This window comes from Triturus cristatus, chromosome 7 (assembly GCF_964204655.1).
Source record: "Triturus cristatus chromosome 7, aTriCri1.1, whole genome shotgun sequence".
In the NCBI taxonomy this organism is placed as follows: domain Eukaryota; kingdom Metazoa; phylum Chordata; class Amphibia; order Caudata; family Salamandridae; genus Triturus; species Triturus cristatus.
In genome coordinates, this window is record NC_140590.1 from 1,673,551,409 (window position 1) to 1,673,623,497 (window position 72,089).

Here is a 72,089-nt window from a genome sequence, read left to right on the forward strand (position 1 = left end):
CGGCCTTAGAGGCTTTAATTCGCTGACGCCTGCTGCTTAAATCTTCCTAGACTTCCCCTCTAACACTGCAGCTTAAAGTTAGGGCGTTTCCCAGTAAGGGAACCGAGCCTTTATGATTTGCCTACAATAATAGTTAAATGAATTCACTTTATATTTGCTGATCTGGCCTGCTTCTATTATATTAATTTATACTGTAATCAAATTAATATTGATTCTAGACTCATTTGACTGATTTGAGTATGTCATTTGGAAATAAACGTTTGTGGTTTGCAAATCCAACTACTCTCATTCTTATGGGGCACAATGTCCCTCGCTGTTATTAATATGTCATTGGATTTTTGATGTTAGGTCTTAATTCTAGTCAAAGATCCATCCACCTGGCTACAGCTGAGACTTGAGAGTTGCACCAGCCTTTCCACGTGCAAACACTGTCCTCATCTGTCAAATCTGATTGGTCGCAGCTGAAAGAGCCTAAACCTGTGCTTTCTTTACTAATGGAAATCCTGCCTTTGCTTCAGAAATAAAGAACTGCATTTAAAAGGTGACACACACATTTCTGTGCCACAGAGTGAAAACATGAGCTCTTGAAATTCACAGACTTCAGCCAGACACTTTAATTTAGTAATTTATGTAACCCATGTGCAAGTAATTCATAGTTTGATTTAAATGTGTTTAGTTAAACGTTGTTCTCACTATGAAAATGTGACTCTAACTTGTGAAAACTGTTAAATGTGCATTAGTAGAAAATAACTTGCATTGGAATTAGCACAACATTTTATAATGTTGAAAACAGAACCAGCTCATGATTTAGCTTGGTCTGTTAGTTTCTGTCACCCTTAAAGATAAGCAAAGGAATGTTTTCTCTCCGTGCGAAGAGAACAGTAGCATGATTTGCAGCTGTAACCTCGGTCTGAGCTTTATCTCTGTAGTTGCTGGAAATGTTGAACAAAGCCTCATTTAATTCTTTGCTTTAGTGAGAACAAAAAATCACGTATTTCAAAAGTGCATTACCAAGTTTAATGTTTCTTGCTTAGTTTAAAAAGGTTATTTTGCAGTTCATGTTATGTGTGTAGTTAGAAATAAAATGTCTCTTCTAAAAGGTTGGTTAGGAGATGAAATTGTATTAAATAAGATGCAGAATGTACCGTGGGAAGGATCTTTGCCTGTCTGAGAGATGACGTATGAAATCTGCAGATGAGTGGAGGCATCCTTTTGGAGAATGCTGGATTACAGTTGGAGGAAGAGAAAGTCACGTCACATGCTTTGTAACATTATTATTTGATAAACGCGTTCCTAGTTAGGAGTTTCAGAGGGAGTTGAAGAGAGCAGAGGGGGAGAGCAGAGGAGAGAGAAGAGAGGAGGAGAGAGGACGCTTTTAAGAATGCAGGCAGGAAGACTTTCAGAGCCCTTTGAGAGAGACAGACAGAAAGAGATTTAGAGACGCAAAGCTGCAGATGAGTTTCAGACTCCGACGCAGAAATGAAGGAGAGGGCAGGAGTGATTTATAGATGCAGTGAAGGAGAGGACAGACCTTTGATAGAGAGCAGAACGTAGGCAGACGTAGGCAGATTAGATGTAGGTTTAGTTCCATTCTGATTTTTGCTTTGACCCATTGACTTTGCCAAGGCTTATTTGCTCTATTCTTTGTTTCCCTTCATGGGAGATTCTGCAATTATTAATTATTGATTGGCTTATGCTAATTCACTCTTGCTTCTGGAACTTTTCAGGAGTTCTGACTGACATCTGCTGAACCCCATTGTCTTAGAATAGGGATTATTTCCTGTATGGAACGCGCTGTTTGCAAATTATGATGCTTTGTGCTAACCTAATTTTTCTGTTATCAATTCTGTAACCTGATTGATACCTGACTACAGAATGAAGAGTCAGAGATTCTTAAATTTTGATTGGAAAATAAATCCCTTTAAACGTGCTCATAACTCTCATTATTGGCTAAAATGTTCATTTGCATTTTATGAATTGCTCATGTTTATGTAGAAGCTCCCTGGTCATAAACGGTGGCAAAGATCCATTGACCTTTAGCGGAAATCCGGGTAACGGTAATCAGAGGTAATGGTGTCACATTCCCTAGATTTTCCAAAGCGAGATTACCATGGGATTACCGCTGGAACAGGATAGTAGCAGAGTTAAGGTTAAACACCTTGACCAGAAGGAGCAGAGTTTAGGTTAATGCCCTGGAAGGAGCTACAAAAAAATTGACCAAGTTAGAATAAGGCCCAAGCCCCAAAAAGTCCTGATTCCTGATTCCAATGCCCAGAACGTGAAGAATGGCAAAGTGGTATTAGAAGGCAATCCAAGAAGGCGGTTACTGAAGAAGGTGTGAGTATTAATAGGGAGCAGCGCATGTGCGGTAATTTCTGATTGCTGTAAATTTTGAGTGTGGTAATTGTATATTGCGGTAATTGCGTTTGATTAGATCATGGTATGCGGTAATGGCATATGTGGTAATTGCATTGGATTAGATTGTGGTATGTGGTAATTTCAGTTGTGGTAATTCCAGTTGCGGTAATGGCGGTTGTGGTAATTGCATGGAGTGTGTTAGAGTGCGGTGTTGATTTGAATGTGTGATGTCTTGCGGAGTTGGAGTGAGTGTTGAGTGATTGTGAGATCAGGCTGTGAGCGCGCGCAGCCCGGGAAAGTCTTAGGCTCGACGAGTAGTTTAAGCGATTGTGGTGTAGAAAACACCCGAGGTAGATTTTGTTGACCACCGAAAGGAGATCGTGAGACGTCATCGATCACCTGGACCGAGATAGGGGGAGCGAATGTGTGAGTGCGTGAGGAACTGACGCTGGTCGTAGGTTGTTGTATGTGGAATTTGAGTATTTGTAATCTATCAGAGGGGATTGTCTGGTCGGACGTGGGCAGACAGTTGCCAACCGAGTAAACGCAAATGATATCCACGTATCAGCTGATGGGAGATCAATGTTGCCAGACAGTTTGTCGTTGCCAATGACACGATACATGCATGGACATACACACTTAGAGAGGAATTCAATGAAACGTCTCTTTAGAAAATATAGATACCAGCAAATGTTTAGGAAGCTCGCAGAAGAAGAGTGTCATCGAGATGTGACATGTCAACCAATGAATGCAGGGAAAAGAACACACGCTACATTGAGTCACATAGGGAGATCAGAAGGTCCCTTCAAAAGAATGCAAAAGGACACTGTCATCAAAATGCCTGATTCCTACACAACCAGAAGAGATGACAACCACATGGTAGCAAATGTGTTATTGCAAAAATCGATCCCCAGGTATAGATTGCAAGTTTCTCTGAAATCAGATCAAAAGACCCAATCTATCAATGAGGTCCAGAAAATGATATGTGCAGAACTACAGACTGAACAAGTATTGCACCGTAGCTATCGACCTGAAGTTTCAAGCAAAATCGAGCAACAGAAAGATATCATAGAGTCTCGCTTTGCAAAAGACTGTGTCTCAACATCACTGGAGTGGCTTAATGATGTACCAGTAGAAGCACTTGTGACAAATGCAGATGAGAAGATGAGTCATTGCTGTGAACGATTTGCTGATGTGGCGCATACAGTTTCTCACCAAGTTGCAGTGGCTACACGAGATCTGCATAGTGAACGGTGCGACAACCTCGATCTGAGAGATGATGACATTCGTCAGACTTGGTTGAAACCAAAATGGAAAAGACTGTTCCAAATGATCCTGGTCGCAATGATTGCTGTGAAGAGTGATAGCCTTCTGAACTGGGTGCATGTCTTCCATGCTCGTAGGGTCCTGTGTCCCCTTGATGAAACAGCTCCTCTTCCAGAAGAGATGCCAGCGGTGGTTGAAAGGCCACGGAAGAGGGTCAGTCAAGCTGTAGGGGAACACACTGAGTTCGAAGCAGCACTAAAGCAACCCGAGGTGGGACTCGAAAAGCAAGAACTGGAAAATGGCTCTGATGAAATGGGTGTCGAAGTGGTGAAAGAGCCAGGTCCAGCCTCTGATGAAAGAACTAGTGCTGTGGGCCCACGAGTGGGAGTGGAAGAAAGCTGGCTAAGGGGGTACACGAAAAGTCTGCAGTTGTCCCCTAGAAAAACATTTGCACTCATAGCTGAAACGTCTGAATCAGAACAAAGTAAAGGCGATGGTGGAAGGCTTGGATTGAGAAAGTCTAAAAGATCAATGGTACTCTGTCGGAGATATCCAGCACCTGCATGGTCATGTTGCATGGACAAAGCACTGAACGTCACAATGGATGAACTATGTGATGCAGGATTTGAACTGTATAAGCCACCCTGATTTCAAGTTTGAGACAAAAAGAGAACTGAGCAAAGCTGAAACAATACAATGACTGAGAACTGTCAAAAGCTGAAAAGAAAACAAGTATTGGTCAATGAAAAAGAAAAAAAAAAGAAAAAAGAAAAAAAAAAAGAACTGTTCTGTGAAAACTAACCATTCTAAGAAGCTACTTACAGAACTCTGCTCTGAACCTTTGAACCTGGCTATATATGATCTGATTGATCTCACGTGTGGAATGAACTTGGTGTGATGATTACAAATCCTCAGAGGTGTGATGATTTAAATCATCAGAGGGAGGATTGAAAGAGCCTAAACCTGTGCTTTCTTTACTAATGGAAATCCTGCCTTTGCTTCAGAAATAAAGAACTGCATTTAAAAGGTGATACACACATTTCTGTGCCACAGAGTGAAAACATGAGCTCTTGAAATTCACAGACTTCAGCCAGACACTTTAATTTAGCAATTTATGTAACCCATGTACAAGTAATTCATAGTTTGATTTAAATGTGTTTAGTTAAAGGTTGTTCTCACTATGAAAATGTGACTCTAACTTGTGAAAACTGTTAAATGTGCATTAGTAGAAAATAACTTGCATTGGAATTAGCACAACATTTTATAATGTTGAAAACAGAACCAGCTCATGATTTAGCTTGGTCTGTTAGTTTCTGTCGCCCTTAAAGATAAGCAAAGGAATGTTTTCTCTCCCTGCGAAGAGAACAGTAGCATGATTTGCAGCTGTGACCTCGGTCTGAGCTTTATCTCTGTAGTTGCGGGAAATGTTGAACAAAGCCTCATTTAATTCTTTGCTTTAGTGAGAACAAAAAAGTCACGTATTTCAAAAGTGCATTACCAAGTTTAATGTTTCTTGCTTAGTTTAAAAAGGTTATTTTGCAGTTCATGTTATGTGTGTAGTTAGAAATAAAATGTCTCTTCTAAAAGGTTGGTTAGGAGATGAAATTGTATTAAATAAGATGCAGAATGTACCGTGGGAAGGATCTTTGCCTGTCTGAGAGATGACGTATGAAATCTGCAGATGAGTGGAAACATCCTTTTGGAGAATGCTGGATTACAGTTGGAGGAAGAGAAAGTCACGTCACATGCTTTGTAACATTATTATTTGATAAACGCGTTCCTAGTTAGGAGTTTCAGAGGGAGTTCAAGAGAGCAGAGGGGGAGAGCAGAGGAGAGAGAAGAGAGGAGGAGAGAGGACGCTTTTAAGAATGCAGGCAGGAAGACTTTCAGAGCCCTTTGAGAGAGACAGACAGACAGAGATTTAGAGACGCAAAGCTGCAGATGAGTTTCAGACTCCGACGCAGAAATGAACTAGAGGGCAGGAGTGATTTATAGATGCAGTGAAGGAGAGGACAGACCTTTAATAGAGAGCAGAACGTAGGCAGACGTAGGCAGATTAGATGTAGGTTTAGTTCCATTCTGATTTTTGCTTTGACTCATTTACTTTGCCAAGGCTTATTTGCTCTATTCTTTGTTTCCCTTCATGGGAGATTCTGACATTATTAATTATTGATTGGCTTATGCTAATTCACTCTTGCTTCTGGAACTTTTCAGGAGTTCTGACTGACATCTGCTGAACCCCATTGTTTTAGAATAGGGATTATTTCCTTTATGGAACGCGCTGTTTGTAAATTATGATGCTTTGCGCTAACCTAATTTTTCTGTTATCAATTCTGTAACCTGATTGATACCTGACTACTGAATGAAGAGTCAGAGATTCTTAAATTTTGATTGGAAAATAAATCCCTTTAATCCTGCTCATAACTCTCATTATTGGCTAAAATGTTTATTTGCATTTTATGAATTGCTCATGTTTATGTAGAAGCTCCCTGGTCATAAACGGTGGCAAAGATCCATTGACCTTTAGCGGAAATCCGGGTAACGGTAATCAGAGGTAATGGTGTCACATTCCCTAGATTTTCCAAAGCGAGATTACCGTGGGATTACCGCTGGAACACAGCCATGTTCCTTCTAATTGTTTTCCTCTATGTCTAGTAATAAAGGTGCTTCATGCACTGCATGTAAGGCTGCGTGCACTGAAGACAAGCAACACCTTAAAATGCAAGCAGGTGTGGTGTGCAATCAGTGGCTTAGTAAAGGTGCCATGGGCCCTAATTCAAACCAGAAAAAATGCCCTCCTCACTACTGGGTTGGTATTAAAAGACACCCGTTGCAGGGGTGCAGTGGGCTCCTCACATCCCTGTTCAAGGGTGCCACTGCTCTTATCCCCTCCCCACAACTTTTCTTATCCCTATCCACTACCACTCAATCTCTCCCACATGTCCTTATCTCCTTCCTCCCTCTTTTAGTTTTTTCTTCTCTCCTTGCTTCTCCTTGCCCCTCCTAACCCTCCCCTCTTTTCTTTCTCCATTTCTGCTCTGCTCCACTTCTCACTCATCCTGTCTCCTCTCCTCAATCTATGTCCTCCTCTTCTCTCTCCCACAGACTCCCTCTAATCTCTTTGTTCTCTCGCATTCCAACCTTACTCTATGAAATCTATATCCTGACTATGTTTATCTCTCATCCACCTCATTCAGCTTCTTGTTTCCGATCCACTTGTTTGTCAACTCTTGGTCTACCTATCCCCTTTTGTTTGTTTTGTCGTCCTTTCTTTTCTTACTTCTTTCCCTCCCTTTTTCCTTTCTACATTTATCTCCATTTTCTTTCTTTTACTCTACATTTCTTGCTTATTCACTTGATTCTTTTTCTATCTCACTTCCATAGAGCCTTCTATCCAAATATGCCTCCTTTTCTCTCTACACTCAAATCTCCCCTTTCCCTGGCCCTGGCACTTCCAAATCTTATTTCCTATCCCTCTTTCTATTATTTTTCTCCTTTCCTATCCAATACCTTTTCTTTCTTTCCAATCCCCATACTTATCTTTTCTCCTTTTCTCTAATCTCCCCTCTCTCTTTCCATTCTGTCTTTGCTGTCTCCTTGTTCATTTTCTAATGCTCTCTCTCCTCATTTACTCTCTCTACTTCATATCCCAATCTTACCTCTCCATTTTTCCCTCCTTATTATCTTGCCTCCACAGTTGACCTCACCACCTCAATTTAATGTTACCCTTCTGTTTTTTAAAATTTCTACTGCCTTTTCGCCCCTGCTTCCACCGTGTCTCCTTGTCCTCTTTTCTATCTTATGACAAGCTCCTGCACAATCCATTAAAAGATTTTTTGGCCTCTGCTCTGCTGTATTCCTGCTCTGAGTTTTACCTGTGCGTGCCTGGGACTGGTTTAACTCTCTGTTTGAATGACTCTGCCCCAACCTTCTGAGAGGAAGAGACCACACAGAGCTAAACCCTGGGAGACACTACAAAACATTCTTAGCAAAATCAAGGTGAAACCAGTCTTTAGTTGCTTGTGTTAAGGTTCAGGGAGAACCTTGTCTGGCAGCTTGGCCCGACTGCTCCTATTGGAGCAGAGTCCAGACTGATATGCACATGACTGGCTACAAACTGAGTTGACATGGCGGGAAAAAGAATGATGGTTTGAAATGCTACCCTGCATGATTGTCAGTGGTTAGACCTATTGTAAGCATTTCTCCCATCACATTTTGTGCATTTGATGCAACACACTAAGAGGCCAAGGGTATGCCAAGAAGTGGGTTTCTTGCTCACTGTGCCACTGGAACCAAGCTAAACCTGACTGGAGAACCCCAATCGGAGAGAAACTGGTCCTGGATTGTGTGTATTGTATTCGGAGAGTACCTGTCCTGGTAGCACAGACTGGACTATTCCTACTGGACCAGGGTCATGACCGATGTGCATATAGCTGGGTCCAAATTGAGGTGGCATGGTAGGCAAAAAGACAATTGGTTGGAATTCAACCTGGAGTAATTTCCAGTGGTTAGGCATATTGAAAGCATTCCTCCCATCATCTTTTTGTTTCTTATAAAAAATAAATAAACTGCAGAGGGTGTGGAGAAGACTGAGCCTCTCTCACATCTAGACCATTGTGCCTTTGCACAGGCTGCAGCAAAAATAGCCACACCCTGACTAAAATCGCATGTTAGCATCAAAGTACCAGGTGGCTCTCACAATAGCCTCTGCCCCACTTGTCTGTCCTCCTCTAGAATCACCACAAGGTAATGGGGCAGGCAGCCTTGGCTGGAACATGTGTCCCCAACCTTGCCACCACTTAGAAGTCTGCATCTACACCTCACCATTTGTGATGGCTATAGAGTAGAAATTGTGATGTGGCTATTTGGTCCTCTTGTATTTATATAGTGTTTAATACTCTGGACACTGCTGTGATGCATTCTGATTTGCATTGTGATTCTGGGCACCCATTTGGACTGCATGGTTGATAAGGATGTTGTATGTAGGGTGGCCTAAACGGGAGGTGTTTGGTGTGGCATATGAATTTCAATTGTAAAAAGGACAATTGAGGGATGTAATGATAAACAATGTCAAACACTCACCACCAGTCAGAGATCTGGACCTGAATCCATCATTCTTTGGACCCAGCCATATGCAAATGATTCTTGACCCTGCTCCCCATGGGAACAGTCCAGCCCAAGCTGTTAGGACAGATCCTCCCTAAACCGGAAAGAATCATCCTAGGACTGGCTTCGAGGTATCACAACTCAACAGCCAGGATAACTTGAATCCAGTAGCATGATGAGCACAGGACCCATGTCTGGGCATCTCCGTCCCACTTGGGATGACAAATGCATAATGAACAATTGATGTACAGAATGCTGAACAATGTCAAACACTCCCTCTCAGTCAGCGATCCGGGCCTAAATTCATTATTTTTTGGTCACCAAGCTTCCCCAGTTTGGACCCAGCCATATGGAAATTAGTCTTGACCAAGCTCTCCATGGGTGCAGTCCAGTCCGAACTGCCATGCCATGTCCTTCCTGGACCAGAAACAAGCATTCTAGGACCGGTTTTGGGGTATCACCCCTCATTAGCCAGAATAGCTTGGCAAGCAAGGGACCCACTTCGGAGAATCTCCGTCCCACTTGAGGTAACAAATGCAAAAAGAACAATTGATGGACGGAATGCTGAACAATGTCAAACACTCACCTCCAGTCTGTGGTCTGGGCCTGAATCCATTGTTTGTTTGCTCACCAAGCCAAACCAGCTAGGACCCACCCTTATGCAAATCAGTCTTGACCCTGCTCCCCATCGGAACAATCCAGCCCGAACTGCCAGGCAAGGTCCTTCCTGGAATGAAAATAATCACCATAGGACCGGTTTCAGGCCATCACCCCTCATCATCCAGGATAGCTTGAATGAAGTGGTATGGTGAGAATGGGACCTGTGTCTCGGCATCCCCGTCCCACTTAGTGACAAATGCAAAAAGAACAATTGATGGGCGAAATGGTGAACAATGTCAAACACTCACCCCGTCAGAGATCTGGACCTAAATCCATTGTTTTATGCTAAACCAAGCAACCACAATTTGCCATAAACAAATCAGTCTTGTACCTGCTCCCCATGGGAACAGTCCAGACCAAACTGCCAGGCCAGATTCTCCCTGGACTGGAAACAGGCATCCTAGGGCCAGTTTCGGGGTATCACCCTCTATCAGCCAGGATAGCTTGAATCCAGTAGCAGGGTAAGCACGGGGCCCACATCTGCGCATACCCATCCCACTAGGGGTTACAAATGCAATGGATTTAGCCCAGATCGTTTGACATTGTTCATCATTCCGTCCATCAATTGTACTTTTTGCACATGAATTTCAAAGATTTGATTCAAACATGGACTAATAAGGTGAGGAAGAAGAAAAATGACAGTGAAGCTGGAGGGCCAGAGAGTGAACTAATAAAAGGGGTTCAGAGGTTGGGACTTACCCACTGAGAGAAGTCATGGGGTTGGATACCTGCATTCACCTTGGAGTCGTGGTCATCATTTCACATTTACAAACCAATTTCCAATAACGGAGAGAAAGCACTGACGGTTTGTGTATACTAATGACAGATTTGTAAAGATTTCAGAGATACTTTGGGAGAGTTTGAGCGCTTTCTTTAACTGTAGAGTGACAGAACCATCAAGGGATGGTCAAATGTATGCCCCCTCTACTGTATTCATGGAAAAGTATAATCAGTTGATTAACTTTTTGAGGACTAAGGTTCCACAGAAAGAGGTTGACTGGTTGAAAATATCCAGGAATACCCCAGAGTCTAAAAAGTCAGTGCATACCTATTATGAGCGGCTCATGGAGGTTTTTCACTAGCATGGTGGAGTTGAAAACTCAGAACAAGAGAATCTTAGTAATTTTGTGTCCCAGTTTGTTCTTCGGTTGCACCTTGAGATTAGCTTGCATATTCAGCAGAACATGATTTGTTGACAGACAAGGTCTTTATTTTATTTTTTGTGTGGAGTTTTATATAGCACAAACTAGACCCGAAGGTATCAGAGCGCTTTACATGAGCACGAGTTACATTACAGATAAAGACATTCATTTTTGTTAGGCACAGGGAGATTAAGTGATATGCCCAGAATCACAGAATGTTGAGCGTCTCTGCCGAGACTCGAACCCGATTCCCCAGCTCCGAGGTAGACCGCCCTAGCCGTTTGGCCACATTCTCTTCCAACTCTTTTTCTTTTTCTTTCTTTAGATGAAATTTGGCGATACTTTAAGTATTGCTGTGATGATTTAGAAGCAATGCAGAAGAAAATCAAAGAGAAATTCATGTTGATTTAAAAAACGTTAGACCAGAAAGAATTTCAAAATGGCTTGTATATGGCAAATCCAGGTTCTAGTTCTGGTTGGTACGGTAATACAAAGAGTTTGATATCAACATGGTGGTCAGATGATTCAGAATGGGAATGGAGTTCCACAGGGTAGGGGACGGGGAATGCCCATTGATCAGAAGTCGGGACTGGATATAACATGTGAGGAAAACAGCGCTGAATCATTTTTGTAACAAGTTGGGCCATTGAAAGTGAGTGTGTAGCTCGACTCTGAATTGAATGCATATTAACAATCAAATGTCTAATGCAAGTGTTATCCGATCTCAGAACATGCTAATGCCAGGACCCTATAACCCTAATATCCCCCAAGCACTATTAATGCATTATGATCTAAATACCCAGATTGAATGTGAACCCGAACCCTAGAGTTCAACGTACCCCTTCACAGATTCTGACAGTTTTCAACAGTTCCCAGTCTTTGACAGTTTCAGAGATTCAGGTTCTGATCAATCACAATGACGGTGCCTGAGAGGGAAGGTAGAATGCGTGGTTGGAGTGGTCTTTGTGGAAGACCTTATTATAGCCTTATAGCCCGCCGTAGCGGGCTATACCGGCTATTAAAGGCCCGCTGCAGCGTTAAAGGCCCGAGCCGAAGGCGAGGGACTTTAACTAACGCAGCGGGACTTTAATAGCGGTATAGCCCTGCTACGAAGGGCTAAAAGGCTATTAGAACATTCTGCCACTAGAGGGCAGAATGTTCTTACAAAACGAAGCCTTCAGGGAGCGCGAGGGGATTCAAATCCCCTCAGGCTCCCTGAAGTCTTTGTTCACAGCCAGAGCTGTGAACAAAGACACATTGGAATGTTGGTGCTCCGGGCTTATACCAGCCATTATAAGCCCGGAGCACTCCATTGTTTTCAATGGAGCTCCCAACAGTCCAATGTTCTAATAGCCCATATATGGATGGAGAGGGGAATAGCCACCATGTGTTATTTCTTAATGACAAAAGTGATACCGATTCTATTGTAAAAACTGTCGAAGTTCCAAACATACCTCTCTCAGAAAACAAGTCAGAGTTGCGGGAAAATCCAATAAACAAATAGTGAATCTTTTTTTAGTTAAGGTACCTGTAAAAATAGGTCCTCTTGATGAGGACCATCAGTTTGTGATATGTGATTCAAAACCTGTCAGCCTACTTTGTGTAAGTTGAATTGTATAATATGATGTACACCAGATGGTGTTGACCCATTACCTCGTGGCAGGTTGATGTCACTTTTACTTTGATCTTCTCCTGCTGACTTTCTACTGGCTCTCTGTTGGTTTCTAGTTCTTGCAGGACTTAACACATGTTGTTGAGGATGACTGAGTATTCACTCTGCTTCTGTGCATCTTGGAGGAGGGTGGTGTTATATCGTTGGCGTCTGTTTGTTGGTTCCATTTATGCTTTCTTTAGATGGACATGCCAAGGTGATGGTTTGACACCACATCAGCTCCTCTCATCATTCCCAAATCCTTCAGGGACCGCCAGAGTTTCATGGTCAATCTGATTCTCTGTTGAATGGTCTGGTGACATCCATGTTCCCTTATGTATTATTTGTGTTGAAATACTTTGCTGCCTATCATCAGACTGTTCAGGGTACGGAGTTCTGCGATCCTTTCACCATTCTTGTTCATGTCGCCAAGGCTATGATTGCCCATGACTTCCTTGCACCAGTGTAGTTACCCTCATTCTTGGCATTGAGGTCCCCCATTAGTATGTTGATGTCTCTATCAAAGTATTTCTACGGAATACACTGGAGTCTGTTGTAAAACTGTTCTTTTTCCTCTTCTTTGCTGTAATTTGTTGGTGCATAGCACTGGATAATATTCATATATCCTCTTTTCTTTGTGCGAAAGGTCGCTGTGATAATTCTGGGACCGTGGGCTTCCCATCCACAGTGGCATCAGTGTTACTCCCTGAATGTGTGGGGTGTTATCTTCCTCATGCCCAGAATACATCAGCATTCCTCCTGGAGCCACTCTGTCCCATTAGCTGTGTCCATCTTTTCTCGCTGATGCCAAGCAGGGCAAGGTTGTAATTTTTCATCTCCGCTGCCACTTGGGCTGACTTGCGTATGTCCTCACATTGCATGTCTCAATGGTTATCATCGTGGTCAAAGGCAGGTGGATCCACTTTAAGGCTTCCCGGAATAGTTGGCTTCCACCACAACGCATTATAGATCTCTGCGAAGGAGATTCCTCTCTCCCCAAGACCGGAATGTCTTTTGGATGACATGTCAGTAGCTAGAATCTTTTTACAGGGTTGGGCAGCTAGCCCCATGCTTATCCCTCCTCCTTTCGCAGCCAGACGTGGGACCGGTTATCGCTGATCATAAAGAATGGATCTCCACCAAGTCTCTTCAGAAAAGAGAGAATGGAAAAGAAACCTACAATTAACACCAGCCAAACTAGAGCAGAAAAAGAGAAAGCTCAGGATGATTATACCAAAAGGAACATGGAAGCAAAGAGAAGCTTAACAATAGAGAGGGTAAGATTATTCAATTGCCTTGCCACAAAAGCTCAGGAAACGTGAAAGAACTCTATGAAATGATGAAGAAATTCTCTGGTAGTTACAGCAAGCCAGAAAGGTCTGTTAATGACCAAACTGGGAAGATAATCCTGGGTAACAAAGAAGTTAGGTGGAGTACTGCTGAGCCAGCCCATCCTGCAGTCGCCATCGAACATACATCCAGTCAACCAAGACTTGGCAATCGACTGCATCAGACGTTCCAAGGAAGAAATATGGCAAGCCATCAAACCTCTGAGAAACAGGAAAGAAGCAGGACCTGACAACATTCCTGCGGAGGCACTGAAGGCAGACATTGAAACATCAGTAGACATGCTCTATACCATGTTTGAAAGGATCAGGGAAGAAGAAAAGGTGCCATCAGCCTGGAAGGAGGGATATCTCATTTCTGATCCCCAAGAAAGGTGACCTAAGTAACTGCACAAACTACAGAGGGATAACTATTCTAACAACCCCAGGCAAAGTGTTCAACAGAGTTATCCTGAAATGAATGAAGGAACAGGTCAACACTTGGTTGCAAGACCAGCAAGCTGTCTTCTGTAAAGATAGATCCTGCAAAGACCAGATTGCAACACTGCGCATCATCATTGATGGGACTGAACTTGCCCCCATGTCAATTTCATCGAAGCGGACAAAGAGCGCTTTGCAAACTCTTCTACTGCCACTTAATGTGCTGGATAAATTTGTAAGAATGATTAGAATCTCTGACAAGGGAATGACCTGCATGGATGTCCATGGAGGACATCACACAGAAGCCTTCCAAATAAGGACTGGAGTCTGCCAGGGTTGTTTGCTTTCGCCCTTTCACTTCCTGCTGGAGATACACTAGATCATGAAGACATCCACAGCAGGGAGAAGAAATGGTATCCATTGGACAACTTGGACCCAGCTTGACGACCTGGACTTTGCAGATGACCTGGCCCTAGTCTTCCATACCCATCAGCATATGCAAGAGAAGACAAATGATGTGGCAGTCACATCATTTGTCAGCAGAACTTGACTTCAACATCCACAGAGGAAAAACCAAGATTCTTAAGGCTAACATGCCCAGCATAGCTACAGTCACTCACCATCAAGCAAGCCCTGACCTGGAACCCTCAAGGGAAAAGGAAATGAGGAAGGCTAAGAAATACCTGGTGATGAGACCTCAAGGCTGAAAGCATGAGATGGGCTACACCTGGCATCATTATTGAATCGCCCAAGACATAGATGGCTGGAGTGTCCTGGTTGATGGTGTTTATCCCAGGAGAGGCAGTAGGCATCAGTAAGTAAGGTAGGAGATGGTGTCAAGTTCAGACACACAATGAGGATACAAACTTTAAATTGAGCACCAAAAGCTAGCCATTGGGCTTTTCCCCTTTTTGACAAAAGACGACTTACCTCCTGACTTGAAAGACTGTGAAGGAGCATGTCTGGGATTAAACTGGCAAAGATATTGGCCTAATTAAAGATTTGAAACCTGTAAGAATAGCAATAAAACAAAATGCAGAATATCTTCAACAGCCCAGTACAACCTCTCGTTAGAAGCAGTAGCTGGAATTACAACCGTAACTAAGTGCATGTCGGAACAAGGTATCGAAATCTTAGGAAGTCCCTGCAACTCCCTGATTATGGGCCCAGGTGCATGTGTTACAGGCAGGATTGTTTTGGTGAAGGAATCTGCACCTTTAGGCATTTTCCTCCCTCTATATGTGTTGCAGAATGCAGCACACTTCGACAGAAGAAATATTTAACGAGGAGAATATTTCTCCTCATTTCATCTCACTGGAGAAGATATAGCATATTGACGCATTCCAAGGTTCATTAGCTTTAGAAAATATGTACATGTCCAAAAATCACTGGGTGGGGCATGGGAATGCCCATACTCCACCCATGGAACGCCTCCCAAGTTGAAATGTAATGTAATGCAGTGCTAGCAGATGCGTTGCATTACAATTTTTTACAGACCTATGCAAATCAAGCCATGTATGGCTTTGTAAGTTCCAAATGAGCCTTTGCATGTTCGTGCATCACCTTTGCCTGTCACAAGCACAACCCAAGACCATGGGGTTTTTCTCTGTGTTTAATTTCTATGCTTTCTGCACTGTGAGCTCTTGTCTAGGTCATGAAACCTCTTCCTCTGGCACACTTCTTCAGGACGCTGAAAGTGCTACCACTAGAAAAAGAGCCATTAACACATGGCTATGGCATACAAAGTAAACAAAGGTGCATCTATTTTTTCTGGAAAGAAATCATCACAAAAACTGGCGACATTTACAAATAATGCGAGTAGAAATTGGTGGCACATAATCTATGAAATTCACAAATCTACTTGTAAATCCGTCCAACTTTCCTTTTCAGATTACCTAAAAGCATACTCCTCACTATTGTTTCTGATTTTGAATAGCATTTCTTGTCTGCTGAGGCTTAGAGAGATGATGTTGCTGAGAATGTATGTATGCCTCTGACTCCAGCCATGGCAAGTTTCTCAGGCCCATGTGTGATGAGCTGCTCTAGTCGAGGTATATTCTTTGAATTCTGGGAACTGTAGTCTTGTTTATTCAATTATAAAATTAGGACTATGTGTCTCAGAAATTAAAGAAAAAAAGGCTGGACTAGAGCAGCTCACCACACATGGACCTGGAAGCTTGACAGCTATGTGACCTCGGGACTAGTACCAAGGGTTTTGTATATGTTGGTGCTGTTCTTGTGGTTAGGTCCTTATTCCTTAAGTGTGGGAATGCATGGTGAAGTATGAGTGGAAATAAAGTGCAGCTGTAGCACTTAGGGTGTGTCATGTGACTCAGCCTCAAACATTGGTGAGCCAGTGACATCAGAACAGAATGCACAGGCTGATAAGAACTGTTTCACTACAGGAGAGCCAATGAAGTTTGAATTTGTAGCTGGGGGAAAGAGGATGTCAGAGTAGCCGTCCAGTCAAGAATAGAATGTGTATGGTTTGTGAAAAACCTATTGCCATAAGAACTAGATGTCCTAGGGAGAAAGATGTGAATGGTGTATATCACAAACACAAATATCATCTGACAGAATTATTGTCTCAAAACTATTGGTTACAACAATATTGTCTCATTTGCTGTAATTGTTCTATTATTAACTTCATTGTAGCAATATGTTTGGTAGTTAAGACACAACATTCATGCTAGAAGATATTCTGACAACAATAGTCTTTTGCTACATCTTTGCTAGAAGCATTTGGCTTCCTATAGGAGAAGTCTGTGGGTTACAGGAAAAGCAATTCTACCGGCATTACATACCCTAGAAAATGGATGCATGTAGGTTACAGGATAAATCTTTGCTATGTTCCTAAAATAACAAAAACCCATTGCTATATATATATTAGATGCTATATGGGAAGGATGTCTATGGGTTGGAAGAAACTCATTTCTATATTCGAAAGACTTCCTAAATTAGGGATGAGTGTGAAATTCTAAGGCTTTTTTTTCAAGATTACTCTAAATGCACAATAGGACACATGAGGGAAATTGTAAGGCTATTTCTGTTTGAGAACCCTGTTGAATTTTGGCTGGTCGAAACCTGCTGGAATTTAACATGGGAAATATGTTCAGTAGTAATTGAGGTGTGCAGCTTTTGGTACAGTGAGGACCAAAATGCTCTTTATTTCCCTGCTTTCTAGAAAAAACTTGTAATAGGTGCAATAAGGAGTCCTTGAGTATCAGAAGCGAAAGAAAGAGCACCAGGACACTCACGATGAGGGCATCATTCCAATTGTGTAGGATGAGCATCTATACTGTAATTTTACTGTCAGCGTCAGACTGGGAAAGATAGTAGGCTGCGGGCACCAAAATAAAAGTGGCCCCTATTAGTTAATCAGATGGTTAAAAAAGTGGCCCATATATGTAAATGGGAGCAGTTTTGAACTCGTAGAGACACGCAGCATAGGTGTTTTGTATGGAATAGGAGACTTATGCCTTTGTGCTTGCTGCATGCAAAGTTTGTGGTAATATGAGGGTAATCAACAGTAAAGAACGCCCCACCAGAGCAGCAAACAGGCCCAGGACTGTCAAAATACGGCATACACTCTGACCTGTCATACTAGCCCTTCTGGTACTGCCAGCTGGTTGCTGTATTTTGGTTGGAGGGCTCTATGGCACCTGTCTTCCAGTTGCTTGTCCAAGAGTGTTCTGATCTTGGCTGAAATATTGTAGCAGAATATATGCAGGTCGCTGTTGTGGGAAGCAGATATTTGCAGCAGATCACTGCCTTGCTTCTTGTGGGTGCATGGCGATACTATTACTTACATCCAGTGGCGGCCGGCATGACTCACATGTGAGGGGCTGGAGGGCAGGCGCATGAGGGTTGAGGGGGGCGCGGGCACGAGGTAGTGCAATGAAAAACAAAAAAACCCCAAAAAATTACACACTTACCTAACTGCAGCGGCTCATCACCGCGCCTCTGTTCCTTGCTCATGCTCTCCTTGTGAGATAGGAAGTCAGTAGAACAGCCAGGCTGCCCTGACCAATCACAATGCTGCATTGAAGTGCGGTTATTGGTTTTGAGCGTCCTGGTTCGACGCTCAACCAGGGAATCGGGAACTGGGCTTGTTCTCTACACAGGCTGTAATGCAGCCTGCTTGGAGAACGGGGAAAGTGCGTATGACTGGCTTGGGCGGCCCGAGAGGGCTGACCAAACTGTCACTGCGTACTTAGGAGTGGGCAAACCACTCTGCCCCTGCCCTGCTCAGTGTGCAGAGCAGCCTCGCCCACCCGCGAAGGGAAGGAGACATAAAATGATAAGTAAAGCTAGCGGAGGAGCCACCACTGCTTATATCTGTTTCTGGTGCTAACTTAAGAAACATCCTGATGTACAGGATGCACCCCCCTGCACCCTGTGCTGTGAACATACTTTATGCCACCCTACCATGTTCTGAGGGGGAAGGGGTATAACTCCTGCGAAGCTGCTTGAGTGAAATTCACTTAAATTCATTGATTTGTTGACAACTCATGAAATGCTTAAAGGGGTAAGGCTTTTATTAAAATTGTTGTTCATCTACATCATTTGCTTCAATTGGGTAAATTAATTGTTAACATTGCACACCGGGTCTCCCAAAAAATAAAATGTTCTTAGCCAATAATATTTCACTTCTCTTCTCCCAATGCAAAACAACCCCTACTTCCCTTCTAAAGTGTCTCTGCACAAGAAGCCTTTCTTTAAAAAAAAGAAAGATTCCAGAAATCTTTAATTGCCGAAATGCACGCGCTGTGCATTACAGTAAAACGCTTTAGAGAACAATAAAAAAAATTAAAAAACTGAGGCTAGGAGCTTCCCACAAAATAAAGATGCTTAGCCTGGCATTGCCATCCTATCATGGGGCTGATTCGACAAAATGGCAGGCGTAGCTTAAGTGACATCACAAAGCCTCTGACCCCCAGAGATGGAATCAAAGGGTAAACCCTTTTCCCCAGGCGCTGCTTTTTGTTTATGAGTTAACTGCTATATAAAAGTAAGCAGTGGATACCTCAACGGGTTTTTAGTCCTCTTTACACTCTGCCCTCATGAACCTTTAGAATAGGGGAAAGAAGAACGAGACTATGGGGCCCCAAAGGACAAGCCGTGCCAGATGTTTTAACTGCTAATCCCTGGTTACCTCAAAACGGCATCCATGCATCCAACCAGGCAGTGCTTAATTTGTAAACAAAAAAAAATGAGTGCCAGGGCTCTGGTCAAGAGGCCACAGTAGCGTGCACCACGGATTGCCCGGCCATGCTGCCAATGATAGTAACACTACAACTACTAACCATCCCACTCCTACAAGTGTGACAATTCTGAATATTTCGGGTCCCCAAAGCTATAAGAATACCTTGGCGGCAGATAAAAGTCATTTTAATGTACATTGAATTAATTATTAACTGTTGTTGTGGTCATCTCTAAATGTTCCAGACAGCGCCACCTTGCGGCAGACTATCACAAGCGCCAGTGTTTACAATGAAATTCAAGTGCCGAGCACCAGCACTTACAGGCTCAAACTAAGCACTCAGAATGGGAGAGAAAACCGGCTTGGCAACAAAATGAAAGTGACCTCCATTAGTATAGCTAAAAAGGTTGCCAATGTTTGCAAATTGTAGCAGTTTGGAACCTGCAAAGAGACACTGTATAAGGGTTTTGCAAGGTATGAAAGAATGCATGGATTTGAGCTTGCTGCAGGCAATGTTTGTTTTAATATCAGGGAAACCTACAGTAAAAAACTGCCCAGCAGACCATAAATCAGGCACGCAAACAGACAGAAAACGCGTCCACACACTGACCCATCTGATCGACATGTCGGGCACTGCACACACTGACCCATAAGACCAACATGTCGGGCACTGCTTGATTGCCCTATTGGACAGTCCGGCCCGGCATCCACCATCCTTTGGACAGTAGAGGGCACAAACTTCCATTTTCAGCGGTTCGCCGGTCTGATCTGAATATGTCTTCATATGTCGAGGTCATGATTTGAGTAAGTGGTAACCTCTTGAATGAGGGCACACTGCAGCCTCTCCCTTCGCTCACCAAGGCAGTGATACCTCAAGCAGCTGTTGACACAGCGACCCCCCCAGCACAGGCATACAGAGCCTGCTCTGATAAATGCCACTTTTGGAACAAATTTGGTGGATATACGAGGGACTGAGATTAATAGTCGCCTCTGCAGTAGGTTTGACGGTTAGGATTAAAGATACAGCGTCTACTCTGGGGTCTTTTGTAATTGCTTCTCGCGGATGTGCCGACTTGATTAGACCACTTGAGCTTCAATGGCATGGTCTAATGACGGTGGGACCACTCCAAGCAATTACATCCCCTTTCATCCGCGAGCTCCATCCATTATCCGCATGCTCTGATGCCAGTAATTGTAACGGGGTCTGGAGGAGCTGTGAAAGCAGGTACAGCAACCTTGCCTGGAATGAACACCATGTTTTAATGAAGTTTATTTCTTTCCCATTGAAAAGGTACTTCATTTTGGGGTTTTTTCCCACAAAAAGAGCATCAATTTTAACCTATAAAGGAACAGTCTCCCCCTGTTTATATTGCAAGGGCCAAATGACCCCAATCTATACTAAATAAAAGAGGATTAACAGGAAACAAGAAAACATATATATAAACAGACTGAAATTCAGGAATAAAAATATAAGATACTAGTGTTCGCAGGATAGCATGGAATGATGGACCAAAATGAATATTGTTCGTGCTGCTTGTTAGATATCCACCTAAGAGGATGTGGGTGGAGAGACACCCAAGGGGTTGATGGCTAAAAATAAGCTGTCACTGTAAGTTGGTCAGATACAGAGTGAAACGAAAAATGATTACAATTGTTTTAGTCCTTTACTTGAATGTTTCAAGGATGAAGGTTTAGTTACAGAAAGAGCTGAGGTGAGGAAGGGAGGGACAGGAACTGCAGCACACACAATAAAAGTGTAAATGACACTGGCATGTCAGCTATTCTGATCACTTTTGGTCATAAACATTTATTCACTCCTTCGAGTATGTCCAGTTTGTTATATTGTAGCATGCGCTTTGTGTTTTGTAAACTACTGACATAGTGAGTTTTCTAACTGCTGCTGTCTTTTCTCTATTTCCACATATGGTGGATATATTAGAGTTGGTTTGTTTAATTTACTAATTACCCTAGCAAACGCATTATGCAGCTAGATGGAGCATTTCCTCAACTTGAACATAACTACTTATGTTTTTCAGCGGTTTCCAATCTCCAAATATTTTGTAGTGAGTCTGTTTACAATGTCCATCGATTGTGTTATGTGTCATCAAAATGTGACCTCCTGGGGCCTGGTCGAAATACACTCTGTGGTGAAAAAATGTAAAAAAATAAAAAAACCATAACTGACTATTTAAGCGGTACTTGCACGTAGCGCGTTATGTGATAAAGGCCGCAGGTCGGCGGCAGAATCGCGTCATTTGGAACTTGTTCTGATGGAATAAATCTACATATTAATTGGAGTCTGTGCCCATGTGTCTTTCCTTTGCGGGACCTGGGATCTCTTTGTGATATATATATATATATATTCACTGGAAAAACCATAGTTTTCAGGCACGTTATAGTTAGAAATTAGCATTTAAAAAAACATAGAAATTCACTGAAAAAACCATAGGTTTCAGGCACGTTATAGTTAAAAATTAGAATTTAAAAAACCATAGAAATTAACTGAAAAAACCATAGGTTTCAGGAACGTTATATTTAGTTGGACATTTCACTTGTACAAAACCATAGAAATTCCAGCGTTATAATTAGTTCAGCTAGCTATAACTCGTGCCCCCGCAATGCACTGCTGATGATGTCACATATTACATCATTCATGACATGGTCAGTGACATCACTGATGACATCACTGATGACATCTTATTTGACATCACTGATGACATCATTCAGTGACTGTGTGTTTCTGTAAAGTTTAATTTTGTTTTATATATATGCCAAGCTGTATTGAGGAATGAGTGGGTGTATAAGTGTCTGTATGGAGGATTTAGTAGGTACGTGACTGACTGTATAAGTGAGTGATTAAATGTGTCTTACTGAATGCATGGGTTGGTGACTAAACTGTGTGAAAGTCTGTATCAGTCTGTCTGTTGTTGTGTAAGCTGCTGCATGGGTTGGTGAGTAGCTGCATGAGTGTCTATATGGGTTACTGATTACTTGCCTGAGTATTTGTATGGCTGTCTGAGTGTGTGTGGGTGGGTGGGAGGTGTGTAACTCTGTGCATATATGTGTGAGTGGTTGATTCACTGGGTGTATGGGTTCAAGAGTGCATGTGGAAACAGCTGTATGGGTGGGTGAGTGTGTGTATGGGTATATTGGTGAGTGAATGGATGTCTCAGTGGTGCATGTGTGAGTAACTACATATGTTTTAAAGCAGCATATATGAGTTTTGGATTATATAAATGACTATATGTGAGAGTGACTGAATGCAAGAGTATGTATGGATGAGTGTCTGTTTCTATCAGTGATTGTTTAAAAGAGTAATTATGTGTTAGTGTCTGTATAAATAAGTGAGGTTGTGTCTGTATAACTGTATAGGTGAGTAAATGGAAGTATGATTGATTCTTTGCATGACTGACTAAGTGTGTGAGTAACTCTGGATATGTGGCAGTGTGTGAGTGTCTGTATAGGTGTATGAGTGCATATGATAGTGTTGTATTGAAGAGTGACTGCAAGTATGAGTGACTGTTTGGGTGAATGAGTGGATGTGTGTGTAGACCTAGGAATCAGTCAGTGCGTATTTAGTAACTGGTATTGATGTGTCTATTTTTTCGAAAATGGTAGTCTGTATTTTAGAGTGGGTGTATCAAAGGATATATTCAGGTGTGAGGAGGTGCATCAGATTTTCAGGTGGATGATGTCATCAGTGATGTCATTTGAGATGTCATCTGTGATGTCATCAGTGATGTCACTGACCATGTCATGAATGATGTAATATGTGACATCATCAGCAGTGCATTGCGGTTGAGCGAGTTATAGTTAGCTGAACTAACTATAACGCCGGAATTTCTATGGTTTTGTACAAGTGAAATGTCCAACTTACTATAACGTTCCTGAAACCTATGGTTTTCTCAGTTAATTGCTATGGTTTTTTTAAATGCTAATTTCTAACTATAACGTGCCTGAAACCTATGTTTTTTTCAGTGAATTTCTGTTTTTTTAAATGCTAATTTCTAACTATAACGTGCCTGAAACCTATGGTTTTTCCAGTGAATTTCAAATGTTTTTTATATGAAAATTTGTAAGTCTAATGTATCTCAATCCTATGTATTTTTTTACTACATATATATATATATATATATATATAACCAACAAATGGCCGAAAGCTTTTAGAAGCACACACAACAGAAGATGAAACCCAGAGGTTTATTAACAATACAGGAAACTCGCATCAGCATTCCTTAGTGAAATCAACTTTGACCTGACGCGTTTCGAGTTTCTCCTCTTTTTCGAAGGTCATCAGCAAATATGCTTTTGGTGCAGGGAGTTTGAATCACATTTTATGTACCGCCCTTAGTGGGCTGAGCTTAGTGCAGGTGATGACTCCTGGGATCTGTAGTTTTAGTCCCACAAAACTCACTTCCTTTAGTAGGTCCTGCGTTACAATCCATATATGTAAAAGCATTGTAAAACCCTCAGTGGGCCCCTGAATGCATTTAGCGAGTTAAAATGTCCCCATCTGCTGTGCTGCAGATTCGGAGGTTAGGAGGCATGTCCATTTTGCTCAATCTGTTTGCAAGATTTTTTGGTCTAGTCAGGTTGACTCCCTCCTCCGGGTGAGGTACGGCTTGAGGATTCTATTCAAAAGGTGAGGAATCAACAGGCAGAAGTATCCATCAGAAGAGCAAGTTCCTTACCTTCGGTAATGCTTTTTCTGGTGGATACAATATCTGCCTGTTGGTTCCTCACTGTCAAACCCACCTCCCCGTTGTCGACCTGTTTCTACCAAAAATATGCTTTTACTGTTTGGCATGAATGTTTTTAATATGTCTTAATCATGCTTATGTTTTAATAGTGAGAAATGCTTGCTCTGTTGCTATTTCTTTATGCCTTTATTGGTTATGCATTTGTGTGTATATATATATATATATATATATATATATATATATATATATATATATATATATATATATATATATATATATATATATATATATATATATATGTATATATATATATATATATATATATATATATATATATATATATCCAAAAAAAGAGTTGCCTCAAACGAAAGAGCCCACAGCAGGTAACTTTGCCAAACGATTTAATGAAGACTGCAGCAGGATTTAGGCAGAAAGGCACATACATTTGATTCCAAGCCGACGTGTTTCGGGCCCCTGCCCTTTGTCATAGGCTTCGTGGAAAAGTGGAGAGTCAATGCAATGTTACAGCACCTCAGTTTATTTAGGAGTCACCTGCCCGTGTGGGCGTGGCTGTTCGCACACCCTCCTGGTCTCCGTAGTGCCTGGTATTTCTCTAGTGAGTTTGCATTAAATCCACTAAAATAAATCCAATATTTTCCCAAGTGGGGTGTAGCGCCCCTGCACTGCACCGCTGGCATCATTGTGAATTCACTAGCTGGCACCTCTCCTGTACCAAAGGAAGCCGTTTGGCGTCCTTCCAGGTCTGTTCAACACAGCAGGGCTTCTTTCACGGCCAGGCTTGCCGTTTTAAATCCAAAAAAAGAGTTGCCTCAAACGAAAGAGCCCACAGCAGGTAACTTTGCCAAACGATTTAATGAAGACTGCAGCAGGATTTAGGCAGAATGGCACATACATTTGATTTGACTGGGGAGCCCCCAACCCTTCAGGGCGGCCTCTTCAACCGGGCACGGAGAATCCCGGCAATTCCACAACAATGTAGCACCACACAAGAGGCCCATTTCAGCAAACAGAGAGCATTTAATCAACATTTGAGCACGCAGTCCTGTAATCCCAACTAGTTTCGGCACTTTGAGCCTTGGTCACGGGCAGGAAATAACAACCATAGTGTCTGTGCCTACAGATTTATAACGTTTTCAGGTCACCTGACTGATTCTGGCATCCAACTCCCAGAATGCATCATACACTGCGGGTAAGTAACGGAAATTTCATCACGTTAGCTGTAAGCAAAATGTACTATTCAGCACCCATGTGCATTCTTAATATTGAAAAATGAATATATATATAAGACTACTCTGTCGTATATATATACTATGTATACATGTGAAAATGTGTCGGTTCACCTGTTTACCTCGGTGGCACGGAAAAACTGGGAGGAACTGACATCAGCATGCCGACGAGGTCCTCTTATGGCTCCTATAACGTCACACGGTCTCGCGAGTGGAGCCGTGCTATTATGACCTCGTCGTCGACGTGGGAGAGCTAGGAAAGAATTTCCGCGGAATGCTGGTGCAGGGGATATTCACTTAAATGTTCAGGCTAGTCCTTTGGGAGCAACTGTTTATGTTGCCACTCCAGAAACCGAAACAAGTGATCCGAGGGCAGAGGCCCTGCAGATGGCACACGGAGTGGGGAGCCCAGTCATGTGCACCGTCAGGGCAGCGAAGTGACAAGCACCACTACCCACAGAAAAGGTAACGAGGGCACTCAATAACAAAGGGTCTTCTCTTTGTATCTGGCAGGAACAACAATGTTAAAATGCCCTAGTTCCAAAATGTAGAATTAGTGCTACAACAGTCTTCAAGAGGACCTGCGATGGATGCCGCTTCTGCCTTCCGTACACTGGAGGCGGCACATGGGTCACGCGGTACGGTCATACTGAGGTGGGACGCACACTCGTTGACCTCTCATGGCACTGCTCCACACTTCAGGGACAACACTTTCCAGTAGCTGTGTTTTCTGATGACGTGTCGCGCCGGCCCCGTCCAACAGCACAACCCCTTTAGATCCAAACAGACTCTTCCACTCTCACACCGTGAAACCAGGTCACGTGGACACTTTCACAATACAACAGCCGGGAATGCACTTTTCGGTAACAAAAACACATTCCTTCCTCCTAATTTATCAAATAAACGACACACTGAAGGACAGGGCCATCTTCGATTGGTAAACAGCCGTTACAACGACTTTTTTACTTCGCGATACCATAACAACGCATGCATTACCTCACATGCATTGTACATCGCGAAGTCATTACTACGCATTTTTTTAGAACGCATGGTCATTTACCACGCATGCCTTTACAACGGATTTTGTTGTAAAGGTATGTATGGTAAATGACCATGAGTTCTAAAAAAATGTAAGACGATCCACGTCGCTGTAAGGAAACAGAGGCTGTTCTGTTTCCTCACAACGACGTGCATCGCCCCTCAGAGACAACATGAAGCAGGAACCACGAGGTGAGAGGAACTAAGAGGAGTGAGAGGTAAGGGGGATTGGGCATGGGATGGTGGTTACTTTTCTAGGGTTTAGGGTAGTGCAGTGGTGTTTGGGTAGTGTTACAGGGTTTAGGGCAGTGCAGTGGTGTTCGGGCAGTGTAGGGGGTCGTGCTGGGGTGGTGTTTCAGGGTTTAGGACAGTGCAGTGGTGTTTGGGCAGTGTAGGGGGTCATGCTGGGGATGGTGTTTCAGGGTTTAGCGCAGTGCAGTGGTGTTCGGGCAGTGTAGGGGGTCATGCTGGGGGTAATGTTTTAGGGATTAGGGCAGCGCAGTGGTGTTCGGGCAGTGTAGGGGGTCGTGCTGGGGTAGTGTTTTAGGGTTTAGGGCAATGCAATGGTGTTTGTGTAGTGAGCAGCGCATGCGCTGCATCGCTAGGCGAGACCTAAAAAGCATTGCACCAAGATGGCTGCCAACACCTCCTGGATTGAAGTGTTGGCAGCCAATTAGAGCCAAGCTCGTGTTTGTGTAGCTAGCTCCCACCCAGATATATAAAGATTTTTTTCCTTTAATATCTCTATATCTAAACTACTGAATGGATTTACACCATTTAAAAAAAAGGTCGTTTTGTGAACCAAGCTCTACCTTTTTGCCAAATTTGGTGTAATTCCGTTCAGCAGTTTCAGCTGTAACCATGTCTGAAGTTTCCTATGGGAAATTGATTTTTTGACCTCTATTTTTTGAATTTCTCAGGAACTACTGAACGGATTTACACCATTTTAAAAAAAGGTCTCTTTCTGAACGAAGGGCTACCTTTTTGCCAAATTTGGTGTAATTCCGTTCAGCAATTCGGCCTGTAGTCGTGGCTAAAGTTTCCTATGGGAAATAACATTGAGAAAACACGTTTTGGGACCCCCCTTTTTTCTCAGCCCCCACTTGGCGAATCACCCCGAAACTTTCAAGATAGGAGCTGACCGGAGCGGGCCACAAGTTTTGAACATTTCACAAAGATTCACCACAGAGCTGCATTGCAGAGTGTTGTAAAAAGGGGCGTAGCCTCTCTGCAACTCAGCTCCCTGGTGCATACTGGAGGTACCTGGTGGGCTAGTTGGCCCCCAGGGACCCTCAGGATTGAAGAGGAATTAATTCCCGATCTTAAAACGCGCCACAGGGCGTGTTTGCACACATGTCACCTCAGGCCCCGCCCCCTTCCTTCACCACTGTGCAAACGCGTCCCCTGGCGAGTTGTAAGTTGGGGAATCAATTCCCCTTCAATACTGAGGGTCCATGGGGGCCAACTAGCCCACCAGGTACCTCCAGTATGCGCCAGGGAGCTGCGTTGCAGAGAGGTTTTCAGAGGCCACGCCCCTTTTTACACCTCTCTGCAACCCAGCTCCGTGGCACTTACTGGAGGTACTTAGTGGGCTAGTTTGACCCTAGGGACCCTTAGGATTCAAGGGGACTTAATCTCCCAACTTAAAACGGCCGCAGGGCATGTTTACACAGTGGTGAAGGGAGGGGACGGACCTGAGGTGACATGTGCAAACACATCCTGTGGTGCGTTTTAAGTTGGGGAAATAATTCCCCTTCAATCCTGAGGGCCTCTGGGGGCCAACTAGCCCACCAGGTGCTTCCAGTAAGCGCCACTGCGCTGAGTTGCAGAGAGGTGGTCCAGGCCATGCCCCTTTTTACACCTCTCTGCAACGCAGCTCTGTGGCACTTACTGGAGGTACCTAGTGGGCTAATTGGACCCTAAGGACCCTCAGGATTCAAGGGGACTTAATTCACCTACAACTTAAAACAGCCACAGGGCGTGTTTACACAGTGATAAAGGGAAGGGACCGGGCCTGATGTGACATGTGCAAACACGCCCTGCGGCACGTTTTAAATTGGGGAAATAATTCTCCTTCAATCCTGAGGGCCATGGGAACCAACTAGCCCAGGCCGTGCCCCTTTTTACACCTCTCTGCAACACAGCTCTGTGGCATTTACTGGAGGTACCTAGTGGGCTAGTTGGACCCTAGGGACACTCAGGATTCAAGGGGACTTAATCTCCCAACTTAAAACGGACACAGGGTGTGTTTACACACATGTCACATCAGGCACCCCCTCCCTTCACCAGTGTGCAAACGCACCCAGTGGCGCGTTTTAAGAGGTTGTTTTAATCCCCCTGCCCTATTATATACTAGGGGCTTACAGAGGAGGTCACGCTAATCACAGGGGTACATCAACGCATAGTGTTCCCTAGTGTATGTAGGTGTTTTCACTGTATTCTAAGTGTCTTTTATCATAGCACTGGCTCTAGGACTGGTTAGTCACTACCAGTACCCATCTGAAAAACTTGAGGGTAAAGGATGCTTTTGAGACAAGGCTTCTTTCTGCTCCTCTGTTTGTTCTTTCCGCAGTCTTCCTTCTTCCTGCACTTTTCTTCATCTTTGAGGACTTCTGTTGCTTCTTTCTGCATTTCTTTTTCTTCTTTCTGTGTGTTTTTTCTTCTTTCTTCACCTGTCTTACCTCTGTAGGAATAGTTAGAAAATAACATTAAAAAAACCTTTGAAATTAACTGAAATTAACTGAAAAAACCGTAGGTTTCAGGCACGTTTTAGTTACAAATTAGCATTTAAAAAACCTTTGAAATTCACTGAAAAAGCCATAAGTTTCAGACATGTTATAGTTAGGAATTAGCATTTAAAAAAACTTAGAAATTAACTGAAAAAACCATAGGTTTCAGGAACGTTATAGTTAGTTGGACATTTCACTTGTACAAAACCATTGAAATTCTGGCGTTATAGTTAGTTCAGCTAACTATAACTCGCGCACCCGCAATGCACTGCTGATGACGTCACATATTACATCACTCATGACATGGTCAGTGACATCACTCATGACATCACTGATAACATCTCAAATGACATCACTGATGATATCATACTTGTGATAGAGTGGCAGACCTCCTCTCACCGTAATATAACCTTTGATACACACACTCAAAAATAGTAACTAACATTTTCAGAGCAATGGACATACCAATACCACTTACAACACACATATTCAGTAATTCAAATATCTACACACACATCCACTCATTCACCAACAGTCCTATACAGTCACTCATACATGTACTCACTCATCATATGTACTCATACACCTATACATCCTGTTACACACTGACACTCATCCATAGAGTTACTCACACACATAGTCACACATGCAAACAAAGTATCAAACATCCATTAAATTGCATATACAGTTATACACACACCACCACACTTACTGCTACTGAAACTTACACAAACTTACTCTCTTAAGCAATCACTTATAGAAACCGATACTAATTTATACAGGAACTTTTCCAATCTCTCACTCTCACATATACTCACTTATATACACCAATACTCACGTATACTAGTTTAAAACATATGTAGTTACTCATAAAGACACTATTGAGACACTCATTCACTCACTAACACACCCATACACATACTCATCCACCCATACAGTGTTGCACACATGCTGTCTTCAACACATACAAACAGTGAGTCACTCATTCATGCATCTATGCACTACGTCAGGGGTCTCCAACCTTTTCTGTAGTGAGAGCTACTTCTGCTCAAGGAAAGTCTTCCCGAGCTACTAGCAAATTTTATACCTGTAAAATAGTGACTACACTATGATCACTCAAAGCAAGATTTTAAGTAGTTAGCGCCCAAGTATACCAAGTGCGGTTACCAGCAGAAATGCTGGGAGAAAGTTCTTCAGGACGGGGGTAGGGGAGACAACCTAGGGTGAGGTACAGTCAGGATACAGCCCCTGGGGAAGACCCGCCTGCAGGGGATATAAATTACCCTCATTGCACCAGGATCGAAACGTCGACACTCTCCCCCAGTGAGCCTGTACCCGATATCATCCCAGCCTGCCTTTTCACAGATGAATGTTCTCTGTGCCCATCAGAAAATCATGAAATTAATATTTGTAAATCCATAAGGGACTGGCCTATCTGTAAAACTGGTGCCACTATGAACCAAGTCCAGTTTTACTAATGATACCAGAATGTTTAATTGATTGGTTGTTGAATTTGCCTTTTGGATTCCCCTCCTTTATATCTGTCCTACCTCATGAGCACTTTCCTTTTTCACACTCCCCTTGGAGCAACCTCTTTCTCTATTTGGAGTATTTAATATGGTGATCTGTTGTTGATGAATCTCTTAATTTTCTCTGGTCTGTATCATACCCTGTTCTCCTCAGGTCTTGACCTGATCATGCATCTAAATGACATTTTCACTCTGACTCCTGCAGTCCTGCACTTTGGTGGGTTAGCACTGATTACAGCTCAGGCTACTGCTGCCATACTTTTTTGATGGTGCACTGTTCACACACATGTTGTGACTAATAAAGGAGGGACTGCAACATGGTCAATCTCCTTGTGGCTTAATTATATTGAGATTGGATACAGACTGTCATGTGGCAGATCCTATAAGCTGGCACACTGTGTGTTTGAGTGTTAGTATGAGTTACTGTGATACGTTTGGCTGGCTGTCACTCTTAGGGTCTTTAGATGATCAGTGCTGCCTTCTTTAATAGGCACCTACTCTGAAATTGATTCTGGGCTTGACTTCACCTCAGAGAGCAACTTTGAAGGTACTGGCGAGCTACCAGTAGCTCCCGAGCTACTCGTTGGAGACCCCTGCACTACGTAATACCCCCCAATGAACCATACAGACACTCAGACACTCATACTGATACTCAAAAAACAAATAATAACCCATATAGACACTTGTGTAGCTACTCACCAACCCATGCAGCCACTAATACACAAAGTGAGACTGATACATATATTTACATATTTAAACATTACTCACTGACCCATGTATTCACTAAGATACACTTACTCAGTCAGTTATACAATCAATTTAAAAAAAAAAAAACCATTCATTTGGACACTTATATACCCATTTATTCTTCCATCAACCTTGAGATATACATATATAAAACATATTTAATTTTCAGAAAAACACACATTCACTGGATGATGTCATCAGTGATGTTTTTTGAGATGTCATCTGTGATGTCACTGACCATGTCATGAGTGATGTAATATGTGACATCACCAGCAGTGCATTGCGGGCGCGCGAGTTATAGTTAGCTGAACTAACAATAACGGGGGAATATATATATCTATATTAAAAGAAGAGAGAGCAATATAGAAACAAGCATTTGACGGTCCCCACTAAATCCAGTTGTGGTAAATGTAACATAGGCTTTTAAGGAATTTGAACGTGGGAAATAGCAAACTGGTGAAAGAACATGACCAAGGACCTCCTTTAGAGTGTCAGCGGCATAAATTGCCTCTCCCTCCACCATTTTCAATTACTTCCTGCCAACTTCACAACTCTCCACCGCGATGGCAGATCTTTCTCCACCAATGTGGCTGTAATGGTGTCATGAGAGGAACCACCTTTGAGGTGTGCCCCCATATAAATTCCTCCAATGCCTGTCTCAGAGGGTGGAATGTTTGCTAGCACCTATGTGCACTGGTGATGTACCCTCCAAGTGCAGGGTACATGGTACCAGTCTAAATATCTGGGCCTCTAACTTTTTGAGGGGTGTTTGCCAACTTGTGAGGGACACCAAGCTTACCTTTTTACTGAAAGCCCACTGCCCAGCATATAATGGAGGAAACTTTAACATCAATGTTGGAAGATTTTGCTCTCTAAATCATGCAGCCAGTTCACTTCCTTTTACGGCAAGGCTCAGGGGCATCTTAAGGATTTTGGCGGCCCTGGGCCAATCATATTTTGAGGGGCCTTGTTCGGAACAGCTTTGAATTTAAGATCCAATTTCAGCTCATTAGTGCCCCATTTGGCTACGTCACTGACAGTGCACATGGACACTCGTCCGATATCTAATGTGTTTAGATCAAATATTCAGTGATAGTGACGTGTTTTCAATATCGTAACTCAGCTGCAGCTCACTGATATTACTGCAAATACTCTCTGTGACACCCGCCCATTTCTGATATGTGAGGTCCGATTTTGATCTAAAACTATTTTTTTATGATGTTGCAAGAAACATAAACACAACATTTCTCTGCAAAATATCTGTAATAAACTCTCACACATCTCCCATGATAAAAATACATTACAGGTAAACTGTATTGACAACCATTGTTTAAGAATTGTTCAAGCTCATCAGGACAAGACTCTCAACAGAACTGAGCTGGTTCTGTCAGGAGGCCCCTGAATGGCTGGGGCCTTGGGCCAGAGCCCACTTTGCCCATGCCTTAAAACGTCCCTGGCAAGGCTACCTCTAAAAACGTGTTGAGCCCAAAGGTGGAACCATAGTAGCCACTGCAAGTGGAACTTCTGCTAACTCTGATATAGTGGTGGGACTGCCTAAAGTGAAAAGAGAGGATGTGTCATTCTTGGGTAGATTTGCTATTACTGATAGCCTCTAAACCAGTCTCTAATTATTTAGTTGGCCATTTGGAGAAGGGCTTTGGTAAAAAAAAAAAAAAAAAACGTGAATGTGCCTTGTTGGGTAGAGATGGCAATTTTGGCGTGGTAAAAAAAAAATTCTTCTGACTCAGTAAATTTCTTCAGAAAAAGCTTCACCTGCTACATAGGTAGAAAGAATCCATCTAAAAGAAGCTCCATAAGGTTAGTTACATTGTTTGGGTAAGCATTGTGAAGAGAGAATCCAATGTTGAAAAAGGTCCAAGCTTTCCAAGATGTCCCACTGCAGCCAATGCGCATCTCCACATTGGGAGACTCATTTATGAGACCCTATCTGCACTTTTGCGCCCCAGGAATGCACTTTTTTGATGTTCCGGTGGTGCAATGTGCCACCACATATTTATAAGCAAAAGAAACAATTGATGGACGGAATGCTGGACAATGCAAACATTCACCCCCAGTCACGAGGATCTAGGTTAAATAAATCATTCTTTTGCTCACCACACCACCCCAGTTTGGACATAGCCATATGCAAAGCAGTCTTTACCCTGTTCCTTGTGGGAATAGTCCAGCCCGAACTGCCAAGCCAGGTCCTAACTGGACCGGAAACAAGTATCCTGGGACCAGTTTCAGGGCATCACCCTTCATCAGCCAGGCTGGCTTGAATCCAGTGGTGTAGTGATCACGGGACCCATGTCTGGGCATACCCTTCCCACTTAGGGTGACATAAGCAAAAGAAACAATTGATGGACGGAATGCTGGACAATGCAAACATTCACCCCCAGTCACAAGGATCTGGGTTAAATCCATCATTCTTTTGTTCAACTCACCACCCCAGTTTGGACCCAGCCATATTCAAATCAGTCTTGACCCTGTTCCTTGTGGGAACAGTCCAGCCCAAACTGCTAAGCCAGGTCCTCTCTGGACTGGAAAAAAGCATCCTGTGACCAGTTTCAGGGCATCACCCTTTATCAGTCAAGCTAGCTTGAATCCAGTGGTGTGGTGAGCACAGGACCCAAGTCTAGGCATACCCTTCCCACTTAGGGCGACATATGCAAAAGAAACAATTGATGGACGGAATACTGGACAATGCAAACATTATAAGGCCACGAAAAGCCACTTAACACAGCTTTTCATGGCCTTCTAAATATGTTCCCCTTTCACGCAGAAAACTGCGAGGCATCGTCAACCTGGGAATGAGTCAGAACCTAACGCCACCCCAAGGGTGGCGTTAGGGAGGCGCAACAAAGAGAAATGAAAACATTTCTCCTCGTTCTTCCATTTTTCTATGTGTGCTGCATTCTGCAGCTCACATAGACAAAGGAAAAAGCCTGAATGATTGATTTTGTGCAGAAAGGGTCCCTTCCTGCACAAAATCAATCATCCCCGCAATGCAGGCACCCTTGCACCATGGTGTAAAGGTGCCTGCGTTGGGGCACGGCAGCCCAGTGTTCCCCGGCGCAGGGGAAAAGGACAGGAATGCGTTGTATCATGCAGATACAGCGCATTCCTACCCTTTTTGCGCTGCCCTACAGCAAAAGTCCATAAATAAGGCCCTGCGTGAGCTGGACAGGTTCATTAAGATGGTTTGCATTTTTTGGATTTGAATCTGCTTTTCTCTCCCATGCAAAAGGGATCACACAGCCTGAGAAAAGATCAGTGTAGTCTTAAGAATTTATTTGGGCGACCCACTGCAAAATATACTTTAAAAGCCACAACTTTGTGTTTTATTCACTTATGGGCATAGTGCTCCGCACCGCCCGCGGAGTGTGCGTAGTTTTGCCTACTTCGCGGTCCACGAAGTAGGCGTAGGGCAGGCAGGCTACGCACACGCCACGGCGGAGCGGAGTTGCCCATCACCCGCCTCCCTCCAGCACTCTTTTAAATGCAGTGATAATGTTTTGAGGAAGAAGTCGGCGATAGAGAAGGAAGAGGGAGCCCCGGGACGCCGCAGCTCAGGTAAGTTATTTTAATTACTTTGCGCTTGCTTTTAAAAGTTTTGAACATTATCACTGCATTTAAAAGAGGGCGGGAGGGAGGCGGGTGGTGTGTAGTGGGGCTACACGGAGTGTGTGGGGTGTGTGTAGATTTGCCCCCCCTCTGTGATGCTCCGCATAGCCCCACTATGCCCACTACACCCAGGGTTAATTTTATTCCCTGTGTTTTGCAAATTAAAGCTTCTGGATGCCAAATAATGTATCAAATAAGGCTTTAAAGGTTGATATAGAGAAATAGACTGAAGAGATATAGAGAGCGAAAGAAAGTTCACTTTCCCAGGGGGCTCCTAGTTGGCTTTGGACCCGGGGCAATTAGCCTCTTTGCCCAGGCCTTAAAGCATCTCTGGAAAAGTTAGCTGCAGATGCAGCTGGTGGAAATAGCGTTGTGTGATTTTCAGAGCTGAATACCTCCAATCGAGGAATGTTGATGGGGAAATCAGAGCAGATCATTTTTGTTGGGTCAAAGAAGCCACTTCACCTCATTCTTTTGATGGAATTCAGACATTTTTAAGTTCATTTTAAGGGATTTTAACACTTTTCTGTATGCAAATCCACTGGAATCTTTTGGCAGAGACTAGTTGCTACAAACATGACCAGAATCACTAAGAAAAATGCCCCCGCCTTCGAATCAGAGGCAGGGCAAACAGAAAGTATTAGTCGAGCTTCTCAACTTTCAGGTGTGTCCATTATGAGTCTTTGGGGTCTCATTTGACTCTGTACTCATGGCACTAAGAATCATTAGTCTCAAACCACAGGAACACAAAGGGAAAGCAGCAGGAAGAATTACACCACTGTCCCCTGGGCTGTGTTAGAGAGCTGGCTCATGCAAATACAGGGACCAGGGTTCAGATACACTGGACCTCTGGAGATGTGCTTATGCGAGTATAGAATCTTCTGTTTTCAGAAGTGCTACAAAGTACATTGGGCTGCAGCAAGGCACTACATAAGTGAACTCTGGGATGTAATGGAAGCTTTTTCTAATGCATTAATAAATGAATCACCTCTGCAGGAAAGTGCCCTCAGCAAAATCCAGTGAGCCTTGTTTTCAGGCTACTCAAGTTTAGTGAAAACCTTCAAGTAAATTTAACATTGAGGGAAGCTCAATTAGATTAAAGCCCCCAACATCTTTCTTCTAGTGTGCACCCCAGAGAACATTACATGGGCTGATCAGGATAGGTTGGGGCACCAGATCCCAGAGTCAGCAAGTTGAGATGGGGCGGTAGGAGCTTCACAGCCAAAATGGCCAACCTTTGGAATTCTTTGCCTATCACGTTGAAAAAAGAGAAAAGTCTCTTTAAATTCAAGAAGGGCCTCAAAACTTGGTTGTTCTCAGTTTAATTGTTTTTACTTCCTCTGTACTGATTGCAGCAAAGGCAGTGCCTAGACACCTCAGGGTATTTTGTCGCACTCTACAACTTTCTCATCATCATCATCACCAGTGTTGGTTTTAGAGTTAGCAAGGCTGGAGTACTTTCCATCAAGTAAAATGGGGGTCCTCTGCTACATAATGAGTGTGAAGGATCTTTGTAGGTCAAATAGGGTCTTAGAAGGTTTCACCATGCATATGTTAAAATCCACCTAGCCTACAATAGTCTGCCCTGCACAGCCCAGGAGCTGCTTGTTTATTCACTGAAGTTTGAATTAGCAATTTATGAGGCATTTGGAAAAATCTTATAGAATGTAGAAACATAAGCTCACAAGAATAATATTATAATTTTGAAACGCATATACTTGATAACATAAAAATAGAGGACCCACACGTTGGCCGTTCTGAAATCAGCCATGTAAATTATAAAGTTTTCATTTTATACACAAGCCTACCGCTGACTCTGTTTCGCAAGAGCAAACACAACTGCAATGTAAGGCATTTCAGAATGTATGTTCGCCCCAGGGCTATTTTAAAAGGTCACACTGCTGTTCACAGCCAGGAAAGATTCATGTATCAGGTCCATTGGAGCTGCACACTGTATACAAAGGAAAGTTCTCAAGTGCACATCCTTATGTGAGGCCAAGAGGAAGTGGATGTTGTATTGCTAACCAATTGTGTGCTGTGCATATAAGGGAAGGGTTTAACATGATTATCTAATGTTGGTCCAGGATGGCCAAATCCAGGAATGGTTTCTGGCTATCCTCAGAAGATAAATTTGTGCAGAGTGAAACTGAATATTTACATAGTCAGCAGTTGTCCAGAAATCTGGCAAGGAACCAGGCAGTGCTCCTAAGACACCTGTTTGACATCTCTGGAGTAGACAGAATCCCCAAAATTTTGAAAAAGAAATGAAAGGCATGCCCCCGGCCTTGGTGGAGCTAAACAATAGAGGAACAGAAAAGGCAAAGCGTTTGGGGGTCCACAATAAGGCAGATGTCCTCCTTACACATGACCCCCAGATTAAACAGAGCAGAGGTTCAAGTCAGAAACATCTAAAGAGTTCATCTGTGTTGGCATGACTAATGCTTGGTATGCCCTTGTAGAGATATGGATCTCCTTTGCAGCTTTAGATGTTCTCTTTGGATCATTATCAGACATTCTGAGCATCTGTGGTCAGACTGGATTTTGAAATGATATTGAAACAGTTGGGGTATTAACTTCATAAATGGCCAAAATGCAATGCATCTCTTCCTCTCAGTTGTGGACTTTTTCATTCCTTTCAAATATCTATTGATAAAGGATACAATTTGGGTTTTAATGTTTTAGTTTAGCCAATCTAAGACTGCTACAGGTCCATGGTCTAAAACATACATTTGAATTAAAATTCCTAATAGCATTCTCGAGTCTTTAGCACTGGCCATGGGCAGATGGCTCATTTCAAGGCCGCAAAGGCAATTCGAAAAGGAAGGGTGCGATTAGCCACCATTAGTTGCTGAGTAAAGTCATTTAGGTTCAGTGAAATTGCCAGACTACTAACATTAACTTTAACATCATTCAGGAACATCCAGTGAGGCATAGGGCATGTCTACGTGCTGTGTTGGACAACTCCCACTTCACACGTGACTATATTTTATAATCGAGTAGATATAGCATCACACTGCCAGCTTGAGGTCTCCCCTAGCTTTCCAAACCTTTTCCTTTTTGGAATCTACAGTTCATTTATATTTGGAATATCCTGCTTCAGGGCCTGAAACACTTCCTTGGTCCTAGCAGATGCAGCCAAAGACAGATGGACAATGATTAAACCCTCTCCTTCACCCAGGATATTGTTAATTGTCCTCGGTATGGTGGTATGGATGTTCTGCAACCTACAGGATATCACTTAGAATTAACTGAAAATGGTCTTAGTATCTGGATGGCCTTAGTATGCGTGACATGTAACTGATCTCATCAACTCAATAATCTTGTCTGCAGCCAAGTCAGCTACAAGCTACTCATCATCGTCATTACTGGCTTCCCTATTCTCATTTTGCCTTTGGAACAAGAGCTAGTGGACTAGACGAGTGGTTACTGAGGGACTCAGTCGTTGCAAGGTCCAACATATTGGTCCTGTCAGCATTGAAACAGTCATTTTCCTTATCTTGCATCTTCCATTTAACAGGCATTCATAATAATATTAGTAGTAATAATAATAGTCATCATTATTGTTATTAGTAGTAGTAGTACTAGTAGCAGTATTAATAGTTGTAGAATTGTTAGTAATTTAATTGTTTTTTTTGTAACACTGCATGCACACTGCCATTTCCATTCACTGTAAATAATAGATCTCACTGTTAACCAAGTTATGCATTCAATTTACCTGCAGAAAAGGTTGAATAAGTCCTCCCTAGCAGAATTCAAGCTCATTTGGAGATCACTGTTGGAAAACCTGTTTCATTGGTGAACATTAACCTCACTGGATATACATTTTGTTAACGCTGCCTAGATGAGGTTTTACCCCTTCACATGCTGTTATGTTACTGGGGAGCCAGTCATAGGATCATGGAGATAATTGATGTCACTCCTGTTCTCTTGTACTATGTTGAGTCAGGTCAACCTATGCTTGGCACAGCACGATTAAAATGCTGAAGCTATTGTTAGGTTTGTGTTCTGTCATGGTAATCTTCTGCTCCTACCTCTATTTAATCTGCTCCTGAATAGTGGTGTGAGAAGTAATGTCTTTTTTCTCTTGAAGTACATATATGTATTGCAAATAACTACAAAGCTCATGTAGTTCAGTGTGAGGGGTGCTTCTCAATGAAAATTGGGAAATCTGCAAGATTGTTTGAGGGTCAATCACAGGGAAAAGCTATGTAAGTTAAGGCTTTTGTACACTGAATGTGCACAGACTACCAGCAGAATAGGATTTCAGAGCTCTTGTGAGAAAACGCTAAGCACACTTTGCATTCATATCCAAATTCTTACAAGTTACTGGTGCAACATCATTTCAGACCACATTCCTCCTTCACAACTGCCAACTCCTAATCTGCTTACAGATGACCTGTAGCAGTCTTCCTGTACTCAGCCATTTTGAATATGAAAGCTACCATGTAGTCCACAAAGTCAGGTTGAGACCAGTACAGGTGCAGGAACAGGGGAAATCACAGTTGTGCAGTGGCTGTTGTGTTTTCTCTGCCATCACTCAGATGACAGCAGGGAAACACAAACCCCGAAACCTGATGCAGTGTCTATTTTGAGCAGAATATCTGCCTAAAAGCATTGGGAAAAGGGTACCTGTGACAGCCTCCCTCAAATTCAGGCACTGTCTTTCTCCTGAGCAAAGTACAAAAGTCCCTGAACAACACCAGTGCAATAAAAAAAACAGTTCTACCCCTACAGGTGACTCTACGTCACTCAAAGTTCCATGCCTTAGAAGGCTGGATGTCTGGGTCAGAATAAATAGCATGTGACTGATTAGAAGTGATGCACATGCTTTCGCATGGCACAGAGTTTCCTTGTACCCTGCAGTCCCACTAAATCTCCACCTGGTACAAAGCAGTAGACTATGTCTTTTTTGGGAGGTTTGCACCATCCATTGGCTTTATTCATGGCTAAGTGAAGAGCTCCTTAAAGTGACAGATTGCGTGTTGTTCTATTCTGGGCAGCTCAATTTCATTCTTCATTAACAAACAGCAATTTACCGGAGAAGCATCACATTACAATATTACATATTCATAGCAGTTAGTATCTTCAAACGGACACTGCAATAATGTTTAAAATAATCCTTTAGACTCTATTTAATTTGTTCTTGGTAACTGCTAAGTATCAAAAAGTGCAGTAGTTTCCTCAAATAATTTCACAAAGAAAGCCTACCTAAACTGGCACTTGTATTATCTCAATTTTAATTTAGCATTAATAAGTGCTATTATTTAGAGTGCTGACATGGCTACTCCGAACCTGGAAGGTAAATCATTTCAAAGTCAATCAAATAAAAGGAAACAAACAACTATACCTTTGCCAAGGAAAACTAAAATTGTAGATTCTTCAGAACCCTAATTAAGCAAGATTTTAGAGGAAATGCATTCTATTAGAGCTACTACTGATACTATTGGAGCAGACATCAAACACATTTAAAGAGATATAGCTTGTTTGTGCAAGAGAGTCTCTGATGGTGAGATTAAAATTAGAGACAGTGAGTCCATGATCACACACACTTTTACAGTTACAAAGTCCTTCCAATGAAATAACTGTTTTTGAATTTGGGAAACAATCATAGACAGGATACGTTAGATATTTTAATATACCAGAATATACTGAAGGTAATATTTGCAGATTTTATCTGAAAACATGTCAATCAAAGTCCTTAGTATAAAATTTGCAGTGAAATTTGAAACTGATAAGATGCACAGGATTCCATCTCACTAAAAGGTACGCCAAAATAAACACAAGGCAAACTAATTTGTAAGTGCCGCATCATAATCACCTAGTTGTGATAAGAAAAAGAGAAAGATATATTCCATCCTTAATAGCAAATGGCAATCACATTTGTATTCATAAAGAAATAGCAAAAGGAACTCCAAATCTCTGCATGATACCTGATGCGTGGAGAGCCAGACGCTAAGACTGTGAATATAAATATAAATATGGTCTCTCTAATCGATCTATGATGTGGATTTGGAAGAAAAACATCTCACATTTTTTAAATGATCCCCTTGAGCTAATTGCCTCTCTTAAACAACATCATCCTTTGTCTATGGAATCTATGGAATCTATGGAAGCTCAAGACGATGATGGATTTGAATGTTTTTAACTATTCTATATCGAGTGTTGTTGAATATGCCCTGTTTATAAGCTTTTTGACTCAGGGGATGGATGCTACATTGGCTTTTCTTGAATTCATATTTTTGTGTTTCATATCTTTTTTATACATTTATAAGTGCATGTTTCTCATTCCATGCTGTCAGACTTTCTATTCTGTGCAACCATATCCTTTAGCAAAGGTTACACCGGAAATTATAAATAATTTCTTCAATTGTATTGATCTTTAGTATGTACAATAAATAAAAGCTAGCTCCTAAACTTAACATCACTGAATGTTAAAGGGCTAAAGGTATCCAGTGATATGAAGGAAAACACTGGAATATTTAGCAAGATAAAATTCTGACATTTGTCTTCTTCAGGAAACACACAGTAATGATAATACCTTACTTTATACGACTACAAATGGAGTTGGTAATTATCCCTGCTCCCAAGCAACTGGGAAAAATAATGGAGTTGCAATATTGTTTTGGACTAAACTTCATTTACAAATTTTAGACAGCCATTTTGATTCAAGTGTTTGGTATGTGTATGTTAAGTTAAAACTGAATCCATGTGTTTTGAATCCAATACATATGACCCTACTGCAGATGAACCAGCTTTTCTGGAAAATGTTGCATTTACAGTTATAAGCCTGGGAAATGTTCCTCTTATTTTTGGTGGACATTTGAACCTTAATAGAGATACACTACTTGATACAATGTCTTCTACTAAATTTAAACTCCTTAGATCTTTTTCAATTTTCAAAGCCTTTCATTAAGAATACTAAACATGTTGATGATTGATGGCTTCATTTTCCAACATAAAAAGATTTTTTTTTTTTTTCAAATTCTCATTCCTCATATTCTCATGTTGGTTATTTGGTAATCTCAAAGAATGTATCTCAAATGATTTCAATTCCTAAGATTGAGCAAATTAATAATTAATATTTTGAATCATGCTTTGGTTTTTATCTTTTTGTGACTTGATGACATTCCTCTATTTGGACTTAGATGGAGAGTAAAAACAGATATAGTTTCTAAAGAAGACAACATGTTACATACCATAGTATAATACCTCATCATAAACAGAAAACATACTACTTATTAGGATTCTCATTTAATAGCGGTACAACTATTTATATGATGACACATGAAAATAGGTTGTTTCATACAAAAAAATTGGATTTTGAGAAAGAAATACTTTATAGAAATGCCTTTATATATCATCTAATAACAGTGTTATTAGTTCATAGGTTGTTGAGTCACACAATTTTCACAGGTCTGTCCTAGTCCTCCCAAGTGCATCATAGTAAATGGAGTTCAAGGTAGTCATTAACTTGCAAATGTTCTTCTGGTAGCTTGAGTGTTGAAACACGCCAATACTGATAGCCCTTAACACCAGTGTTTTGTACTTCTGAACTCTTCATAAGTGCAGAGTCCGTTGGGGGAATATGACCTGCTACTTAGTGCCCATGGATAAGTGCCAAACTGCTCCAGATGCAGACTACTGGCTCTAGAAACCAATCACCAGATCCCCCAAGGGGTAGGAGCTTGTTTATACAGTGCTACGGGGGGAGCAGGATACTGGTCACAGGTCTGTACTCTGTTCCAGTTGTCCCCAGTGTTTTGTTCTTCTGAACTCTTCAGAAAAGCAATGAGTCCTTTGGGTGAACATGGCCTGCTACTTTGTGTCTGTAAATAAATGCCAAAAAAATCTGTATCATCTGCGACTCCACCCCTTAATAATATGAATACAAGCTCCTACCCTTGAAATTCAGCTGGTGCAAATTTACCAAAATCACATCTTATCAATGGAGGTCTGTTCTCAAACGTGATGGCTTCCAGGATGAAGCAACCTGTGTCTGTAGAATTTCCTCTTGTTTTATAGAATTCAAATTTTTCATGATTTATTGGAAATTAGCAACATATAGCACAATGCGCACTTGTCTGACTGCTGTATTCTGATATTTTAGAAATGTGACAAACAAAGCTTGATTAAACACATAATTGCACCTGTGCTGGCACAATTTTACATCATTTCAGGGCTATATATGTGACAAAGGTAATAATGGAAGTTTAGACCAATATTTACATGACTTGACAAGTGTAAAAACTATATTGTCATTAAATGACTAGTGCAAACATTTCATTTTACAACTGATTGGTCAGTCCAAAGAAAAGTATGGGTTTGAATGCAATCTACTTAGTCTGACCACTGAATGTTATTACTGTAATGTAATGTGTTGACTGGTTTGATAACCCATTGATTGAATTCTTGGAAAATATTGGTTGAAGATGAGAACCCCTAACTCACATTTTTGGAACCTAAACAGGCTAAGATTTGTGATGCAACTTGTGATATGCGTGGAGTCGTATAGCTACAGATGATACTTGTGGTGCGTAATATTCTGAGTTGATTGCACCGTTGTATGGCACAATTCGTTACTCTGACAAACCTTTGTTTCTTTTTTAGTACAAATTCATGTGAGGGTTTCCAAAAAGCAGGACATCCTGATTTCCTTATTATGTCAGCTGCTTGTATCTCTCCAGGACTTTTTACACCACAATGTGCAGATGAAATGAAACCTGTAATAGCCCATTAAATCTTTCATTCCTTTTACTTCTGGTGCTGAAGCTTTGCATTACAGCTGAAACTTATTTTCAGTGTCATGTTTTTTGCATGATAGGTGTCTTCAGCAGGACATCAGTATAATTTTTAATATCCCTTTTCCATTCAGATATGTTTCTTGTGTTTTTCAAAGATCACTACTTCAAGCTGACTTCCATTCTTAGTGTTTGCAGCTATTTCATCCTGGTTCAAGAGCAAAATAATATATATATGAACAGTGTTTATTTCTTTTCTGCCATTCCAGGTTCAAATATCTTGGCTCTTGATTAAAACTTTTGACAATTTTTAGAATTTAATTTAGTAAATATCTCTTCTGCATTTGCATTGGCTTATATTGACATCACTCAAAATGTGGAGCTAGATTACTTCTTCATCTGAGAACATGATGAACCAGTAGTGTTATCCACCCCTTTATCTGGGTGATAAATCATCCATTGAGTGCTGTTTCTTCATTTTCAGATTAAATCTGCTATTGCATCTCAGCTCGACTTTCTCATTGTAGGCTAAATCAAGTCATGAACTACATCTATCAACTTTGTTCACTTGTGACACATACTACTAGCACCAGTAGTTAAGAAAAGTATGGCTATAGGGGCCTTCGGTCATGACATTTGGTAATTGACACACAAAGCCATGTTCTTAGATTGAAAAAGTGTACTTTGGCAATAAATACGTTTATGAACACAGCAGTTGATGAAGATGGGTATTATCAGCTTTGTTTTTATTGTAGATATTTGAACTCTTATTTTGGTGTTTGTGACCCCTGTGTGTGCCCTGCAGCACACCATTCTAAAATGCCCACTGGGAAGTCAGTGTCATTCCTTTACTTCACAGGCTGGTTTGCATAATCCTTGAGGCTTGAGACATTGTTCCTACATTATTTCTCCACTTGGCCACCTCCTTCCTGAAGACCTTCATATGCCAGACTCTCATCAGATCCAGCAGCCAGTTCTGAAATGCCTGACATAATTTCTATTTTCCATACAGCATTTCTCACTGTGCACCATAAGTAAGACATAATTCAACTTGGCATCTCCTCATTGAGTGGCAACTGTAGCTTCCAATTTCTTACTGCCAACTGTGGATCACTGAAGCCTGGGAAGGATCCATGGTTCTTTGATCTCTTGGCTCTGGCTCAATCACTTGAAAATATTTGGGATCTAATGTGTGCTCAGCATCGCGGTTGAACACCACCATGGCAGAGTTTGGCAGAGCCTTTAACACTTCAGCCCATAGCTTCCACATACCTGTTCATCCATCCTTATTAGGTGCTGCTGCGTTGTCAGTTTGGTTGTCAAGCACTATAGCTCATAGGGTCCACAAATTGCTCTGCTAAGGGATTCACTACCTGCCCTTTACCTACACTGCCACACACCAAAGTGCACAAGATTGAATATGCCATATTTCCCTTACAGTGGACATACTGTGATCAATTCCAGCCTGCACCGCTACTTGTCTTCTAAGCATAAACTAAAGTTCAGTGACCATTAGCAGCTACATACATAATAGGATGGTGATCTGAGTTTACACCACCTCATCATGTGTCCCTATTTTGTTGACGGTCTCTAATTTATTTATTGCTAGACTGCTAAGATCATTATTATATTTTACTTTAGGAGATGCTAGCAGCCAGCTATGCAGTCCCTATGCTGCCCTGGTCTTGAAGTCTCTCGTTTGCCTCTTCAGCAGTGGTGGCTGGCTTGTATGGAGGGTGGTGAGGTGGGTGGGAGGAAAATAGAAGTAAATAAAATAAGTAAAAAAAGAACCACACTTACTTTCCTGGTACGACATCCACTTCGCTCCGGTCATCTCCAGGCAGGCAGGCTCCAGTCGGACCGAGAAAACTGCACTAACCAATCCTGATGCTGGTCTCATACAGCATGAGAGCAGCACCAGGATTGGAGTGAGAAAGCCTCCTTTGGTGCTCCCAAGGACACTGAAGCCCTATGATTTTTCAAACCCAGCTGTCTAAGACAGCTTGGTTAGAGAGGTTTAAAATGCTCATCTCTAGCTGGCCATCAAAAGATGGCTGGCCAAAAAGACATGCACACTTTAAACTGAAAGTGCCCTGCCCGTCACTGCTTTCTGCTGCTGCCGTTCAAAATGGGGGTTTGAAAAATAAAATGGTAATAAATTTACTTTATTACCATTTTATTTTTCATTCAGGGGGCAGTTTGATTAGTGGGGCAATGCTCCTCCACCTTAACGGAGGAGCCGCCCCTGATTTCAGAGCGTTTGCTCTCCATACATGAAACGATGCCCGCTTTATGGGTTGGAGCACACTTCAATGATTTGGTTAACTTGGTTTCAACCTAGATAAGAGGCAGATGGAAGGCCAGATCTGTATTACTTAGTAATGAAAAGAAGCAGCGATAGACTAAGGCAATACAGAAAGAATTCATGGCTGTGGAAGAACAAGGCACGGGTGAGTGAAGCACTCACAAATCTGGTGTCAGGTGCTAATAGGCGGAAATCAACGCCTATCAACATTAATTCCCACAGAAAATGGGCTGAAGCAAGGCTGTGTATTAGCCCTGTTACTCTTCTCTTTGTGTGTAGCTGACATACCCGAATGTTTTTCTCCCCTAGAAGGAGATGCGCCAAAGATAGGTGGCCGTCCTTTTCCATGCCTTATGTATGCAGATGACATTGTAATCATGCACTTGACCCCTAATGGGTTTAATAAAGCTTGTATCTTTGCAGAAATATACAATGGTGCAGTATTTGAAGATAAATGTCTCTGTAAAGTTCTGAATATGAAATCTAGTAAAAGTAGAAAATTGTGTAATTTTAACTTGTGAATCGGTTCCAAAAAATTGGAGATGGTAGATTCTTTTCTTCATTTGGGGAAAGTAATAACAGACAACACAAACAATAAGCCACATATTGCACATAGGGCCATATTATCAAAGAACGGCGATAACATTATCGCCGCTTTAGCGGCAGGAAACTGCCGCTAAAGCGGCGATAATGGGCTTGATAATATTCCCTTGTGAATTCCCATAGAAGCCCAGGTTCACACCAGAACCTGGGCTACAATGCAAATTCACAGGGGAATATTATCAAGCCCATTATCGCCACTTTAGCGGCAGTTTCCTGCTAATGTTATCGCCGTTCCTTGATAATATGGCCCATAGTTCTTCTAAAGCTGTAACACACACAAATGGTTTACGTATATTTTATAGTGCAATGGGCCGATGACATTTTCTACATTTGCTCACTGTTTTTAAAGCAAAAATTCCTCTTACTTTTCTATATGCAATTGAAACTGTCCAAGTAAGATAAAATTGAAGGTCAGATTTTATGTAAATTATGTAATTTTAATACTTTTGTCCCAAAAGCTGCTATTAGACTGGAATTTTGTTTGATAGTTCCATTGACTCAAGGCTTAGCCAGTATATTACGTTGGGGATACCAGCTGAAGAATCGTGAGTTACACACATTAAGGGGTTTTTTCACGTGTAAGGACATTTTTGAAGGACCCCCTGATAAATACTCTTTTTCACGTGACTTTTCCTTGGCATTGATTTATTTTAGTAGAAAGGAGGAGTTAGTGTCCTCCCACTTGTTTTAAGAATTTAAATCTTTTTTTTAAAAAACACAAGTTGCATGGTTGGTTTTCAGAGAGTTGTTAAGTATTGCAGATCAAATGAAAGGTTGAAGATAATAGCAATGTCAAACACACCGAGAATCCCTGATATATGTATCCTGGAATTAAGAACATGGTGTTCGACGTTGGCTTACATTATGTTGTATGAACCTTTCGCCAATAAATGACCTACGAGCTACTTGGTACCCTGCTACAAAAATTAGGAAAAATGGTGGCTTTTGTAATCTGGGCATTCAGAATTGCGATCATATTCTGTTTGTTTGCCCAGTTTTAGTTGAGTTCCGTTACCGATGGCTTTGACCTATGTTTTTGCAAAATGTCAATAAGAATGTATCATCAGCACGTGAATTCCTTCTTTTTTCAAAGAATGAAACAGTGTGTATAACATTATTCAAGTTTTTTTAAGGACTTTATGATTATATTTTAGTCTACACTACCCTTATTTAAGCTGGTCCCTATTCTTGATTTTGTTTTTAACTGCTGTTACTAAGGGAAAATGAAACCTTAATTGTAAATTTGCTAATGTGTTCCTTGGAACTCCGTCTGGTTTACAGTTTTCTGCTGCTGCATGACGCATTTTATCCAAGAATGCGTCTTATTTTAAAGCTGATATTGTACACTATCCTAATGGTTATGTATGTTTCTGCTGCTATATAAATGCACTTTGCACAGAATTGGATCATATCTTGCTATTATTTGACATTGCCAGGGAAAAACAGTTGTTAGTCACAAATGTTTTCGTTACCTCATAAGAACCTGCTTTATATATAATTGTTTGCTGCTGCATGTTGCACTTTATTAAATTTAGATTTACAGTGAAGTTGATATTGTAATGTATTATATTATCTACAAAATTGCATATGTACTCAAATGTATGCCTTTTGTAGTTTAATGAATGCCCTTGTCTCCTTTTTCATTTCAGCGCTACCCCATTTGCTCGTAGACCCTTGAGAGGGGCACGTTTCTCTGATGATGGGCTTATTTTGAATTTAATACTGCCGTTGTTATATAGTTATAAATATTGTGTCTTAGTGAACTATGATACAATTATGCTGGAATTTAATATGGTAATATTTTATTCTATTTTCGATGGCAATGAACTTAGTTCGTATTTTAATGTGTATTTATATAACATTTGTGGCTAATTTTAAGTGGGCCTTATTGGAGATCCAAATTCTTAATAAAATTGAATTGGGCGGAGCTAGCCGAGAAAGAGAAAGAAGGTGGACAGAACAGGGCAACAGGGCATGGACCTGGTGGGGGTGCAATGTAGCTTGAAGGTGTTATTGGTCAGGTGCATGTATGCAGAACTTCCCAACTGAAACAATTTGAACACCCCAAAGAGTTGTTGTTGCATGATCATGGCAATAGAGCAAAACAAAAGACACATAATTGATGGACGGAATGCAGAACAAATCAAAACATTCATCGGGGTTAAATTCATCATTCTTTTGCTCACCATGCCACCCCAGTTTAGACCTGGCCATATGCAAATCAGTCTTGACCCTGTGCTTCATGGGAACAGTCCAGACCGAACTGCCAAGCCAGGTCCTCCCTGGTCCGGAAACAAGCATCCTAGGACCGGTTTCGGGTAGGACCTGGCCTGGCAGTTCGGGCTGGACTGTTCCCATTGGGCACAGTGTCAAGACAGATTTGCATATGGCTGGGTTCAAACTGGAATGGCATGCTGAGCAAAAAAACGATGGATTTAGGCCCAGATCTCTGTAATGGGGTGAATGTATGACATTGTTCTGCATTCTGTCCATCGATTGTTGTTTTTGCATTTGTCACCCGAGTGGGACGGGTATGCCCAGACATGGGTCCCGTGCTCTCTATGCCACTGGAGTCAAGCTATCCTCGCTGACTAGGGATGAAACCTCGAAACCAGTCCTAGGATGCTTGTTTCCAGTCCAGGGAGGACCTGGCCTGGCAGTTCGGGCTGGACTGTTCCCATTGGGCACATGGTCAAGACTGATTTGCATATGGCTGGGTTCAAACTGGAATGGCATGGTGAGCAAAAAAACAATGGATTTAGGCCCAGATCTCTGTAATGGGGTGCATGTATGACATTATTCTGCATTCTGTCCATCAATTGTCGTTTTTGCATTTGTCACCCCGAGTGGGACGGGTATGCCCAGACGTGGGTCCCGTGCTCTCCATGCCACTGGAGTCAAGCTATCCTGGCTGAAGAGGGGTAAAACCCCGAAACCGGTCCTAGGATGCTTGTATCCAGTCCAGGGAGGACCTGGCCTGGCAGTTTGGGCTGGACTGTTCTCATTGGGCACAGGGTCAAGACTGATTTGCATATGGCTGGGTTCAAACTGGAATGGCATGCTGAGCAAAAAAGCGATGGATTTAGGCCCAGATCTCTGTACTGGGGTGAATGTATGACATTGTTCTGCATTCTGTCCATCAATTGTTGTTTTTTCATTTGCCACCCCAAGTGGGACGGGTATGCCCAGACGTGGGTCCTGTGCTCTCGATGCCACTGGAGTCAAGCTATCCTGGCTGAAGAGGGGTGAAACCCCGAAACCGGTCCTAGGATGCTTGTTTCCAGTCCAGGGAGGACCTGGCCTGGCAGTTCGTGCTGGACTGTTCCCATGAGGCACAGGGTCAAGACTGATTTGCATATGGCTGGGTTCAAACTGGAATGGCATGGGAAGCAAAAAAACGATGGATTTAGGCCCAGATCTCTGTACTGGGGTGAATGTATGACATTGTTCTGCATTCTGTCCATCAATTGTTGTTTATGCGGTAGAGCAAAACAGCCATTGTAAAATAAAGAAATTGAAGCCAGAGTGGGAAAGCCAGAACCAGCAGCTAAAATCTACTGTGTATGCAGAGTCATAACTTCTCAGTACTTGCTCCACCGAAAGATTACCAATAAAATCCACATTCAGCTGCACTATTAAGTAACTTGTGACAGGGAGCTCCTCCTCCATGTTGTTAATTAAATGTTCCAATCAATTACTTTTCTTGTTTATTGGCTTAACTGTGAAGCAAGAAACCACGACACAATTTATGTACTGTGGAAAGTGCCGGCAACTCCTCCATTTGATAACTGTTTAAAATCTAATCTTGCTTTTTTAATTCAAACTAATTACTGAAAAGATTGGTACTGAGGAGTTTTATTTTTTTAATTGGGTAAAAGGTTAAAAGAATTAATTGAATTGCAGAGTTTCAGCTGGGTGCAGATAGCATTTTATGAAAAGTAAGTGGAGAGCCTTTGAGAAACCACACTTAATAATTCTCAGATGTCTTTTCTCAGTTTCACAGAAAAAGTACAGATGCAGAGTTGATGAAAGACCACACTGCTGGCAAGCCTGGTTTTGTGCAATCAGTAGAGCATGTAGACCCTTCATACAATAAGCTAAGACTTGAGCCCTTAGAAATGTTGAAAATATTTAAAATATGAGCAAACAGAGACCCCATAAGAAAATAAAAGGGGCCCACAACAAAGGCAATTTGAACACAGAGCAGAGATGACGTGAAAATCCTGTCAACGTGGAAAAGAAAGATTATAAATACATAACAAACACTGAGAGGCCGATTACGATGCGGGCTGTAAAGGCCCCAAATGACAGTCAAAGCCTTCCGGGCTGCATCGTAATCGCCACCTCGGTTTACTTTCTGACTGCTGGAGGTCAGAAACTAAACCGCCGGTCATTCCAGGTGGCTTCTTACTGGCTCAAGGACTCCGTTGCCCAGTCGTAATCCCAAAGGGCGGGCCTTTCCGCCCTTGGGATTATGATGCATGGTTTCCGGCATGGTTTCCATTCCGCCTGTCCGACATAGAAACCATGTCGTAAAGCGTGTTTGGGGACCCCCAGCAGTGGGTGCATGGCCTCCATTTGGGGGCCGAGGGGGCACCTATGTGGCGCTCCTGTTGATCCCTGCACCCCGTGGTAGGCACCTTGAGGTGGCTGCCATGGGGTGCAGGGATGAGCAGTGCCTCCCATTTCCCTATGGGAGCATGTATTACGGCCAGTTTTTGGCCGTAGGGCATGCGCCCACAGGGAAATTCAGGAATGCGAGGAACAGTGTTTGGTCGCATCCAAATTAGGCGGTCGGTATCACTGTGCAGAGGTCGGTCCATCCCAGGACCGAGACTGTGACCGCCGGACATCGTAATTAGCTCCTGAGTGTCATTATAAAAGTGAAGTTATGACAGGCAGCAGAGGAACTATGAGTAATAAAAATCAGATACTATGAGTATTAAGAATCACCAGCTACAAACATGCAGCAGACAATATCTACGTGCAAAGACGTGTGACAGAAACCCCAGGAAACTAGGGTTAGATGTACAGAGCCATTTTTAAATAACCAAAGCCACAATTCACTATAGCAGTGTTTGGCACTGCAAAATGTCTTTTTTTCGACTTACTAACCCCCTTTTGCTAGTCGGGAAAAAACCTTTCGGACTCGCAAAATGGGTTTTTCAAAACATTCTGTATCATAAATAGGAGAGGGAGACAAAGTTGTGTTTACTCCTAGCTTCAGGTTGCAGTAGTATCAATGGTTTGCATCTGGCTTGACTAATCCAACCAAAGACAGTTCAGCAACATCTTCACTGAAGAAACTACACTGGATCCCACTCGCTTACTAAATCATTTACTTCAAAGTTTGTTCTATGATCCAAAGGTATTTCACTTGCATGAACCAAATTACTTTACCTTTAAACTTAACATATCCAGTGGCACCAGCATTGTTAACACCACATTCCCAGTCAAGCTGGAAATCCAAAAGTTTCACAAAAATGGCACAACCACATGGGGTTTGCTCCTAAAGGACCAACACTCTGTAATAAATGCCCTTTGTACTGTGGACTTGCTTCTTTGATGGTGCAATTCTTCAAAGGTTTAAAAACCTACCTCAACATAATGATTTTTGCTTTTGTTTTTGAAGTTTTACATTGCCCGAACTCGACCCGAAGCTATCAGAGTGCTTTACATGAGCACTAGTTGTGTTACAGAGGGGCACATTAATTTTTGTTAGGCACTGGGAGATTAAGTGATTTGTCCAGATTCACAAGATGTTGAACATCCCTGCCGAGCCTCAAACCCGGTTCCCCACCTTCGAGTTCAACCGCTCTAGCCGTTAGGTCACATCCTCTCCAAAGTTCCTAGCTTCTTTGACTGTATCTATATCTTGCTCTGTCGATGCCTTTAAAATGCTATGTTTTGATCTCTTCTGTATTCGTACAATTGCCTACATATCGTCATGTTTTTACTACGTATCCTGTTGCCATAATTAGCACTACACCCCACTGCTTTGAAGCAATGTTCAAGCTTCGTGTGTATGTCCTTGGAAGTTGTAGCGTCCTCCCCAGGGGGGTACATGCAAATGATCACCCCACACATATTACACATATTTATTCCTCAGCGTTTAACCATTAACTGAACATTCTACATCATGAATTCTTGGGTTTCTGGAATGATTCTTGTTGGCCAGATGTGGCCAGATAGTGTCCATCCCCAGTAAGGAAGGTAAAGAGTCTGGGAGTCATGTTAGATGATCAACTAACTTTTACGGACCAGGTCAATTTTATTACATCATCTTGCTTCCATACTCTGAAGATTCTAAAAAAAGTTTTCCCGTTCATCCCGATGGATCTACAGTGATCCGAGCCTTGATATCATCAAGGATAGATTATTGTAATGCCCTTTACCTGGGAGCAAAAAAATGGACTCTATGGAAGCTAAAGTCACATCAAAATGCAGTAGCACGTTTACTGCTTAAAATTCCTAAATTCAGTCCGGTGTCACAGTATTTGAGATTTGCACTGGCTGGTGGTTCAGGAGAGGGTTCAATTTTATTCTTTGTGCATTGTTCACAAGGCACTCTATGGCGTCGGCCCTGCTTACTTTAACAAATTAATCAGATTGTATATCCCATGAAGTAAGCTTAGATTATCCTCTGCTTTCCTCCTGGACATCCTTAGGGCACAGACTGTAAGATGGGGGGTCAGAAGCTACTTTTATCTGGCCTGTAAATTATGGAACACTTTACCTTTTACGTTGAGGACCCAATCCAATAGACAGATGTTCAGAAAATCCCTAAAAACATAGCTATTCCTACCTAGGTTCTAAGCCAGAGCCTGCCCTCACTGTTCAATCACACAGGCAATTCCAGCGCTAAGACGCCGAGGCATTTACGCGCTTTAGAAAACTTTTTTTTTAAATGAATTCTATCACCCACACACTTATGTCACTGTTCTATGGAGTCCATCAGGAACCAGAAGGGTCCCGTCATCTCTAATGCACAAGACACTACATATCCCCCTTTGTTAAATAAAAAGTACCAATAACACATATATACATCAAAGCTCTTAAATCAGCCATTATGGTGCTTGAATCAATCGCCCAGATCGGGTCAAGTGAAGCTGCGGAGATACCGGAGAAGTGTCCATAGCTTGCTTTGGTGATAGAGACATCATTGGACTCTCTAGATTCTCAGATGGACAAGTTTCACTCCTGACATCACCATATGTCCTTTACTAGCCACAACCCTCAGTGGGTCAGCATCAAAAGGAGCATCAGACTTGCGTTTCCATTTCTGGCTGACAATAACTTGGGGGCATATTATCAAGACAGGCGATAAAATTATCGCCGCTTTAGCGGCAGAAAACTGCAGCTAAAACGGCGATAATGGGCTTGATAATGTGCTCTATGGAATTCCAATTGAAGCCCATGTTAGATGTGAAGGACCTCTAACATGGGCTTCAATTGGAATTCCATAGAGCATATTATCAAGCCCATTATCGCCATTTTAGCGGCAGTTTTCTGCCGCTAAAGCGTTGATAATTTTATTGCTTGTCTTGATAATATGCCCCTTGGTCTCTTCTGTGTCTGAGAAGCGGATTACAAGACTTGTGCCAGTGCTTAATTTGTAAAAGAAAATAAGTGCCAGGGTCCTTGTCAGGAGGCCACCGCAGCTCGCGACACTCATAGCACCTGCCAAAGCTGCTAATAACGGTACCTACAAAACTACTAACCATCACTCAGCTACAACTGAGGCAATTCAGACTGTTAGTGGCCCCAAAAGCTCAAAGAATGGTATGTGCGACATTCCTTAGTTCTTTTCAATTATTAAACAACTGTGGCCCTACCCATCCCCAAACTTTAAAAACAGCTAGCAGCTGTCACAGCTGCTTGTATTGATAAGTAAGTGCCGTGCCGAGACCCAAAACCACTGGCTCAAATTAAGCACTGGCTTGTACTTCATTTAGATCCAGAGTGATTCCCCCTTCAGAAAAGATATGACTAAAGAACTTGAGTTTAGTTTTATGAAACTCACACTTTTCCACATTTAAAGTGAGACCTGCATCAGCAAGTATTCAACACACTTGCTTAAGAGCTTTATCATGGGAGCAGCCACTTTTCAGGACAATAATCTTAAAGCAACCAAGAACATTCAAAAACATAATGAGTTGATGCAGGTGGTGCTAAAACGACTTGAACAGGCTAGTATTGTAGCAAACTTGAGGAAATGTGAGTTTGCCACATCGAGCATGGAATATTTAGGTTACTTTATTTATGAACATGGGGTGGAAGCATGGCCTGCTTTGGTGGAAGCGATTAGAAATGCTCCCATTCCTGATAACAAAGAACAGGCCTCATCCTTTTTGGGGGTTTGTGAAATGTATGGGAAGTTTATCATATAGTTTTCTAGCATGAAAGACAATCTGAGGGCTTTGCTAAAGAAAACACAGTTTTTGTTTGGTCTGAAAAATGTCATACAGAATTTGTCAGGTTGAAAGAAGAGATTGGGTCAGCTAAGATCTTGGCACCAGTTGATCCTGACTGTCAGTGTTAAATCACTGTTGATGCCAGTAACAGTGGGTTGGGACAACTTTTTACCAGAAGAGTAATGAAGGTGAGATAACAGTGGGGTTTGCAACTAGAGCGCTGCATGATGATGATAAAATGTTCTCTGCAATTGGAAAACAACTGCTAGCATGTTTCTGGGCAGTAGAATGGCTCAAGTGCTTTGTTTGGGGAGGGGAAGTTTACGTTGCTAATGCGTTACAAGCCATTGGTGAGTATTGTGAGTGGATATGTTATCGAGGATCAGACCCTGAGGACTGCCAGATTGACTTTGAAATTGTTGCAATACAATTTTGATATGCAGCATATACCGGGGGGATCAATATCCAGAGCAGATTATGAACTTGTGGTGTGCACAGGAGGGCAAACATTATGAAGAGTGTCTCATTGCTGAGATTGATGTGTGCAACAAGTGTGGTTTTGATGAAGATGATTGGTTTAAGTGTCTAAAGATGGATGAGAATTAGATTTTTGTCCAGCAGTATGCAATGGAAAGGTGACTGAAAGAAAAGTCTTTGTATCCAAGGCTCCAACCTTATTTTAAGGTTGCAGATAAATTATCTTTGGTAATATTCAATATGGTGATGAGCGAAGACAAATTTGTACCTCCCACATCGTTGAGAGCCAGAATCATCCACGCAGGACATGAAGGTAATTTTGGGTGGACCATAACCATGAGGTAAATATGCTCTATATACTAGTATTCCAGTACGGATGCAGACATTATTCATGTGGATAGAGAGTGTGTGATTTGTTCAACCAGTGACAATTTTTCTAATAATTATAATATCTCTCCTTCATCCAGTTGAGTTGCCTGAAGGACCGTAGTAAAAGCTGGCAGTAGATTTCATTGGTCCTTTAAGTGTGCTTTCCCATAGGTCCAAGTATGCTCTTTTTGTAGTTGATTATTTTAACAAGTGGTGGGAAGATGAATTTATTGATGAACCAAACACTAATGCTGTCATCATATTTTTTCACAAGTTTTTTCCAAGAGAAGGATTTCCTACAGATTTGGGGGTAGATTTACAAGCACCTTGCGCCACTTTTGCGTCACTTTTCCCATGTTAAAAGTGACGCAAAAGTGGCGCAAGGGCCGTGTAAATCTGCCCCTTGGTGTCCAACAATGGAGTCCAATTTGTGTCAAAGGAGATAAATGAGTTCTTGACAAAATGTAGTATCACTCACAAAAGGCTTGGTGGAAAAAATGATTCATACATTGTTTGAGTTTGTGCAATGGGCAGTAAAAAACAAATTGGATGCACGCAAAGCTGTGGACAGTATTTTGTTGTCTCATCGCACAACTCACAATGGTGTTACTGGCAAGACCCCCTTTGAAAAGATTGAAGGTCGATTGCTAGCATTTGAAATTTGACAAGCATGGTTAAAACAAGCATTTGCAATGCAATCGGTCTCGCCTTTGGGACCTTATATATATTGACCTATGCAGCACATTAGCCTGGGTGCTGAAACATCTACTGTTCTTTAACATGGAGGGATAGTAAGCACCAAACTGCGTGATACGCTAGGTATGGGAACAAATGGAGAGAAATATTGCCTTTCAGCGGGAAATGGTATAGTCCAAAGCTCTTATTTTAATATAAAATCAGGGCCTTCGGTGGTCATATCACTGAAAATACAAGATTTGAAAAATATATTATTGTCTATGGGTGCTCATGGAAAATAATTTCTATGGACTGGAATCTAGAGAATGCTAAAGTGATTCAGGTATTTTAATTACTTCTGCTGGTCGTTTTCTATCTAGAAAGTTTAATTGAGGCAGTTGCCAGAAAAATGTAAAAAAGAAAGTCCCTCAGAAGAAAGCAATTCTGGTATTTTAATGACCTCTGCTGGTCGTTTTCTATCAAGACAGTCAAATTGAGGCAGTTGAACTGAAAAAAAAGTCTCTAAGCGAAAGCAGACATGTCCTAGGGCTGATCTCCAGCGCCCACAAAGTACAAACACATATGAATATACTAAAGTATATACAAGAGATCTCGAATGCTCGACCTAAAAGCGGCATCTCGCTCAGATCATGAACAAATCATGGATGTGGAAATTTGTCATAAAGTTCATGCTTCTCAGGTGAAAATGAAAAAATTGTTTAAATGAAAACATGGAGTTAAAGGGCCTGGGTGTAAAATCTAAGCTGGAGAGTGGGTGCATATTAATGAACCAATTCATGTACCAAAAGGGTTGTCACAGTACAGAAAACCTGCTGAGAATGAAGCAGTAAGTGGTTGTTTGGTCAGAGTCAGGGGTCATGAATGATGGAATTTAAATACAGTAGTAAAGGTAAACCCTGAAGAGTGCCGGCAAAAGATTATCAGATGCCGAGGGAAGGCATGCAAGGTATGTTTGATGAGAGAATTGCATCACCAAATCATACTGAAGATAATTAAGAGTATGGCAGAAGGAAAAGAGTGATCATAAAATGAGCTAGATTTACCTCGATGCATATCAATCTAATTATGTATAGTTTGTTGTCAGGCTTTGGTTGTTTGCATTATCAATATGTTTTGGTCATATTATTTTGCTTCTTATATTGTATATGTTGATGTGTTGGGTTATTTAGGTTTATGGGGTTTAGGGGAGGGATGAAGATGTTGTGGTGGTGGTGGTGCTTAAGGATATGTGTGTTCTATGTTGCTAAATGCACTGTTATGCTTAGATCAGATTGGCAGCTGTTTTCCAGTGCTGCTTTACATTGGGCATCAATAAATCTACTCTACCAACTCTTGATGATTCCATGGTGTACTACTTCCCCATATTGCTAATTAAGGTATTTTAAATTCTGTCCTCCTTGGGGTCACCTGCATGTCTGACTTTGCCCATGGCTGTTCCTTCTTTTCTAATGGCGAAATTTCCCTCATAATTTTCTGTGTCCTCCATTCTGGAACATAATGCAGTTATGCTTCTGCATAATTTATTGAAAATTTGGGCAAACAATCCTCAATTTTCATATCCAAGTTTTATCGTTAGAAGTGCTTATGTCCTTTATTTTATCACCTAAAAAAATTTCAAAACTAACTTATCCAAGTGTTGAAAGGTTTGTGCTTCTGTAGACGGGTGACCCCTGAAAGATGGAAAGAGATGTTTGAGCGTTACCATTTAAGTCAGAAGTACAGTACCATCAACATACACTTTATCATTCATGATTGTGAGACACAAAAGAAATTGAGATTGACAATAAACAAACAGACAAGAATAATAATGCTGCGAAAGGTGGGTAGAATTAACATAAATCATATTTGGGCACATGGATAAGAAGATTAATTGATTCGCAGAATGTGAACATGTGGCTTTTTGAAGGGTTGGGGGTTACCAGTTGTGCTTTTAACATGAACATATAAATTATGTTATTCCCCATGGCATCACATGTTTAAAATTTATGGTTTTCAATTTATCAAATAGCTGTTTCTTTTACGTAATGCATTACATTGTGAATGAATACAACAGAGGCTGGGAGGGGTTGCCCAGCTGACAATGGATCCATGAGAGTGATAACATCCAGCCCAGAGTTCCTGCTGCATCTGGGAGATACTATATTCGAGTCACAGAACGTTCCTTACAAGAAGGGGCCATTTTGGAACTCATGATTCAGACAGAGAACCACAAACAGATGTATGTGCCTTGCACATACAGATCTTGACCCAGAGCCACACAGGGGAAATGTACATTTGGTTACTAAAGTCCAATATATATGCCTCAGCATTTGACAATATGCTCTGAGAGCTCCTGTATTAAATACTAATGAGAGATGGACATTTTTCTTTCTATCTCCAGGCAATAATTAAAGGGCTATAATCCATAGACAACCCCCTATAACTGGGGATTACCAAACATAGCAAGCATATGCAAAATCATTTGATCAAGATCAAAGGTATGGTTACAATACCAGCAAATCTCACTCTGAAATCTTTGCACTCCTTTTTTGCATTGTAGCTATTACAGATGCTCTTTCCAATTTCTCTCTTTGCTGTTGGTTCAAGATAGTTTATTTGACTCTATTTGTTCTGTCTCACATTTCATCATTATTCAGAAGAGATACTTCCAACCTATTGAGCTAAGTCCCTTTCAACCCTCGCCAACCTTCCCGCTTCCAGATTCTAGGTTTCTCCAACTATATTTAAGATTCTTCATAAGAACTGTGATGCATTTCTTTTGGGGCTGAACACTGCTTGGTCCTTGACCATTATATTTGTGATCACTTTCTGTATCTTCACTGACAACAATTTGCTTAATTTATTGTGTTGAAATTCAGCTTAGACAATGGCTATATGGGGCCCAAGGCAGAAAATCGTTGATTTATGTAGGTTGAATACAATGGTTTCTACCAATTTTTGTAATGCTATTGTCACTGCCATTTCACCTTCATAAAGCTGTGGGGTTAATATTGCATATTGCTGATGGAATTTTGAGAGTCGGCCCTTTGTTCTGCATCCTATTACTGTCCGACGTATTGGTTATGTTCAGATTTCGTAATCCTGGATGCTATATCGTCACACCATTATTTCTGTTCGATACCCTGATTTCTGCTCTCATTGGCTGTTCCCTCCAACTACAGAGCTGGACACCCAGATATTTTGTGCATCTACCATAATGCTATCTACAAACTTTCATATATTACCAATTTATCTTTCCTGCATTAACTGAATATGAACCCCATCGTATATACTTCAGTGTGAATTTAGATACCCTCAGAAAATGCCCCTCAAAAATGTTATCTTTCCCATGACCTCTAGAGTATTTTAGAGTTGTTCCTCAAAATTTCACAACTGCTCACAAGTCGCCTTACAAAACCATTTAAACGTTGCACCATCTCTTTCTTTTGCAATTCTGGACCCGTTAGCTTACTTGGCAAGTTATTTTCATGCACAAAACTACAAATATTGGTGAGTCACACCCCAACTCCCCAATCCCATGTAAGCACAATACATCCTGTTCCATGCTGAATCTACTTTTATTTTCTATTGATATCCATTCCTGCACTATGCCCCACAAACTCTTCTTCTGCATTAGCAGATTCACGGTGGCTAATACCCTCACAAATCAAGACTCCTCAAAGAACTCAGTCCAAAGGACAAGCTCTGCTTGCCATTCTAGAGGACTTTAATCTGCACGCCCTAAAATGGTGGCTATCCTGCCCATTACACACATTTGACACACCACAGCTAGACAGTCCTAGACTACATGTTTTGCTCAATTCTGCTGTTAAGCCATGTAAAATCCTTTGACATCCAAATACGCTGTGAGAGCGACCACATGCCCCAGTGGATGTTTTAGACCTTCAGACCGAGACCCTCATGACATTAGAGCAGATTGGCTTGTGAAGTCAGCATCAAAACTGGAAGCATATCAAATGGTCAATGGACACTGCCTCGAAATACTCGATGAGGACAACCACACTCCAGAATCAGATCTTGTCACGATGTCACTCAACAGAAGACTGGGAATCACTTGTGCACCAACTCCTTTTAGCCCTTACTCAGCAGCCTGGCCGGGGCTCAGGCCATGCAAGATCTATTCTAACACGATAATGGTCCATAAAAGGTCTCAAAATCTTGAAAAGTGCTCTAAACAAGAAGATCAGATTGAAAAAAGCAGATCGAATACCGTAACCCCAGAAGAAATCAAAAATCTTCGAGGGATATACAAGTTAGGCCTGGGCATAGTTTGCGGAGTTTTGCTACGCGGAACTCCGCGAAGTTACAAAAGAACTCTGTGAAGTTCCACGACTGGTGGAGTGCAGTGTGAACTGCAGTTTGTGCTGGTATTCCTGCCGCTCGGGTAGAAATTCTACCCGAGCAGCAGCTGGTGCTCTCGAACTTCACAATCGCGATCGTGAACTTACTGTTCGCGATCGCGAGCGGGGAAAATACTCTGCTGCACATTGCAAAGTGGAGTTTTCTGCACGCTGCAAGCTCCGCGGAGTGCAAAGTGCAGAAAACTCCACAAACTCCATGAACAGAGCGAAGTTCACCGGCCAGACCTAATACAAATACTCCATCTGGCAAACAAAAAAGAGGCACGAGGAAGCATTACAGCTGGAACTATTCATGTCTTGCGGACCAAAAAACTCTCAAGCTTTTTGGATTATAATATCTTGACTAAATGAAAAAAGCGCCACTCCTCTACGATAGCTGGTCTCACTACATCAGCACTCTGCATCAAACTAAACCCACCATCCAAAACTTGCACTCCCAAACTGACCAAATTCCAAGAATCCCAGAGAACATCAAAGACCAAATGCACCACCAAGCTCAAACCATCACGGCTAAACGGATAGCCATCTTAATAAAAAATATGGATATCGAATTTTGGTTGCAATTGCTGGAAAGGCTGACTTTCCCCCCTAGTTGCAAGGATCAATCCTGCACCCCATTAACAAAATAAGGCTCTGTGGCGAACCCTGAGAGCTATTGTTTCATCGCTCTCCTAGACGTCGAAGCTAAATACTTTGCTTCCCTATTATTAGAAGATCTAGAAGCATGGGCCAGCTCAAAATCCCTGATCACATTTAACCATACCGGATTCAGACCCATGTTTGGCACTGCCGATAATCTAGTAGCAATCAGGATGTTAGTGTCAAAACAGATGCAGAAAAAACAACTCCTTTACAGCTGTTTTCTAGATTACAGCAAGGACTTTGATCATGTTCAACTGGAATGTGTTTGGTCGAAACTCAAAAAATGGACATCCCCGAACCGCTGCTCCGAGGCATCCAACTACTCTACTCTGAAACATAGGCCAGAGTCAAACTCAATGATAAATCACCAGTCTCCAACAAGATCAGGATAGAGCAAGGAGTGAAACAAGGGTGAGTTTTGGCCCCTGATCTTTTAACTTATAGATGAGTGACTTGCCGCCTGCCCTTGATGCTGTTGTCAGTGACGCGCCAAAACTATGACAATATCACATCACTTCTTTAAACTGATGATGTAGTTTTCCAGAGTCAGACAGCCAGGGAACTGTAAAGGCTGCTCGACGTCTTATTTGCACATAGCACCGCAAACGGCATGACAGTGAATTTTGAGATGAACAATGTCGTGATCTTCGGACGGAAATAGAACAAACCGGGAACATGGTAATTCCATAAACACCGTCTGTCCACTGCCCCCAGTTGCAAGTACCTTGGATGCTGGCTAGATGATAAGGGAGGGCACCTAACTCACGAGAATTCCCTCAAACCAAAGTGTGCATCGCTACTCTTTGTATTTAAATCCATTTTTAAACACACCAAGCAACCCACCTTAGAACCTCTGCTGAAAATAGCAAAAGACAAACTAATCCCCGTATATGCATACGGTTCAGAAGCCTTTTGTGGGAAACTGGGTACCTTTCTGAACAAACCTCCGAGCCAAGTGTTCAGAGCATCCTTTAACCTCCCAAACCATTCTGCAGCAGCCCAGATTAGATTGGAGTTCATGGTATGCGGTCAAGTCCTACCACAAAAGGTCTGCATTCTTGAAAATCTACACGCTACGCGTGCTACTAAAGTAGGAATGCTGAAAAGTTTAATATGAAAGGAAGCATCCTCAAAGAACCATACAGTTGCTCAAAATCTTTGGATTGTCTCCTTTCACGAAGCATTGAAACAGCCACGACTCTTTGGAACCAAAATCTTCCACACCATAGCTTTAAAAAGGCGTTAAACCGAACAATGCAAAAAGCTTCGTTTGTAAAGACCGTCGGGTCCTTATGGTCCAAAAGCTTGCTAACCTCATACGAAAAAGCTACAAAAAAAGAAAGATTAAAAAATGTATTAGATACTTTTGCTGTGAACTAAAAAATCAAGTATTGCCTTATTAGGATAGTAAACTTCACATCACTCGATCTTTTACCGCCATGGTCGACGTGCCTATTGTCAACCAAGTGACGGCTATGTGATCAATCTCAGGAGAACCTATCTCACCTCCTCTGTATTTGTCCAGCCCTAATTAATGATCGCAGGAAATTCCTTTCTCACGTATGGATCAAACAAGGATCCGGAACAACTCAAGCGGCAGTAGATTTCCTGCTCAATGACACTCATCCTCAAGCTATTTGTGGTCTGATCAAATTTCTAAGCAAAGCCGATAAGCTGCTAAGAGCTTTCTCCCCGCCAGTCACTTTTGGAACATAAACTATTATTCACCATCCCTTCTTCCATATGCTTCTCTATGCTTAAAGCACTGTTGCATGTAAACTACCATCACTGACTTGCACTTTTAATCATGCAAAAAGGCACAAACTACTAATCCACGGTTAATTAAACAAGAGCGCTCACCAAAAGTGCATTTGACCCTCAGACTGTTAGGAGTTCGACACAAGCATTCTATACTAATACCTCAGGCAGGAGCTGAACCAAATCTTGCCCTTGTGGAATGAGCTTACTTTTATTCATACATTGACACTTTAAGCTTCACCATAACGGGTGCAACAGCAGTGACTGTAGTTTTAATCAAACACGTATTGCTATTAAGTCGCTCATAAGATTCAATGGTTGCAACCAGCTACCACCATCATATGCTAACATCACCAAGTTGATCAGGGCAATACTCTGACAACATGTTGAATTATTTTCTTTTAAACAACCATGCATTGACAATTTTTTTTAATGGATTTATGACATTTGCAAAGGCACTGTTCAAGCAGGCATTTTCACACATGACCTTTACTTGTAACATCAATTTTCAAATGTTCACTGAATTATATTTTACGACAGTGTTTGGCACAACACTTAGCTGTGTTTGTTTTATATTATATGTTTTATCAACTTGTAATGGCTTTAATTAGCTGAGCATAAATAAATAAACTTGAACAACCCTCCACATGCCTTGCAGCTAACTCTGTTATTGGGACTCTGTTCCTAAAAGTAAAGGACAGAATGCTGATAGAGCTTGAATGCCACTCTTACTATAATACTATAATAAATATATTTCATATATAGTGGTGGCTAACATAAGAAGATTGTAGAGTTTTCTCTTGTGTAACAATCTGGGGGACTGATAAAAAATGGGCTACCTACGGCAGAAAAATATAGAAATGGCAGGAAGAGTGTAGATAGGTCAAGGAGTATTTCTTCTGAATTAAGTTGCCAAAGACTACTCACAGAAGCACGCTTGGATCCTATCTCCGTCATACCCCCTCACGGAATGTGCATTCTCCAGCATGCACCCTGACCAGCTGTATGACCTGCCTGTTCCTGAGAACACCAGTGTCAGACTTGTTACTAGATCAGAATTAACAAATACTCTTCCCAGTGTGTTCTCTTATAGCGACTCACGTCACTCTATCGTCCCCTTACCCTACACAGTTAGGCATACATCACACACATGTCCCTCATACACAGGCTCTTACACAAACTCTTCTTCAGAGAAACTATAATAATTTCATCATACTGTTCATTTCTCTCATACTGTTCCCCTTACTAGAACTTTGCCTGTAAAAATCTGAGGCAAGAGTACTTTCAGTTGTGGCAGACAAAACAAAAAAATGTAAAAATCCACTTTCTTGACGGCCGTGTCTCTCCTCCACTTCTCTGGGAAACCCCAGATCCAGGAAGCAACCGGGCTCCCCATAGCCAAACACAGCGCTACAATGCAGCGTTGTGATTGGTCTGAGACCTGTGGATCGGCACTCAGATGGGTACTGGGGGCCGGGGCATGTTCCCCACCAGACTGTGTAATGCAGCCTGGCGGGGATCATTCAAAGTGTGCATGACTGTTTGGCTGAACCAAGACAGCCGGTCAAACAGTCATGTCACTTGGAGTGTACAAACCACTCCTCCCCCTGTGCCTCAGCCCCACCCTGCCCTAATCCGCCCCGAACCTTAAAAAAATAAAGCAAGTTATTATTATTTTATTTTACCTGCTCAAAGAGCAGTGGGGCGACGCTCATCCGCCTTAGCGGAGGAGCCGTCCCTGCACTTTTTGAACCATTGGTCCCTGTAAATGGAATATGGCACATGTCTCATATACATCTGTCTGCATTGATATCATTTGTGTCGACGTAAACTATTTTCTTATATCCCTTAGTCAAATACCTCAACTTTCCAATTACTGTTATCTCCCGATGCAGTATCAAGGTATGCCTTATCACTATCATCTTCGAGGAAACTGGTTCCGCAGATGACAATAAGGGGTCCATCCATAAAGACAACATCCATGGCAGTAGCAGGTGAGATGTCATAATATATAATGTTTAGGTCCTTGTATGATTCAAATATTAACTTTAGATGGCTATGAACGACTACATTAAAGTGTTACTTTTTGCTGACAGCTATTGTGAAATAAGTCTGATGATGTTTGGTGTTACTCAATCTCTATTGTCCGACTTACTTGATCATACTTGATCATACTCTTGCAGGTGGAATACAACCCAGAATAAACACCAGTGACTGAGATTAACTGGAGTATTCCATACATGACTGGTTTGTTTCTCTCTAAATGAATGCCTAGGTGTGACGGGTAGACCATGAAGCGTGTTCTGCAGCCCACTGTGCAATAGGACTCAAACTTCACCTCAGCTTTGAGGCGCAACAAGGTTGAAACCAGTCTGGAGTGTGATCAGGAAGTTGGGACAGTTGTTTTAGGAGCAGGGCCAAGACTCCTTTCCTGTGGTTGCCCGATGTTTTTAGTCGCACTGAGCAAAAACTAAAATGATGGAATGGAAGGACTGAGACCTAGAGTTATTCTCATCCACTCTGATCTCGTTCTAAACATCTTACAATGCATGTGGAAAGACCACCAAAAAAGGCCTGCTCCATAGTAGCTCACGACATGACTGAGACATGTTAGCATCCCTCAAAGGCTGTAGTTTACAATACTACCCCCTAAGGTCTTTGTTAAGGGGGATAATTCTGAACTCTCTTCTGTTTTACATCCGCTAACATCAACAATATCCAGCTCATCCCACTGTGATGATGCCTCTAGGTTAGGGACTGTGTTCTTCTCATTGGGAGCATAGGTATATGGTGTAGAACTTGTTCTGTTCTAGCTCCTCCCAGCGGAAATGCTATGTTTCTGATAGTATAGTACAAAGGTTTGAGGTGTGATATCGAATGTGTCACCAGCATAACCAGATGCAGTGTCATAAAGGCTAAATGTGCTGAAACATTTCAGCATGGACCTGACCATCAGCACATGCCTTTCTTTAAAGCTCAAGGGATTCTTTTATATTAGTTATTGTAACAGTTCACCAAAGAACAGAAACTGTGAATAACGTGCACTAGATGAAAAATACATTTTTTTTCTTGTTCTTCTTTTTATAAACTTATTATTATGATTAATATTATTGTAGCTGTTTTGTGGGTTCCTGATATTAATATTTTGTTAGTTAATAATGTTAGTAATAATGCTTTTTTTGTTACAGCTATCATTGTTAGTGTTAGAAGTAAAATACTATTTATTATTAGTAGTACAGGGGAAGGTAACAATATTACTACAACTGCAACTGCTACTACTTCTACTAGCAGTGCTTAATTTGTAAGGGGGTCAGTGCAGCTTGCAACACCTATTGACTCTGCCAGCACTGCCAATGTCAGCACCAACACAACTACTAACCATCACACTGCTACATCTGTGACAATTCAGACTACTCCAGGCTTCCAATGCTATGAGAATGGCATGAGCGGCAGGTAGTAGTCATTTTTAAAGTATATTGAACAAATAAACAACTGTTGTTGTCCTTATCTCTAAATTAGATATACAGCGCCACCATGTGGCAGACTGTCATAGTTCCCGGTGTTGACAATTAAGTATTGGTGCCGAGAACCGGAAACCACTAGCTCAAATTAAGCACTGCTACTTCTACTAGTACTACTAATAATAATAACAACAATAATACTACTAATAATAATAATATATTAATGTTTGGCGTCTTGTATGCATTTGGATAACCTCACCATGTTAAGCATGTAACTCAAGCTGCCTGTATGAAAATCCTCTTAGATGTTAGTTTTATAGAACCAACATCAAAATTTAGCTGAGCTTTAATTAATGCATTAAAAAGATACCAAACGAAAATAAAACTCAATATTAACAGCTTTTAAAGAAAGAAAAAAATGAGACGGTTGTAGATGTTTCTTGCAGGCAGTGTGTGGTGCCAGTGGCTGGACGGTCTGCCACACAGCCCTGGTCCTGAACAGTCCCAGTGCCAGTGTAAATATTCAAGGGGGTGTGCATTGTACAGTGATGGGTTAATGAAGCATTGCATGTCTCAAACAAGCTCATTACATGTCCCTGGCAGACGCGCTATTAATGCCTGGATCCCCGGATCGCATCAATGCCACGCCGAGAAGCCGTGGGCTTGACATTGAAGCTGTGTCCTTTATCTCCTTCTCCACGCAGACTGGTCCTGATGCGGGATGTTCATTTGTTTCCTGCAGAATGCCAGCGCGCCATCCTTCCTCGGTCCCCCTCCGCTGACATCTAATTCCAGCTTGATGGACGGGACACAGTATCGCCGGAGCTGTCCTCCGCGCCCCGTTAATGCCTTCATTAGGTGTGATTGCTTTCAGTGTGTACCTACCCAGCTCGGGCCTCGGGTAAGGTAATGATTCTGATTGGGTGAAGAACGCTTTTATCTGGGTTAATTTACTATTCACAGTTCGGTGATGAAGTCTTCATTTTGCTACCGAGATACCAGCTGTAAATGGGACGATACATCATCCCCACCTCTGGAGGCGGCCACGGCTGGCTGCACGTCAACTTTCACTCTTTTAACTCAGTCGATACTCCTTCCATGCGTGTCTGCTATTCACACAACCAGTGTTAGTGCCTAGTGCTGGGGCATCAAGGCACGAATTAATTCTCTCGACCATATCTAATAGGATAACACTATCTAACGCATGTAATGCCCCTTGTGCGGTTCAGTTGCCTGCAGTGCATTGCGTTGGTGTTTCCATTAAGGGCTGGTTCTGTTCAGGTAGCATTATGTTTCAACTTATGCCCCGGGGCTCCGTACCAACAGCACAGTGTGAAGGAACAGAGTTGAAGAACTGGCACAGTAGTGCAACTTTTGAACTGAGGGCCTCATTTACAAGAACATGACGGAGCGCGGTGCATCAAGCCATTTTGCTGCGCCGAGCTGCGTCATTTTCAAAGGACACAGATGCGTTGTATTAACATCAATAAGACGCATCCATGTGCTTTACTCTGAGCTGGCACACAATTAGCTGCCATGTGCCAGTGCAGGCACCGTTGCGTCATTTTGCAAGGGTGACAGCATTGTGGGGATGATCGATTTTGTGCAGGAAGGAAAACACAAAAACAATCATTGATGGCATCTTCCTAATTCTATGCGTGCGGCAGAATGCAGCACACATAGCAAGCGTAAAACACGAGGAGAACAAAAGGATTTCTCCTCGTTGCGCCACTTCTATGCCTCCACAGAGGCGTAGGATTCTGACGCCTTCCCAGCTTTACAAAATGTTGTAAATTTGGGAATGCATCAGGTTCCATGGATGTTGCATGGGAACACCCACAGCAACACCCATGGAACGCCCCTTTCACACCGAGTGATGCAGGAAAGGGTCCCATATTTACAAGGCCATGAAACGTCACGCAGGGTGGCTTTATGTGATCATTTAAATATGGGCAGGCCCATCGCACAGCCGGTGCATCAGAAAAAGTGACGCACCGGCAGCGCAATGGGCTTGTAAATAAGGCCCCGAGAGTCTGTGGTTCATAAGAACAGGACAATTGATGGACACCTCAATGAAGAGGTTTTAGAAACGTTGAACATTGGCAGCTTGGAAAGGGAAAGTATGATAGAACAGAGGGGAAAAGGAGAGCCATCATCAATCTGGGCAAGATGGCATATCATGTTATGTTAATTGTACTTGGTAAAGTGCACCTACCAATGGTTTCCTGGTACTGAAATCCAGTAACGATCTTGCAATTAACATGAAAATGGTTGTTTAAATAATGAAGTGCCTGAGTTAGAGTATGGTAGACAGGGACTCTGTTGCAATTGTGATAGACTACCCTGTCCACTAAAACCTAGACCCGCCCATCTCATTTAGAGATGGGCAGATCTTATGTTTTCTAATGAAAGATCCCCAGTTGGCTCTGTCAACAGAAAGGTTCTTCCGATGGCCTGATTTTCAGAAACAAACTCATACTTTGGAGGTTTGTTTCTGGATGACAAAAACTTATGGAGAGATTGGTGAACGACCATCAAAACCAGCATCGCCCACCCACCAAACATTTTTGTACATTGATAGGAACAGTCAGGATGTTGATTCTTTTAAATTTAGAGAAATCACAATTGTGTCTGTCAGGATGGAAGATGGAATGTCCTTCTTCACCCTGACAGGTGGAGTGCTATCCAACAAACTGTAAATCAGGGTCCAAGTCTTTAGAGATTTCATAAAAAAAGTCTAAAAACAGTTTGTCTTAAATGAGGACAGAAGAGAATTCCCCAGCAAGGGGGATCGCACAGAAAAACAATGGCTTCCATCCAATGTTTGTTGTATCATGTTTACGTACTGTAAGAAAGAGAGAAGAAGCAGACTGTAAGGCACAAGGAGGAACAAACCTACTATTGCACTTTACAACAAAGAAGAGGCCGCCCATTGAAGTGCCTTAAAGGAAATGCATATTATTCTAAATTGTACTCTATAATTTGCCAGTGAACCTGTTTTAACCGAGGAGTTACATGAGGTCTCTTAGGAGCCTTGGTGATTAAATGGCCAGCTGCATTTTGAAAGGTCTGCAATTTTTACAAAAAAGAAAACACAAGGAGTCGTTGCAATCCTGCATAGATCCAATCAGTGCCACCACTACAGTTTTAAGGGGCCAAACATTTCTTATCTGTCTAATCAGAAGAATGGATTTGGAAAATACAGACGAGATCTGGTGTTTCACTGTTAGACTGTTATTCAAAATTACTCCCAAACCTTTTGTCAAGTCTGTGGTGATTGGCCAGGTTCCCATTTCTGAAGACCACTGTAGAGGTCCAGTCTGCTACTGTTTCTACATCCTAAGTTGTCTCCGTATTCAGTTTCATGTGATTGTTGTCCATCCAATTATGTTGTGCATCACATTTTGTAGGATGATTGGAGACCATCTCTGGAGAACAGTTGAGCTCACTGCACCTAAAGTTCTGAATAGTATGGCTCGGCTGCTACCGTGAGGGCTGTCAGTAATCCAATACTGTAGTATTCCAATGGTGCTTTGTGGAATTTGCATGTGAATACCAACTTGGAAGCAGCTCATAGTGGTTGTGTACACATCTATCCTGTGACGCTCTTGCAAAGCTGTAAAAGCCTGGTGAGATATTGTCCGGGTACCACCATCATCCACACTTAATGGTACACATTGCACAACCTGTGCCTAATCTCAAAGCCAAATATCTATACTAACAAGTGACTCAATATCAATGAATCAATAAACTTTATTCGGCTTTGAGGATAAAACCATAAAAGTCATACAGCCTACATTGTACCATAAATCACACTACAAGTTGACAAATGTTCTAAAATCCAAATGAGCTATACACATATAAAAAACACAAATTACAATGCAGATATTATTTACAATTTGTCCTTTGTCTGATGGCGAACCGTAAAATATTGAGAGTGTTCAAAACGGTATCACTAGAAAGAAGTTGTAAGAAGATAAAAGCTGGTCTCACCCTCCTAAAGCCCATTTTTTTAAAAGATAGGAATAGTAAATAACCTTCTAGGAACAGCATAAAAAGTGCAGAACATTAAAAAGTGCATCATGTCCTGAGGAGATTCTCCAACGCAGCCACAGAGCATGAGGCACTGACTTCTGTGAGAACCATCAGGATGTTCCAGTAAGTGGTGGAAGAGGTCAAGCCGGAACCTCGTCAAAAGAAAATGATTGTGTATGCTTTTAAGCCCTAGAAGATAAGGTTCCGTGATAGGCACGGCTTTCAGTATGACGTACTTGCGCACACTGGACTTACAGAGCTCGTTTCCTTCTCTTTCACCATGTCACATTCTTAAAAAAGACTCCTTGGCCAAAGTGAGGTCCCTTTTACCAATACCCTCAGGATTCGTAAAGAGATCAGCTCTTCCTAGTCTGGCAAGGCCAACTTTTATATACTGGAGCCATGGAAGACGTGAGACGTGATCAAGGGAAAACAGTCACGTAGGACGTATTTACTAAGTACGCTCTCTTGCCTGGCCCATATCTTGAGCCATAAGGCCAGAGGTCGAAAAGCCAGGTCGTCAGAGAGAAAAGGCATCCCCATTTCCTCATGCACAACGTAAGATGGGGTGCCTTGTGGAACAGAAAGAGCTCTTCGCAAAAATGAGTTTTCGGTGCTCTGCAGAGCCCAGAGCGTGATACGGACCCATATCTCGCTCCCATAACTGACCTTTGAGGTACATTTCGCTTGGTAGATCTTCAGGAGGGCCCCAATTGGCTTCCCTCCCACTCTGCTGGCAAAGTTAAAGACAGCTGCTGAAGCTTTCATTAGGTCCCCTTTCTTTCGGTTAAGCAGGGAGCACCAGCTTAAGGAGTCGTAAAACACTACTGCCAGATAGGAAAAAACATTTGTCCTGGGTATTAAAGAACTACCTAGTTTAAAAATGAGCTGCTTCGCCTTAGCCTTTCCGGGACCCACCTGCATGATATATGATTTAAAGTGGTTCACTGACAAGTCCAGCTCCTCTATAAAAGAGGCAAAAGAGTTAAGGAGAAGTTGTAAACCTCTTCAGGTCCTCGCCAGGAGGACTGAGTCATCCGCGTATTAAAGGACTGGCAGGCTACTCTTGCCTACCTGGGGACTGTCAGCTTTGGTTGCTTTAAGGGCCTTTTCTGGGGAGTTGATGTATAAGTTGAAGAGGAAGGGTGCAAGAATGCACCCCTGATGCACCCCTCTCCTGATTTTAAACTGACGGGACACTTTCAGATCCTTTGAATAGCGAACTACAGCCCTAGAATCTCGGTGAAGGTCCCTCAAGAACCAGATAATGTTTTTATCAATGCCAATGGATACCATCAACTGCCATAACTTGGACCTGTTCACACGGTCAAAGGCTGAGGACAGGTCTATGAAGGCTAAATATATCGGGCATGAACAAGCCACAGTGTACTTACTCAAGACAAGATGTAGGTTCAAACACTACTCTACAGTAGAACGAGCAGGGCGGAAACCATTTTGTATTTC